Source organism: Tasmannia lanceolata, unplaced genomic scaffold (genome assembly GCF_043159265.1).
Source record: "Tasmannia lanceolata isolate RefF3 unplaced genomic scaffold, GAP_Taslan_0.1 ptg000026l, whole genome shotgun sequence".
NCBI classification, from domain to species: Eukaryota; Viridiplantae; Streptophyta; class Magnoliopsida; order Canellales; family Winteraceae; genus Tasmannia; species Tasmannia lanceolata.
Window position 1 is genome coordinate 8,941,297 of NW_027518703.1, and position 60,948 is coordinate 9,002,244.

At 38.9% G+C, this 60,948-nt stretch overlaps 4 protein-coding genes, 1 long non-coding RNA gene and 1 pseudogene across 8 annotated transcripts in view; 3 read left to right on the forward strand and 3 right to left on the reverse strand.

Annotated features, from left to right (window-relative positions):
- The window catches only part of LOC143858729 (uncharacterized), a 6,339-nt gene extending 1,686 nt beyond the window's left edge, over nt 1-4,653 (forward strand). Inside the window, exons 2-5 of one of the 3 annotated variants that reach the window (XR_013239020.1) lie at nt 1-50; nt 164-248; nt 438-499; nt 4,569-4,653. The exon at nt 1-50 is cut by the window's left edge and continues 1,141 nt beyond it. This is a non-coding gene — a long non-coding RNA (uncharacterized LOC143858729). Of the gene's footprint in view, nt 51-163; nt 249-437; nt 500-1,309; nt 1,409-1,513; nt 1,703-3,829; nt 4,116-4,568 lie in introns of those variants that run through there. The other 2 variants (XR_013239019.1, XR_013239021.1) reach the window with 2 other exon arrangements.
- An 8,849-nt stretch (nt 4,654-13,502) lies between these two features.
- LOC143858726 (putative sugar phosphate/phosphate translocator At5g11230 pseudogene) lies at nt 13,503-14,964 on the reverse strand (annotated as a pseudogene).
- Nucleotides 14,965-17,726: 2,762 nt separating this feature from the next.
- Nucleotides 17,727-34,429, forward strand: LOC143858716 (HIPL1 protein-like). 2 transcript variants are annotated; one of them, XM_077369437.1, is made up of 7 exons: nt 17,727-18,028; nt 18,146-18,303; nt 24,099-24,890; nt 25,047-25,263; nt 26,994-27,172; nt 33,202-33,443; nt 33,575-34,429. In XM_077369437.1, the coding sequence occupies exons 1-7, from the start codon at nt 17,947-17,949 to the stop codon at nt 33,972-33,974; spliced, it is 2,070 nt and encodes a 689-aa protein (XP_077225552.1). In that variant the 5' UTR covers nt 17,727-17,946; the 3' UTR covers nt 33,975-34,429. The 2 variants fall into 2 exon arrangements, with proteins under 2 accessions (XP_077225552.1, XP_077225553.1); XM_077369438.1 differs by having other exon boundaries at nt 17,728-17,903.
- Nucleotides 34,430-39,849: 5,420 nt separating this feature from the next.
- Nucleotides 39,850-47,587, forward strand: LOC143858617 (beta-glucuronosyltransferase GlcAT14B-like). Its single transcript, XM_077369308.1, has 4 exons — nt 39,850-40,786; nt 40,882-40,957; nt 41,077-41,192; nt 46,477-47,587. The coding sequence occupies exons 1-4, from the start codon at nt 40,210-40,212 to the stop codon at nt 46,989-46,991; spliced, it is 1,284 nt and encodes a 427-aa protein (XP_077225423.1). The 5' UTR covers nt 39,850-40,209; the 3' UTR covers nt 46,992-47,587.
- Nucleotides 47,588-50,450: 2,863 nt separating this feature from the next.
- LOC143858743 (thaumatin-like protein) lies at nt 50,451-52,724 on the reverse strand. The gene is made up of 3 exons (XM_077369456.1): nt 52,629-52,724; nt 51,080-51,349; nt 50,451-50,980 (listed from the first exon to the last, which is right to left on the reverse strand). The coding sequence occupies exons 1-3, from the start codon at nt 52,693-52,695 to the stop codon at nt 50,532-50,534; spliced, it is 786 nt and encodes a 261-aa protein (XP_077225571.1). The 5' UTR covers nt 52,696-52,724; the 3' UTR covers nt 50,451-50,531.
- A 2,523-nt stretch (nt 52,725-55,247) lies between these two features.
- LOC143858509 (hydroxyproline O-galactosyltransferase GALT6-like) lies at nt 55,248-60,615 on the reverse strand. The gene is made up of 7 exons (XM_077369148.1): nt 59,557-60,615; nt 58,905-59,137; nt 58,521-58,811; nt 58,305-58,433; nt 58,030-58,203; nt 55,974-56,081; nt 55,248-55,883 (listed from the first exon to the last, which is right to left on the reverse strand). The coding sequence occupies exons 1-7, from the start codon at nt 60,404-60,406 to the stop codon at nt 55,677-55,679; spliced, it is 1,992 nt and encodes a 663-aa protein (XP_077225263.1). The 5' UTR covers nt 60,407-60,615; the 3' UTR covers nt 55,248-55,676.
- Between the last annotated feature and the right edge of the window lie 333 nt (nt 60,616-60,948).

The following is a 60,948-nucleotide window of genomic DNA, read 5'->3' on the forward strand; positions in this document are numbered from 1 at the left end:
CGGCTGATTAACGAAACTGAAGTGGCAGTCAAAAAGCTGCTCAATAATCTGTAAGTTCTATGCCAACCTCGAATCACTTTACTTTCTAATTGATCATAAAAGGGATAATTTGAATGCTTCATACGATTTGAAAATATTTGGTTCTACTTTGATGTTTGGACAGTATTTTTGTATGCTTCTTGTGAGAATTGGATTTTATAGTGCCCAGGCTGAAAAGGAATTTAGAGCCAAAGTAGAAGCTTTCGCAAGTATGATTACTGCCTTTTTTAGTCCAATTGTTGTGCGTCCATGATAATGAATTTGATACTATAGGATGCTGGTTTATGATTTTGTGAACAACGGGAACTTTATGATGGTTTAAGAGTGCCACTTTTTTAATCAAAATTTGTTAGATTGATTGTAATCCTTGATTGATTGCTAATGCTATTCTTGCTCAGTGTTCTAAGAAGAGAAAGGCATGCCCATTAAGCAATGGCGGGAAGAGCAAACGTTCTTGCAGGTACTTTCGCTAAATCTTTTTAGCCCTCTCTAATTTTCTTACTCAAAAATTTCTCATGCATGCAAAAAAAAAAGGTAGTGGAAGGAGAAGCTTGAAACAATGCACTACTGCTTACCAACATCATTTTCTTGTAATCTTCTTGAGTATTGCTTATAATATAATGATTATAAATTTTTATAACATATTTTAATATTTATATTTATGTTTCATTTGTCAGCTTTTACAGTTTTATCATCTTTGTCAACAATCCAAAGTGGGCATTCCTGTTAACTCAATACAAACTTAGGTGCTTCGTGGTGCACTAAAGATTTGGAAAGCATATAATTGTTCCAAATGCTGCAAGTCTCAGATAAATAGATTTCTATAAATGTCCATGAATATGACTGTACATGGAAATTTCATATCCCGGAGTCATTTCCTCGAATATGATTTTACATGGAAATTTCTGGGGCCATTGTGAGAAAACTCTTAGATGTGTGTTCATTTTGATTATTTCCAGCCCATCTCATAAGTGTTCTTCTCATGTCAAGTAAAACCCAATTTCTAATTGCAAGGAAAATCTTTGCGGGAGAACATGCACAAGAGCTTCAACTTCCAATGCTCTTCTTCTTCTTTTTTAATTTATTTTTCTTAATCGTAATTTTTATTCTGAAGTTTGGATGGAAGATTTTAATATCTCTAGAAACATATACATTAAGGGCAGAGTCAGCCTTCAAAAGAGTAGTACTTTTTTGCATATCGACTAATTATGTGCTCCAAATGTTTCTCATTGGAACTTACGTTTTCTTTCTTCTTCTTTTCTTTTGCAAGAGAGAGTTGGTATTAGTGGAAAACAACCTGTTTTACTTCCTAAAATGGGTTTTGAGTACTCTTATGCTTGCCCATTATGCACCTCCTAATGGAAGGATGGTAAGTTGAGAAAATTTAATTGATTCATTATTATTTCCTAAAAAGAAAACGAATCAGCCTCAAATTGTTTAGTTTACTCATAAATGTTGTTTGGATATCATCTAGAGAGGAATGGAAGAGAGCCCTTTTTTAGATGGACATGGAAGACGGTGGAAAACCGTGAACAGAAATTGTATACCCGAGAAGAGAAGAACATGAAACCTCAAATGCGTTTAAAAATTCATGGCTTTGATTTAGTAAAATGATGGAAAACAATAAACAGAAATCTTCTAGCAATTTTATTTGGTTTTTTTATGTGGGGACTGCTGTTCTTATCCCTTTTTTGTTGTTAGTGCTCTTCCTGTTATTATATTACTGTTGTTTTTGTTGCTGTTTTACTGGGATAAAGGGTCTCTGTAACTTATGTAGTTTAATTGTTTTATTCATTTTACATTTACAACTTATCCAGTTTATTTGTTCTGTTCAACAATTAGTGTTCTAATTTATCCTAATCTCAAGTAATTACCTAATTTTATACAAACTAGGGTTTACGATGGTGATTTGATTTGAATTTCTCATGTAGTGTTGATGAGGAAATACTCCACATTCTGGATCTTTAATTCCCACTCACACTAGATGCATACAAACATGCAATAGAAGAAGGTACACAAGTCAAAGAGGAGGAGAACTGTGGAATAGTTCCTTCTGTGCTTTCTATTTTGATTTTGATCATTTTCTGCATTCAGGGCGAGCCTTGACGCAATGGTAAGGTTGCTCCGTGACCTGGTGGTCACGGGTTCGAGTCACGGAAACAGCCTCTCTGCAAAGCAGGGGTAAGGCTGCGTACATCTAGCTCCTAGACCCCGCAATGGCGGGAGCCTTGTGCACTGAGCCGCTCTTTCCTTTCTTTTATCCTATTTGGTAAAGACTTGACCCATTCCTGAACTATGGATTGCCAAAGTCCCACTCCCTTAATAAACGGGTAGAAACTCAAGGTGGCTACAACATGTCTTATTGTGTATGGGCTTTTAGAAGCACCCAAGGAAAGCCCGATTATTATGGAATGGCCCACGATTCCAATCTTTAGTAATTTTGATTTGATGAAAATCCAAAACCATACAACAAACTCCTTCCTTTGAAAAAAGAACAGAACTTAAAAAGGGAAGGAACTAAATTATAATTACCATATTCTTTTGTCAATATTTAGTAGTAAATGGATAAGAGAAGTTCTATCTTAATAAATTGAGCTCATCAATTAAACACATTATATAATTATTAAAATAGCATATTTTACTGTTGCAGATGTTAAAGTATAAAAGATAAATAACACCTTTCTCCAACAGCTTAAGCTTTTGGAGAAGTTGGTAAGTTAACATGGTATCAGAGCCAAAGGTTTCGAGTTCAAACCTCTCCGGTAGCAAAAATCCACATGCGATGGTCGGATCACATATGCCACGTGTTTGCCAAGTGGGCCACACGTGCAGGGGAGTGTTAAAGTAAAAAAGATAAATAACGCCTTTCTCCAACAGCTTAAGCTTTTGGAGAAGTCGGTACGTTAACAGCAGATAACATAATTGCATCGAAGTAATGTGATGTTCATTTCCAAGATTATTTTTTTTGCCACTTGCAAAGAAGCAAACTTAATTATTAAATTGTAACTTATAACTTACACCAGTTGCAACCATTAAGGCATGTTTTATATTAGAAAAAATAACAAATATTTTAAACTGTAAGAAGAAGGATTGGTCTGCAAATACATATAATGGTTAAACTGTGTTTATGTGTGCAGGAAAAGTGACTTGCATCTAAGTGATGTTGTGTTCATTTCCAAGCTTCCCTTTTCATGGTGGATATTCTATGCCTTCAATAACTATGCCATTGTGATCACATGCCTTTTTTCTTTCTTTTTTTGTCCATTTCAATATTTTTTATGTGTTGAAATACAAGCAATGCACTTGAAATTGGTAGCCAACTTTACAGTATTTTTGTAAATGAAATAAGTTGAAGGACCCTTAGTAATTAAGTCAAAATGTAGAAGGTCATGCAGGAACTTCTGAACAACACAACTTTTCAAAAAAAATCCGTTTTCTAAAATGTTTGGTTTCGAAGATCATTTTAAGATCTGGAACATGTATATATATGGATTTTGTAGCATTTTGCCTTTTTGGGACTCAAAATGTGAGTAAGAGTTTAGTGGTCGGATTACCGACAAAATTAGAACTTTAATTAGTATCAACAAGAATCATGTGACCAGATCCTTCATGCTTTATTAGAGTCACATGTCACCCAACAGAAAATATACTACCCTGAGCAGGTCAATGTCTGTCAATAAGGTTTGGTTTTCTACCAAAATCCAAACTCCATTTAAGAGTGGTACTAAACTGAATATTTATCGAATGGTCTTCATAGATTTTTTTTTTTCCTTGAATTTCTGGTGGGCAGGTCTTTGAGGATCAATCAAGAGGAATAATCTGTTTCGGAGATGATTGTGGGGAGGTCATCTGTGAAGGATATAATAAGGGCCTGTGTAAAATTACCAATTGAGAAGTAGAATACAATCAATCAAGAACATCATCTTACTTATGTCTTTACACTTTGCATTGGTACAGAGAACAACGTCAGATGCTTGATTTTCTTCAACAAGCCCCGCTTCAAATTATTGAAGGTTCCGATGTCCCTTGTTTCAATCAGGGTGTGGCTGCTCAAGAGGACTTGGACCATTAAGAACGCTCAGTTAATGAAGTCATCTTAGATTGCTCAAAGACAACCTCAGTTATTTATATCTCCAAATATTTCTTTAGCGGAAGTAAATTAAAGATATCATTAGAAAATGTTTTTTTTCAATCATCCATGTGTATAATGGAGTATAAACCTTGGTGCTTGGTATTTGAAGTTCCAAATGTTGGAATTGCTTTAGAGTGATTTCATGTAGTTCTTCATAAGATGAGGTTAATGTAGTGCTCCATCATGCTTAATTGTTTTTTTTGTTTCGTATACTAAGCAATTGTTTCTGTGTGCTTTTTAAATTTTGTAGAGCAATTGCTTTAACCCCTGTTTTTTGTATTAATTTCAGTTTAGCTCAATGGGTGGTCAGCACACAAAAAAAAATAATAATAATAATTAAATAATTTGAGAACCGATTGCTTCAGTTCTATTCATCTTTTTGGTTTTATGTTAGCAGGGCATTCTCTCAAATAGACCCAGTGTTTAAAAATGCGGATGTGATGCGGAATGCGGCCAAGAAAATCTTTGTCGACTCGGCGCGGATGCGACCAAGAACGCGGTTGACACGGTGGAGAGTCAAAAGAGTTTATTGACTCTGTAGGGCAAAATGCGGAATGCGGGTGTGGTGCAACGCAGAACGCGGCCAAGTCAACTCAGGCGAGTTCCTTGTCGAGTCAAGGAGTTTTTAAACACTGAATTGACCTGCTAAAACTTTTTGCATGGCCGGTGATATGCTGGTTCTGAGAGCACCAAAAAGGGTATCATTTGAATACTGCGGAACAAACTATCATTGAAGATGTGATATGTGGTAGAAGGCCAAGAAGATACTAAAACAAGGGCAGTTTTGAAGGTTTTTTTATTTCCTCCTCATTAGGGTCTTCTTGTTTTTGTTTCACTTTGATGTATCATTTGTATTGACCATCTCGGTCGTAGGTCCCCCTTATTATTTCTTCTATTAATTCATGTATTTAGTTCATGCATTTCCGATAGCTTAAGCAAGCTGACTGGTGTTATTGAACTCTCAGCTAAGTTGTCAGTATTCTGTTGAAGAATTGCATGCCTCAGTGGCAGGCGCACATGCAACACACGTGCACTTTTACTAGTAACATGATAAAGTTAGGCAGCGTACTGATCTTTCCAGCTAGTAAAAAACCCTTTGACATGTTTTTAGGAGTAAAACATATACCCAGCTGGCTCTTTTTCATATTGTTTTTCAGAAAAAAAAATTCTACTCAAATAAGGGATTAGAGTATTATGTGAATCAAAATCAGTAAGTAATTGGGGTCATTTAAGTTGTAGGCCACCTCCATACCAGTCAGAACAATCGGTGCCACCACAACCTGATTATTGTAAACCCTTGATTTGGGCCCTGTTGATTTTGGTCTTGATTGAGAAAACAGGATTTTCACAACCCTTTTGGAATGGGACCAGGGTCCATTAAGTACTGCTGGGACCCATCAAAGCAAGGGATCTGATCACAGTGTATGTGTCACAACTATGGCATGCATAGGTGATCTTTGTTAAGCGGGACCTGGGAGGTCTCTTATGAACCCCATAATCGGTTTGGCATTCACAATCGGTGGGCAGAGTCTTAAATGAACAGGGCCTTAGCAATGCTTGAAAGGAAGGAGAAACCAGTAGCAAAGGGATCCCCTTTTGATCCTTAAAAGCAGTCTTCTAGTTGTTAATATTTGACAATAAGATCTGCCTAATGACATAGATAATCAGAAATTATGCCAGGATGAACTCAGGTATAGGCATGATTGGGAATTATAGATTTCCACTCTCTCCAAAAAGACTCACCAAATCATGAGACATTTGACTGTGAATCCTGAGAAAAAAGATCACATCTATAAGATTCCATAGTCCGAAACCAACTGAGTCACTATGATCAAACGAAATATTTCGAGCTCCAATTAGTATTAAAATAAATCATTGTGCTTGATATCATCCATTATGTTTCTCGACTAGGTTTTACCTAGGCCGAATTCTCACCTGAGTCTAAGTTTGGCCCCACTGAGTCAAGAAACACCCCTTTGCTTCGCTTCAGTTAATGGAAAATTGACCGTGTCAATCATTGAGTTATTCTAGTGGACTCTGTTTCACCTTGTCCGAGTTCTTATCCATGTCAAAGTTTCAAACACTGGTGTTACTATCTACAGTGATATTACAAATATACTACTAGGCAAGCTCGGGTTTGTCGTCGTAAAAATTGTAATATAAGACAGCATTACTTAGCAACAAAACCAAGCAAGTCGTCTGTCTCAAAAAACACGCGTGCAGGAGAAATATTTTAGTACTACCAGAATGGGTTTTCATGTGGACTTGCTACTCTCAAATTTTCTGTGCTTGTGCTTCTTGGTCATAAATTCGGGAAAAAAATGTCATGTGTAGACCATAGCTGTTTTACTAAAACAGTTCACATATGCATACAGTTATGGAATACCCACAAGCAACCCTTGAAATCCTAACATCTTTAACGAACATGATTCCAAGCTATTGATATCTGCAAACAACCCAAAGGCATCAACTATTCACCACTAAATGCAAGATGATGCAGACCCATGTAGAGTAAATGCTACCGTGTTGAATCTTAACTTGAGCAATAATATAATTGATACACACATGAGCAGCAATATAATTGATACACGAGAGAGAGAGAGAGAGAGAGAGAGAGAGAGAGAGAGAGAGAGAGAGAGAGAGAGATGAGAACTGAAACTCTCACTAAAACAGTCCTAATTACATACAAAATATATTACTCTTAACTTGAGCAGCAATACAATTTCAATAACCATAGCTCCCATGTCAAACAATAAATAAGTCAAAAGAATGTGTTAACAAACCAACTTCTCCAAAAGCTTAAGCCGTTGGAGAAAGGCGTTATTTATCTTTTATACTTTAACACTCCCCCGCACGTGTGGCCCACTTGGCAAACACATGGCACATGTGGTCCCACTTTGGGTGACCATCGCATGTGGATTTTTGCTATCCGGGAGGTTTGAACTCGAGACCTTTGACTCTGATACCATGTTAACTTACCAACTTCTCCAAAAGCTTAAGCTTTTGGAGAGAAAGGCGTTATATATCTTTTATACTTTAACCAACTTGCCTAATCTCCCACAAGAAGATCTAAAGATGAGATCTACACCTAATCCAACGGTGGATCTCACATATTCTAACATGCCCCCTCAAACGTATATGGATATCGATATACGTTTGATTACAATAAAAATCCCCAATATGAAAAATAAAAACCTCCACTTGAAATTCCCATAGGAAAATAGAATCTTATGATTTGAGCTCGCTGGCGATTTTTGATGATGAATATCCCCTGATGTTATAATATCCTGATGTTGTTGATGAAACGCAGCTTGTTGATATGCCGCCAAGAGGGCTTATAAAAGCCAATGGATCATAGATCCTAGAGAAGACTCAAGCCTCGATGGGCAGTAATAATGAGTCACTACGGACCAATGCCGGAATGGGCAAGAAATGGTGGGTACTATGGACCAATGCCAGAATGGGCGCCGGAATGGGCAAGAAATGGGTCACTATGGACCAATGCCGGAATGGGCAAGAAATGGGTCATGATGGACTAATGTCGGACCATGGACAAATGCCGGAATGGGCAACAAAGAAGAAGAGATTGGTGGCGATTAATGGCTTGCGGCAAATACGAAACTTTGAAAAAGAAAATTTGGGACATTGGAAGGAATTTTTTGTTTCTTTTTTTTTTAATTTTATCAAGAGGATGTGTGCATATCAAATATGGGAGTATGCATTTTTCTCATATGATAAGGCAAGAGGGAAGTAGAGATCAAGCAGTAGTGGGGATTAGATGGTGACCGGGCGGACGGCTCGATCGGCCGCCCGCCGGAGGACGAGTGCACGGATTTGTGATCAGGCTAGAGGATCCAAGGATCCAAGAGATCTGATACTATATTAACTAACCAACTTCTCCAAAAGCAAAAAAAAAAAAAAAAAGTGTTAAAGTATAAAAGATAAATAACGCCTTTCTCCAACAGCTTAAGCTTTTGGAGAAGTTGGTTTGTTAACGTGGTATCAGAGCCAAAAGTCTTGAGTTCAAACCTCCCGGATAGTAGAAATCCACATGCGATGGTCGGCCCAAAGTGGGACCACATGTGCCACGTGTTTGCCAAGTGGGCTACACGTGCGGGGGGAGTGTTAAAGTATAAAAGATATATAACGCCTTTCTCCAATAGCTTAAGCTTTTGGAGAAGTTGGTAAGTTAACAGAATGAAAGCATGAAGTTCTAGTGCTCAGAATGAAAGCATGAAGTTCTAGTGCTCTTACAGTCTTACTGATAGATGGACTGAAATATGAATCCGTACCGAACACAAGAAGCAGCAGGTCCAGATATAGTTGTAGGCTTGTAGCAATCCTTTGAAAAACCTTAACTTTTTTGAAGACTTAATGATAAATGACCATCAAATGCCCTAAATTTTTTATCTTTGAGCTTCAAACTGCAAAACCAGCCCAGAAGGATTTTTGCCATAAAGTGGAAATTAGTTGTCATTGATCTTTTTGGCCTGTCAATCTTCTTGTATCATCAAGTCAAGCTCCCCTAAAAACATAAGTTGCGAATTCCAATCCTAGAAACCCAAGGAGTAACTATTTTCTTCAACTTTTTTTATGTATTTATATCCAAAAATTTTACTTCAAAAGGTTCCACAGGCACAACCCACAAATCTCCCTTATTGTTTTCTATCCTTGAAATGAGCTTTTACATGATAGGGTTGAGATCTGAAATTGCATGTTCCCAAACCCATGGGGTTACATCGACTCCAAGCTGGATTCGTCCAATAAAATAGAAACTCCCATTGGAAAAATTTTGTTGGTTATTTTCTAAGAAACAGTTTAGATAACCGCATTCACATATTTCCTTCTTTCAAAATCCCAAGCTTGGGACTAATTGTTCCAAGACAAAACCTAAAGAACTTAGGAAACGAATCAAGATACAAAGAATCTGTCAGTTACCATGAATGACAACACCACAAGATTCCAATGTATAGTAGGGTTGTTTTATCAGTTCAAAGGATGCACCAGAACTCTAGTTGAGATTCTCTACCAACAAGGTCCCATACCGACTTCGCATAATGAGACCATAAATTTCAATAATTCTAATTAGACCCATAGATCATATGCTTAATTATGCAAAACATGTCTTTCTAACTGTAGTTTTGACACCACTATCTGAAAAGTAAAGCAAAAGGGGAGGACCATAACCGACTGATTGTGGATATTTGAATTACTATGAAAAATACAATAGGGAATGTCAACACTAAAATATCATTGCCCTGATTTTATCAATGTATCTAGTCTCAATACTTCATCACTATAAACTATAAAGGATGTGGTCAGCATAAAGATTGTCAAACCACATATTGGCGAATCCTACTTGGATTATTTTTTCAATAAGCTTGGCAAATCAAGACCTGGGGGCTTGTTTCAGCCCACAAGCAGACTTCTCAACTAAAAAGACTACACAGAAAGGGGACTGCCATGTACACTTAATCATAATCTTCATTTCATCTTCCTGGATGAATAACTAAGCAACTAATCTAACCTATAAAAGTTTGACAAGTCCATCTACCAATAATTTTTACTACAGCTGTTTACAACTAACTACTTCTGTCTCAAAGATAAACTTAAATCAGAGTGGAATTATGATCCAATGCTTCGATCTCATTTTCATTGGCTTGAAGCCAGCGAAGTCTTTAGTTGCATCCCTGCAAATGATTGGGGTTTTTTCCCAGAAAGTGCAAGGAGAAACAAAACTAGAACAGATAGGCAAGGTGTCACAAGAAATAAAGCATAGTTACCAAGTACATACGGCTAATATTAGAAAACCGTGAATATTTTGCAAATTTTCAAGAGAAGTTTTTTTTTCATGAAATAAATCACAAATTTTTCGAATCAATCACAGAGTTTTTGAATAAAATGATGAATAGTTTAGTCATTCGCTCCTTGGTAAATGGCTATGGAGATTTGGGGAGGAGGAATCTCAATTATGGTCCAAGGTGATTGAGAGTAGATATTACGGAGCAGCTCCTGGCCATTGGGACCCTTCTGATAGATTCAGAAGGCCTGGGGTAACTGTTTGGCACAACATCATGTGTATGAGTCATAGATTCAAAGAATGAGTCAAATTTAGAGTATACTCTGGGGATCGCATTAGTTTCTGGAAAGAGTGCAGGTGCTCCTCGGCTCCTTTTAAAGGTTATTTTTCCTTATCTTTTTCCAGTTGAAACGCATAACGAGGCTATGGTGATTGAGTGTTTCAATAAGAGTGGGGATAGGGTGTTATGGAAGCCAGTCTTTAGAAGAAACTTCTTTGACAGAGAATTATTGTTAGTGGAAAGGTTTATTGAGATGTTAGAAAGGTGTAAGATCAAACCGTCTGGGTGGACAAAAGAATTTAGATATGGTAATCTACTGGAGTGTAAACTGTCAAATCCTTTTACCATCAGCTGGTACCATGCTCTGTGCCCTCTAGAGAAGCTAGAATGTGGAAGATCCCCGATCCTCTCAGCGTTTGTTCCTTCGGGTGGGCTGCTTCACTTGGTTGGATGCAGACTGTAGATTTCTTACGGAAGAGAGATGCTTATAGTAGACCACTACGCCTTGTGCATAATGGCAGGGGGTTCGGTTGATCATATTTTCATTCATTGCAAAACTGTACGGGAAGTGTGGAGCAGAATTCTTTGTAGGTTTGGAATGTATTGGGTTTTCCCTTCAAACCTTTTAGACCTCTTTGGATGAGTGGATGGCGGCCCCTTGGAAGAAAAAAAGTAAAATTCTTTGGAATATGTGTTTTTTAAGCTACCTTGTGGGTGCTGTGGAAAGAGAGAAATTTGACAGTTTTAATGGCCGTGTTAAATCCCCCTCCTTGTTCATAAAAGTGACTGCCCTAATTATATCTTGGGTGAGGGTCGTTCCCCCCCTTTAGGGCTGTTTCCACCTATGACCTATGGGAGGGTTGGAGGGAGATTTGCAATGGTGATGTTCATCACTCTGTGATTGTTCAAGATTGGGAGCCCCCAGCTCAAGTATATCTAAAATTGAACTTTGATGGGTCTAATAGAGAGAACCCACGTCCGGCGGGCATTGGAGGGGTGCTAAGGGATTCAAGGGGTGAGGTCATATGGGCCTATTCTGGGCCTATTGGGATTGCGGATTCTACCGAGGCGAAGATCCAAGCTGTTTACAAAGGTATAAAATATTTGGATAGTGTCTAGATCGGGTGGTGGTTGAGGGAGATTCTCTCAACATCATAAGATGGCTTAAGGGTTCTATCGTTCCTCCATGGAGATTCGTTCGCTTCTTCGATGAAATCCAAGATCGAATGGAAGGTTTGCGGATCATTTTCAAGTGCATCAGGAGATCCGCCCATAGTGTAGCTTATAGACTTACTAAGGAAGGTGTAGATAAGCCGGGGTTGGATATGTTTGATTTCCTTCCTCCATGATAGGTATTATCTCTTTTGCTCCTTTTCTTTTCTCTTATGTACTGTTCGGGTCGACTACCTCGGTCTTCCTTTTGTTTTTTAATGAAAGCTTGCTTTACTATTAAAAAAAAAAGTTTGGTCACCTAGCAAGAAATCCATCTTTCCTTAAAAATCAATCTAGTGGGAAATTGGAATTGAATCATCAAATCTCATAATGCAAGCAAATGCAGTTCACCGATAAGATGCAACCCACTTGTGTTGCATTACAGAAAATATATATAATGCCATTTTACTCAAGTTCTTCTGAACTTGCAAACATTTACTTCACTAAATTATTCCCAAATCTGAACCTTTTTTTAGTAGGTAAGCTCGGATTGAACCGCCGACCTCTAGGTTGAAGAGCATAGCCTTTACCATTGAGCTAGAGGCTCAATCCTCACGCACTTGCCTTAGCCATGCTTACCCTAGCAAATCAAGAAGCCCACCTCGCTAGAATCTCTTACTCTAATAAGTCCGAAGAAAGACCTAGCAGAACTTGGATTTCCAATACTCGAACCATCAAAGTCCAATTTTGAAATATTTGGAGGGGCCTTTCAAAACTATGTTTCTTCTTTCTTTGTCAAGATAGGGCGGCCCAGTGCACGAGGCTCCATTGTGGGGTCTAGGGAGGGCTAGATGTACGCAGTCTTACCCCTGCTTTGCAGAGAGGCTGTTTCCGTGACTCGAACCCGTGCAATGGAGCAACCTAACCATTGCGCCAAGGCTCGCCCTCTTTTCTTTGTCAAGATAGCTGAAGAAAAAAAATTTCCGAACATCTTCTTGACTCGTCAACGCACATCACGAAAAGCATATAATACAAACTAATGATCTATCAAAAAAAAATTCACTTTGATCATGTCCACGTAATTCCTTTTCCTCGGAAAAAAAGTGTTTTTTTTCTTCCAAATTAACCATAATGTAGCCACCAAACTTATCTTCCAAAAGGATCCTACCTCTATTATGAAGAAGGGAGAAAGACCAAGCACTCTTGAGAGATGAAATCGAGTCTGGCATCACCCATTGTATCTCTAGTAGAGAAACAACAAAGGACTAAAGTTTGGGCAGTGAATCAGCAGGTGATGCACCAATTATTCTGCAGAACGGCGCATGATGCAATGGTTTTGCAAGCACTATAGCTGATGAATGAGATCGTCCACAGTCAATATTGTGTCCAAACCTGCAATCCAACAAATAGCAATGATTCTAGATGAAGGTAGGAGTGTTGGACGGCAACCTCTTTATGGACACATTTGTTACTTGTCAACCCTATTAAAGCTATATAGAAAGACTCAGAACAATTCCAAATCCGCCTATCTCAGACCCCTCTTGAAGGTATGGCCCCCAACAAAGTAAAAAGCCTACCTACTAGTTCAATCTCAAAATATCTACAATATGATGGAACAACTTCAAATCAATCCTACCCCTTATCATACCACTAGCCAACCAACAAAATTTTTACCCTTACAAGTAACAATTGTAAGCGAACAATATTTTTTTAATGAGCAATGGAAGAAAATCCTCAAAGGAGGAAGAACCACTTTAGTAACATAGCTTGCTCTTGGCAGTGACTCTGGTCCAAGTTTCCCATACGGAAGGCCAATTTCCACATATGATATGTAAACCATGAAAAAAGGTATCCAAGAAATCAGCATTAAGGGATCACTCCAAACAATATGAAGACATGGAAAGGCGAGGCGAGCCACGAGAATATCTCAGGACACCCAAACAAGGTCAATAGCCAAGAACAACATAAAAATACTGATAGAATTACAATAGGGCATAATTGATTAAGACCCAACAAGATCGCATAGTCGAACAATCATGAGTTCACAAAAAATTTCAAGCAATTTAAGTACAATGTGTCAGCTGAGCACAAAATCCATATAAAAAGAAGCTAATATTTTCCATTAGAGAGCCCGCAAAAGATTGGGGTCAAATATATAACTAATTCAGAATAGGAAAATACTTCCATGTGCAGATCAGATGGTCCATCCATATAATTTACTCCCTGTAAATAAGACAACTTTAGCATCCTAAGCTAAATCTAACGAAACAAAACCATCACCTAATACAGCAAACGACAGCACTGATCGAGAATTTTTGCCCCTATCCACCAACAAAAACTTGGTTATGCACTCAAGCCTGTGAGTCATCATCCTTGGGAGAGTCAACAACCTCCCGTCCAGATCGGGGTTCCGAAATCAACCCAGCCTCCTCATCAGCCGCTTGGGAACTCTTCTTCTGAGCCTCTTTCAACTTCAATGCCTGCAATTTGCTATGATTATAGTAACAAACACCCAGAAAAGCAATCCCATACCCAAACAGATTGATCCCAGTAACCATATCCCGAATCACCGACCAAGAGAACGCAATCAAAAGCCAATCTTTAACAACTCCAGCAACATTCATAGTCAGCGCGGACGTCTTTCCAATCAGTAAAAACACGGCGAGATTAAGCGCGAACGCACAGAACGAATTCGACCCAAATATGACATAATCCAAATGGAAAGATGATGTATCTCTAATGAGAGGGAACTCAACATAGATCCAAGGAATTGCCAAGAAGACTAAACAGCAAGGCGCAACGTAGTACAGAGAAGTGATGGGATTTAGGGTTATACCTTTGGAGGTGAGTAAGATCTGAATCAATACCAATCGAGTCGCTTCGAATCCAACGGCGGATAATTGAAGAATCACACCCCAAGAATCGAACCTCGCCTCGCCATAAGCCGCCACTGCTACTCCGGCCGAGATCGCGAGCATGTTAGCCATGGCATCTGGTTTGAAAACCTCTTTTTTTAGGGAAACACCCAATGAATAAACTGCAACTGGCATTAGGGCTTTGAGCATTTGGATGAAGGAGACTGAGAGGTAAATATAGGCTGAGTTTGAGAACCAGAGGGAGAGAGAATAGAGGGCTCCGATTGGGACTACTGAAGTGAGGTATAACTCGCGAGTCATGGAGATGGGTTCGACGATTTTGAAGACTCGGACTAGGGCAAAGGCTAAGAGAGAACAGAAGGACATGTGGATCATGGTTAGGGAAATTGGGTATGGCCAGTTATACATTTTTGGATCGAGAATGTATTTGTTGTAGATTATAACTGTAAAGCTTAGGAAAATCCAGATGCCAACGTAGGCGTAGCTGAGAAGGATTTTTCTCAGTACGCTCTCGTTCAGAGATCCTCCCTTACCCATGTTGGTTTTGAGGGAAGAACAGATCTTAATTTAGTGGGAGAGTTGGGGGGATTTGAAGGAGGGGGTTGAGGAGAAAAGGAAAGGAGGTGAGATTTGCAAGGGAAGAGAAGATATCTTCTTATTGGAGTTTGTGTTTTCTTGCACTTGTTTCTTTTGCCATGAGTATATGACAAGTATTGAAGTATATGCTAAAGGATCTAGTGGGCCCATTGGCGCGTGTGAGTATCAATCTAGACCGTTGAATTGGTGGACCACAAGAATTTCTGCTTCCCTGCTGGACAGAGATGATCGTGTGCCGGCCTTGATCAAATGCAGGAGATCTTCTTTCGTCAACGTCTTGTGCTGGTGATGGGCCCACTATATCTATAGTCTCGGTCGCATGTTCCTTGTGTAATGGCCTGCAAATAAATGTTCTAGTTTGTAACGTTCATATTTTGCCTGCCTGAATTTTGCCCGAGTGAACAGCCACCTCCGATTAATTAAATGAATAAGACAAAATCTGGTGAAAAGCTGTTCTCTCGTGCAAAAGTCAGCTGCTAGCAAGTCCCATTTTGATAATGGCATTGCCCACTTTGTTTTGCACTTTTCTCAAGAGTTGTTCGTTGCATCTTGAGTAGGTATTTTATATTTTTCTATGTACCTAACTACAGTATGTACTTTGAACAATGTTTTCGGATATTTTACTGATGCATATAGTGCCAATTTTACCTCAATATAGTTTGTTTAGCTCGTGAAAGACATGAATGATACTCTTCTTACTTCCATAGAATAATTGAGTGTGAGAAGAAACATGAATACCAAAATATGAGAGAAAGGCAAAGAATCATATGCCCTGTTCGTTTTAGATTTTGAGAATCAATTGTGAGTTCAAAAATAATTATTGGACTCAAAATTAAACGTAAATGTGAGTCCAAAAATCAATCAGTTCTCAAAATAAATAAAAAACAAGCCTTTAATATTCTAATAGAATGGAGTGTGAGTAAAAACAAGAATGCCATAACTTAAGAATATGACACAGAGACAATCTCACTAAAATCTGAAGACATTGATGGATGACTTAGCAACCACATCTTCCTTCTTGCACCTATCCGAAATGAATGAATCTCCAAGAAACATACACCAACTTGCAGTAGTAGAGCAATGAGTATCAGGACACACTACCTAATCGAGTCATCATCAAGTAGATCAAACTCCCCACAAGATGTTTGTATACAGTCGTATAATGTAGAGGAAATGAACTGCTTTTGGATGTTGAGAATTGAGTGAGTGAAAATTTGATTATTGGATTAAGAATTAAACGCAATTTTTGAGTTCAGTAAGCAGTTCTAGACTCATAATTAAATGCAATCTTAAGTTCAATAAGCAGTTTTGGACTCAAATTCCAAAATAAACAGGGCCTAAGATGGAATTATGATTTCGAATTTTAGAACTAGTATTTCTATATGTTGGTTTTTTGTCACTTCTTTTTTTTTTAGAAAAAATAATCTTGTATTGGGTCGACAACGAATGAAAAGGGGTGGAAAGGACAAAAAAGAGGGTGAGAATAAAGCATTGAGTAGAAAGTTTTTAATGAAAAGACGAGCCTAAAGATGGAGGTGGGTTCACATGAATCACATCCAAAGTCCTCATCTTTGTTACCATGTTTGGAAGTTAGCAGTTAGCACTTTCCATGTTTGAAAGCTAGCTTCAGATGTTTGCCTTTTGTTTTTCATCATCCTAACTTTTACCAACCCAACATGACCAAATAGGAAAATGCTAAAACACTTATTGGGCCCTACTTCAGTTTCATTTCCATGATCAGATCTGTTGATCCAAACGGCAAGCATAAGGCGACCCAACTGCTATTAAAATCACCTGAATCAGATGATCCTGGCCCTTGATCCACAAGCCTTTGATCATGCATCATGTAGGCCCTGTTCATTTAAGATTATGGCAACCGATTGTGAGTGCCAAAACTGATTATTGGACTCCAATTCAAATATAATTTTGAGTCCAATAATTGATTTGGCACTCACAATCAGCTGTCATAATCTCAAACAAACAGGGCCTTAGTATTTAATCAAGAAAAAACTAAACCTCTGATTTGTGTAGTCTTTTCTCTTACAAATGAAATGTCCATTCGGGAATGAAACGATGTCATAGGGTCACCTTGACCATTAGACTGCAAAAATTGCCTTTTACCATTGCCTTTTACTATTGATTGTAAAAGTGACTTTCTGCCTTGTCTTCTCTGACCAAATAATGTGAACACGAGATGGGTTCAATTAAGTCATCTTTAAGAAGATGGGCGCTGATCTCCCCCCCCACCCGATGGCTGGCTAACGTTAAACGTTAGGATTTAACGTATATGTCACTTTCCCACCATTTGACCGGTCTCTCTCTCCATACACACAGGAACAGTTGGTGGGCCCATCTTTGAACAACGTAGACCCCGCCCATACCACACCATAGGATAATCCAAACCGTTCATTTGATGGGCCATAAATGTAAATAGGCTGCGTCCCAAAATATCATCTCCATAGGCTGATCCTAGCCCTCCGATCTAAATAGAAACTACATCTTATGCAACCTCTATAGAATGTAGGGTTGTGATCATCCTATGAAATGATTTTTGGGGCACAACCTATTTACATTGTGGCCCATCAAATAAATGAATGGTTTGGATTATCCTAAGGAGTTGGTCGTAAAGTAACATTAATAAGGACAACTCTTCAGTTATTGTCTCCCACCCAATTTGGATATATCTCATCAGTCATCACTACTATAAGAATCCCAGTCAAACTCCATGACTATTTTTAAATTAATGACAAAACACACCATCGGATGGCTACGGGATTTGGGGGGGTCACCCTCGAGCACTTGTGACCTGGTTTTCTCTACTTGCTTGTTGGTATCAAGTGGGTGTGAATTTAGAATTTAGAATTTAAAGAGAGCTGTATTTTTTAAATCCAGCACCGATTTTTCAACACCAAATGAGCACTTTTTTAATATAAAGGGTCAACGGGAAATAAATCCTTGAATTGTATAATGATATGGTTGTATTATGAATGTCTTGAATACCACCCAGACCAAGATGGCAATGAAAGGGTAGCACAAGGAACTTGTTCTTCTTCCATTATCCATCTCTGAGATGGGTCTTCTTGCTTTTTTGCTGTTGTATCTTTCATATCTACTTTCATTTGCTTTGGCTTACCCATTATGCACTAACTCATGTGGGTTTCTCTTTATTGTTATTTTTTTTTTGTCTCTTTCATTTCTTATGCTTTTATTGATTTTCTCTTACTTGGCTACTTGATGGGTTTTTTTTTTCTTTTTTCTTTTCTGAATAGGGGCACCTTTTACTTTAAATTCTTCTTTGGCCTTCTGTCCTTACAATGGGACAGTCTGTTGTGATGCCAAGCAAGATTTGAGTTTGCAGAAAAAGTTTGGGGATATGAACATCTCTGATCCGGACTGTGCATCCCTCGTCAAAGCCATCCTTTGTGCGGTAATCCCCTCTTTCTTTTTCTGTTTTTGGTCTCCTGAAGGATGCCTCTGTCTATTCTTGAAATTTTTACTTTTTTAATGAGGAAATTTGAAATTTGGACTTTTTAATGAAGATTTGAAATTGGGTCTTTAAGTCTTTTTAATGCAAATTTGAAATTTGGACTCTCCAACCCTTACCGACCAAGAATTCGATTTCAATCTGACATTGAACTATTGGGCTTCTTTGTTTGATCCATGAGTTCTGTGTAGGGCCTTCGTGAATCCTCCCCGCTCGCCCCGTTAATCAATGCCATTTTTTTGTATATTTTTAAGTGTTTTTTTTTTAGGAAAACTACTAGAAACTCTGTGGACCGGCTACAAGATTCCCCCAAACATAAACTTAGCTTGTCTTTTTCTTTTAATTAGCTTCTGAGAGCATTTTTGGAACTATAATAACCTTTTGACAGATGTTGAAATAATAAAGACAAGCTGAGTGTATGCCATTATTAAAAAATCGTAGTGCCAACATCGGTGGCGAAAATAAAATAATAAATTGCATTTTTATTTTGGTTAGGGACTTAGGGTTTCCTTAAATCCTTCCCACGAAAGAAACATTGCTCAGGTTAGGGACACAGTTCACTTTTTGCATTTTGGTGATTCCCAAGCCTCTGAACATTGCTCAGGCATCTATTTGGGTTTATAACGCCTGTTGGTGCGACTGCTGCGAGGGCACTCAAGAGTCAAGTCAGTACTTCAAGGGATTTTGCTATCTTCTGAAGAGTAAGAAATATATCTCCTTTGTCTATAAGTATGTTAGTTTATAACATTTTTATATATTGAAATTGCATCAAGTTGATTAGGGACACCCATCATCAGTGTATCAATGACTAAAGAGGGGGTGATGTTGGAGTGGGGCGGGGATTTTGTCCCCGAAGGATGCGGGGAGGGGAAGGGGAAGGGGATTAGATATTCCCCGCGGGGAGGGGGATTCCTCACCATCCCCGCAGAGGGGAGGGGAAGGGGAGGGGGGAAATTCCCCGCAAAGGGGAAGGGGTAGGGGACCCCAACATCCGGCCCCGCCCCGCCCCGTTGCCAGCCCTAGTTCTGTGTTGTCTATACTAGAAATTTGGATTTTTTTTAATGAAAATTTGAAATTTGGATTCGCCAACCATTGCCGATCAAGAATTCGATTACAATCTGACATTGAAGTATTCGCCTTCTTTGTTTGATCCATGAGTTCTTTGTTTAATCATGAACCTATCAAAATTAACAGAAACTTTCAAAGAAGGGTACACCGCCTACCACAATCCAGCAACTGCTTCTGATAGCACTTCTACTTACTGGAAATGGTGGTCTTCACTTCGGTTACTTGAAAAAAAAAGAAGCAATTAAATGCACTTGTATAGCCTAGGATTTCTAATTGTAGCCAACTAAAACCCCAAAGTTACATAACTGGATGCATGTAGATAACCTAAGCATTGGATGAAACAACTAAACCATTAAGAAGGAAACAAAGAAAGAGAAGAAAATGTTATAATTGATGGAAATTGATACTTATGAGGAAGAAGAAAGTAATTAAAGAGATAGAGAGAAAGAGAGAGAGGCAGTGTGGACAGCAATTTTTTTTTTCTTTTGTGTGTGAGCGCGCATGTAAAAAAAAAAGAATTCTTTTTTTTTTCTAAAGGATTCAATTAGCCGACTCCAACTAGTTTGGGACAAAGGCTTTGTTGAGTTGAGTTGAGTTGTGCGCGCGCATGTGTGTGGGGTGGGCGTGGGGTGTTCAAACCCTAGAATCACCCTTAATTCATTTTGTGGCTTAAGGGAAAAAAACCGTCCTTAATGTAAGTGGGCCCCACTCACACAAAGGTGCTCTGGTGTTTATCACTTAACCCTCCTAGTAAATATTAAAGCCAAAACTATTCATTTATAAGGCATGTTTGCATGGGCCTATGGTCCTCCCATATCAGATACATAACCTTTGCACACTTTCAACATCTCCCCTCAAGCTGGTGCATGGATACCGTGCATGTCTAGCTTGCAAATAATATGTTGCAAATGTCCTCGCATAATGATTTTGGTAAGATTGTCTGCTAGTTGATCTTCTCAAAAAACATAATGAATTGTAAAATTTTTGGCCCCACCTTTTTACTGACAAAGTGACAGCCAACTTCAGTATGTTTTGTTCACTCATGGAAACAAGATTTGAGATAATACATATTATCGCTTGGTTGTCACAATGAAGTTTCATAGGTCTATCAACTATAACTCCCACATCTCTCCGAAAAGAGTTTTGAGCCACAAAAGCTCCAAAGTAATATGAGCTACCTGTATTTAGCCTTATCACTAGACCTCGTAACCATAACCATAACCTATTTCTTGCTCCTCCATGTGGCAAGATTATCTCCAACGAAGGTGCAATAGCCACTAACAGATCAATGATCAGTGCCATAGTGTTTCAAAATGTGGATGCGGGTCAAATGCGACCAGAGCAAATCCTAGTCGCCTCTGCACAACACGGTCGAGTATGTAGTTGATGCAGCTAAGTACTCTGTTGGAGTGGTTATAACTCGAGAGAGTCAAGGGAGTTTTGACTGACTTTGTAGGGCAAAACGTGGACTCGGACAATAATGCAGCCAAGATAAAATGGTGTCAGCTCGGGGGAGTTCACGATGATGCGAGCAGGGGTGGAGCCAGGAATTTAAACTAAACTAGCTAAGCCACTAATTTTTTGGCCAAGGGATCAGTACTATAAAAGGGATTTTGCAAGTCATTGGGCGGCCATGGCCACCCCCATGCTATACGTGCCTCTGCCCCTGGATGCGAGGGAGTTTTTGAAACTATGGAGAACCAGATCAATCTGCATCCGCATATCTTTCCATTGTGCGGTGTCTCCCTTATGGCATATAAAACACCTTTTCTTGGTGTTCCCTTCAAATGCTCCAGGATCTTATGAATTACCTCCAAGCAGGTAGATCGAGTTGGGTGCATGAATCTGCTAACTACACTTACGGCGTATGCAATATCATGAAGAGTGATTGTGAGGTAAATAAGTTTTTCCTATCAATCTCTAATATGCTCCGAGATCTGTCTTCAACTCTCCTTGCTGATCATCTAGCTTATGACTTGGCTCCATAGGGCAATTCTGGTTTTGCCCCTAACTTTCTTGTTTCCTTCAACAAGTCAAGAACATACTTTTGTTGAGATAAGAAGATGCCTTGTCTCAAGCTTGCTACCTCAATACCCAGAAAGTATTTTAGAGGACCAATATCCTTGATCTCAAATACTTTTCCAAGATAGTTTTTTAATTTCTAGATATCTCTATTGTTGTCACCACTTTTGACTATACCGTCTGCATACACTACCAAAATCATGGTGGTCCCTCTATCATTGTTAACAAAGACAGAATGACTTCCACAGCTTTGCTTGAACCTAATCTTCTCCTCAATGCTGAGCTAAACCTTTGAAACCATGCACAAGGAGATTGTTTTGAGGCCATATATTGCCTTAGCCTACACAGTTTTCCTGTCTCCCTTTTAGGCTGAAATTCAGGTGTAAGGTTTATGCAGATTGCAGACTTCCTCATGTAGGCCATTGTCAAGAAATGCATTCTTCACATCATGTCGATGAATATGTTTCCAGCTAAAGAAAAAATAAGGAATTTCCTTATGAAATGTCATGTCCATTGAAACATAACATTTCTTGCTATCTGGGGATTGGCACTTATATTCTTTCTGAGAATGAGATTATCCCATGAAGGTACATTTGATAGCTTGAGCTCTCAACTTATCCTTGCTCTGACCAAGAATATGAACAAATCAAGTGCAACCAAAAACTTTAGGTATGATAGGAAATAGGGAGGTTTGAGGCTTAAGAATTTGAAGTGGAGATTTCCCATTGAGGATTCACGAAGGCATACAGTTGATGGGGTAGGTAGGAGGCAGTAATAATGGCTTCATCCAAATGAGATTTTAGCACATTCATGCCTAGAAGTAAACATCTAGTGACTTCAAGTAAATGGTGATTTTTCCTCTCTACAACTCCATTTTATTGAGGAGTATAGGGACAATAACTTTGGAACTCAATACCATTCTCCCCAAGGTAACTCTGGAGGTTGTGAGATGTATACTCACCTCCATTGCCCAAGGAAATAATTTAAGTATTGGTTTTACTTAATTTTTAATCATCTTATGAAAGATCTGAAAAATGGTAGAAACTTTATCTCTAGTCTTCATAAGATAAATCTAAGTGGTTCTTGAGCAATCATCAATGGAATATACAAAATAGCAATAGCCAAATATATAAACCGATAGGGACGACCCTCAAACATCAGAGTGCACGATATGAAATGGAATTAAACTTTTATCACTGTGAAAGGAGAATGAAGTTCAACAATGTTTAAATAACTGGCATGTCTCACATTGAAGAATGGTTACATTATTGGATTAAAAAAAAGAAGGAAACAGATCCGCATATTAGGTAAAGAAATGTGACCGAGGTGATGGTGGCATAGTATTACCTGATCTTTATTTGGAACTGATTCCAAATGAAGAGCAACAGAAATAGACGGTCCTTGGGATCCAGGACATAGTTGCCACCACTTTCATGACTCCTCATTTTTAGGTCATGAAAGACACAATATCTCGAATCATCTTAGAGTTGGAAACGAAAGCTGCTCGTTCAGGTTGGGCCACAATACCTCGAATCATCTTAGAGTTGTGTTCGATGCTAGCTTCATCTATGATGTAGTTGTAGGTAGGTTCAAGTTGTGGAAGTATATCCTTCCCAAGAATTTGACCCCCCGTAACTCAAAATCATGATTCAATCCTGTTAAAAACTCAAAAATCCGTCTCTGCTCAACTTGTTTCTTCATGTTTTTTGAGCTCAATACGATAGGTTGGTAATGATCCAACTCCTCCCACTTACTTTTGAGAGTGGTATAATATTCTTCAACTATCATCTCCCCCTGGGTGAGATTTGTTATGTCCTTATGAAGTTGATAGAATTTGGCAATGTCATACTTATGAGAGTATGTCTGTGCCACAGTACCCCACTTATCCTTTGATGTTCACAAGAAAAGAAGACTCCTGTTGATGTTAGGTTGCTTAGAATGTAGCATCCAAGACGTAACAGTGCGTTTTTCAAACTCTGAATTCTCATAGTTGGGGTCATTTTTCTTAGGCTCAATGATCTTCCCATTGAGGTATCCTAACTTGGACATTTTCCAATGAACATTCTAGTAGATTGTGACCATTCAAGATAGTTAGAGATTTCCAATCTAACGGTGGTGGTTTGGACTTCAGGGTGGTCCATGTGACTCCTTCCGTGGGTCTAATTCGAACTTGAATGTGTCACGGAACTTCCCGATGATGTAGTTTCAGAAATTTTCTGTCTCTAAGTACTTCAGAAAAAGTATGCCAAAAAATTTCAGATTAAAAAAGCCAACATTTTTCCCCGTCTCGAACTGCAAGCAATAAAATTTGTGAGCAGTGATCAATATCATCAAAAGCTGTATAAATTTATCCATAACCTTGTTAGTTTTATGCATAACTTGTCGATAATGCACTTGAGAAAAAACTTCCTGAATGTTTTATCTTTCTGATTGCAAGTTTGTTTCTTGTGTCTGTAAAAGTATCTGTGGATAGTCATCTGAAACCCTTCTGAGAGGTTGATTAGCCTTGATGTTAACATGAACATGAGGACAGTTATTGCCCTAATATGTTAGATACCCCAATCAAACCGTTAGTTTTATCATTGCATGCATTATGCTTATAGAAAACTATTCAACCCTATGATACTTTAGTCTACTGTGGCATGCAGGAATGTGATAAGTTTTCAGCAGAGCTATTTACAATTGAATCACAGCCCCGGCCTGCTCCTGTTCTGTGCAACTCAACTGTTCCAGTGAACTCATCCAATAGTACGTTGAATGGATTTTGTGCGAAGGTTTGGGATACTTGCCAAAACATATATATTTTGAATTCTCCATTTGCACCTTCATTACAAGGAAGTGCTGGACTGGTTTCTAATTCTACTTCTTCCAAGCTCACTGATCACTGGCAGTCAGAAACTGACTTTTGTAAAGCATTTGGTGGGTCTTCTAGTAATGACTCGATATGTTTTGACGGAGAACCAGTTTCCCTAAATAATACTCAAGTTCCGCCTCCTCCTAGCGGTATGTGCCTTGAGAAAATTGGGAATGGATCTTACCTTAACTTGGTTCCTCATCCCGATGGGTCTAATCGTATTTTCTTGTCTACCCAACCTGGTCAGATATTTTTGGCAACTGTTCCTGAAGAGGGATCGGGAGGAACTCTAGAGCTTGATGAGTCCAATCCCTTTCTGGATTTAACTGATGAAGTACATTTCGATACTCAGTTTGGACTAATGGGTCTAGCTTTCCATCCAGACTTTTTGCAAAATGGACGTTTTTTCGTTTCCTTCAATTGTGATAAGTCTGCCTCAGTGACCTGTTCTGGAAGATGTGCATGTAATTCAGATGTGGGCTGTGATCCGTCAAAGTTAGGTTCTGATAATGGTTCCCCGCCATGCCAATATCAAAGTGTTGTTGCAGAGTTCACTGTTAACGGTACCACATCAACGCCTTCCTCGGTATACATCCATATGCTTCCTCGTGAAACCGCTGACTAATCTTTCCAGCTATATTTCTTTAGCAGACTTTCTCATATAATATGTGATGACTCTCACCAGAGGATTTTTTATTTTTTTTAGCATTCTGCTAACATTTGGTCTTAATTTGTTTTCTAGGCAACAAGTTCCAATCCATCAGAAGTAAGAAGGATATTTACCATGGGCCTCCCATTTACAACTCATCATGCTGGGCAGATTCTTTTCGGACCTACTGATGGATACTTGTACTTTATGATGGGGGATGGTGGAAACAAAGGAGATCCTTATAATTTTGCCCAAAATAAAAAATCCTTGCTTGGAAAGATTATGCGGTTTGACATAGATAACATACCAAGTGAGTATCAAGACTGATAAGAATCTGTTAAGCGGAGTATCATTGTTTTATTATTATTATCAATATCTATTTCACTTTTGATCTCATGAATATTCAAATCATTATGCATTATTAGTTGAAGCTTATTTGAAATAATGAAATAGGGAGAGTTTACATAAATATTCAACCCTCGCTACCATTAGAAATTAATCAGGTCTAGTGAAAATTAATGAGGAGGGTGAGAGTTAACTTTTTCCTACATAAGGGGTTGTGGAAAAACTGTTGGGGAAACACGGATAGACCGTAGCGGATAAATTTTTCCCCTTCTACCGGTGAATCAAAAAACTAGTCAAGAACAACAAACCACAGAGCACAAAATAGCAATCTACCAAGCACAAATCAAGAACGCAAGATTTAACGTGGAAAACCCTCTGGTGTGAAGGGGAAAAAACCACGGGACAAAATCCGAGAGAAATCCACTAAGGAAAGAGGAATACAAAGTCTTTCTTCTCAAGTTTTCCCAAAACTTGAGACATACAACAAAAATAGAAGAATTATAATGAAATCTTGGAGGAAATACGGGTTACCTCACAAAACCCTTGAAAGAGAACGCTTTCCCACCTCAAAGAACCAAGCGTCAGAGATCTTCTTCTTCTCCAAGAACCACTTCAAAATCCTAGGTTTTGGCTTCTTTTTCCCTCTTCTTTCTTGCCCTTCAAAGACTTAAATCTCCAATAGATGACGAAACCCCTTTAGGATTTGCCCCCCCAAAGCAAAACTCTAGATGAACCAAGAGAAACTCTTTTCTTTTTCTCTTCTCTCTTCTCCTCTCTCATGTTTTTTTTTTTTCCTGTTTGTTGCACACGTTGAAACCCACAACGCCCCACTCACGACTCTTTTATTTAAGAGACTTGCATGAGTGGGTGGGGCCTACTACATGGGGATGGACCCACAACAACAACCAGTACGGACCCACAACAACAACCAGTACTCCATAAGCTTAAGCTGTTGGAGATGGTGTTATTTAATCTGTTATACTTTAACACTCCCCCCTCACGTGTGGCCCCTCTTTTCAGGGTTGGCCTACACGTGACACATGTGGCTCCTCTTTTGGAGTATTCATTACATGTGGATTTCTTTATATCAGGGAGGTTACTTTGAACCCAATACCTTTTGCTCTGATACCATGTGAAACGACCAGTTACTCCAAAAGCTTAAGCTGTCGGAGATGGCGTTATTTAATCTGTTATACTATAACAGGGGGATGCAATTTCAGAAACATTTGTGGTTAGGATCATCTTAACCCTTCCATTTGTGGAGGGAAAATGGGCATATTTGTGGAGAAACAGTGTCTGTCCATTTCCCCTCCACTTTTGGATGGGTTAGGATGATCCTGTGGACTTGATTTTTGGTACACACCCTATCTATGTAAGGGCCTTTCAAATGAATGCTTTGGATCACGCCAAAAATGTGGGCCCACATGAGTTTTTGACGCTCGAGCTCAGAAATAGTTTTCCTATATATATATATATATATATATATATATATATATATATATATATATATATATATATATTTGTGTGTATCTTATTACTGATTCTGCATGCATTGACTGTACTCATTGACATCGATGAATATTTCTTTCACTTTTATTTTATCAAGCAAGTACTAATGGATGCCTATTTAGTGTCCTAGCTTATCACTTTTATTTTCTAAACCATGTCTTTCCCTCCCTTGCCATGTATTTCCAGGTGCAGTGCAAATAAATAATCTTGGTATGTGGGGAAATTATTCAATTCCAAGAGATAATCCAGTTAATGAAGATAAAGAACTTCAGCCTGAAATCTGGGCCTTAGGACTCAGGAATCCATGGCGTTGCAGTTTTGATTCAGAAAGGCCATCCTACTTTTTCTGTGCAGATGTTGGCGAGGTTTTAATACTATTTCCCTTCTAATGCCCTTTCACATGTCTTAAGATATTGCTATGCTTATTTTTCTAGTGACTGGGCTTAGATTCTCAAAGCACAATCATAAATGGGATCCTTCTTGACAATTTGCATGCGTATGTTACTCCACCTTTTGCAATATAATCCAGTTTACAGTTCGAGGCTGTTTTTATGCCATTTCTTTGTGACACTTCGTTCAGTTTTATGTGGATTTTAGCATGAGAAGTAGAAATGTGAAGTATAATTTCCCGTTAAGCAAAACAAAAGGTCAACTCAATATAACAATTACCAGAGAAATAATTGGAGAAGTTGTAATTAGAGCACTATATAAATCTTTAACTCAATATTAATATTTACCTAAAGAATAAGGTGATCACTACATAATAACTTCAACTACTCTTGAAGTGTTAGTTGAGATTGGACCTTTTCTACTTCAAGCGGAATCCATCCCTCAGAGGTCCTTTGAGTCTTGACAAAGCCCATGCATGAGGTCTCAATCATAGTTAGGCTACCATATGACGAACATGATCAAGGAACACATAGTCTAGGTCCTCTTGGATATCTTACTCATTAGAATGATCAAACATAATCCATTTGGAACCCATGAATCTTCTTGCAGCCAACTAATCCAGCATGTTTTGTGTCAAAACCACGCTTTTTTTTCTTGGAAAATGGAAATAATAAACCTAGAACGCTATCATCATCTAAATTCTGTCTCAGTAGCTTAGTTATTTCCGCTTTAGTTGTTTTGATTTCTTCAAAATGAAACATTCTCGTGTTCTTCCCGTTATAGTGTTCCAATCCCGTTATAGTGTTCCATTCTAGAAAAGATGCTACAAACTCGGAAAAAAGAGGAAACCTGTCACGCCCCAAGCCACTCACAAACATATTAATTTACAATCACAAGGCCTAGAGGTGTGACAACGCCACATACCTGTAAAGTTGCCTTCACAAGCATGCAATGCTAACGATAAAACAGAACCATGCTCAATCCATAATAAATTAAGATCCATAATTCTTAATCAATTATAACTATCCAACCAACATATGTCTAGTCTATTACATCAAATTCAGTCTCCTCTCATCCCAAATACTGAAATAAAATAAATCTATGTCTATCCAATGCCTACTAAAAGCAAATACTCACTAAATATGTAAATAAAGCAAATAACTGGAGCTTCCAGAAGTCTCCCGTTCCGCTCCAACTTCAAGCTGGAATCACTCCGCAGGATCTGAAACTGTTAAATAAGGGTGAGCTAAATGCGCTCATGTGAGATAATAAGAAACTACACTAACAGATATGGCTTCAAAGACAACAATAGTCAAATGGCAATAGGGCATTCAATGATAACAGTAATTGGTAGTTTAATGGGCATCAATTTCAGAAATAAGGCATCATTCAATTTCAATATTCGATATAGGTGTCAAATTCGATAAGTCAGAGTATCTTGAGACATCGATAGTGCTATGTTTATTGATTCGATATCTGTCCACTATATGACAGTAATTACACTGGCCAATGGTATCTAAGTGCCAAAGGTATTATGCATTCCCCTAGTGGTTAAGGGTCCAGAAATAAACTAGCATCCCAAGAAAAACTAATTCGGTAATTCAAAAGGGTTAGGTATTCAATAGCATGTAGTTCAAAAAGGTTCATAATGGGTGTACAGTCTCAATCTATAAGGTATCATGGTTTTCAACATTCAATAGGATGCAATAATCAATAATCTGAATTTGGTTTTCAAACAGTAAGGCATGTGAACAATAAGAGTATTGTCAAAAGGGTTTGGGGTAACCCATCAGTATAGTCCCTTATTACTCACCTCGATTGAAGTTTGAAATCCTTTTCACAGGACACCTTGGTTACCTACAATCAATATTATGAACATTCTCCATGAGTTCCATTATTAATATCAGTCCTATTAGGCATATATCCCTTTCCACTGACACAAGACACCCTTTGGTGTCCAATCGGAAAAAGACACGGTAACCCATCCTAGGGTTCTTTTTAGTATTTTAGAATTATCACTATTATAAAGTTTCCAAAGCTTCTTAAAACTATTTTTAATAGAAATAACACGTTTCCGGCATATCCGTAGAGTACAAGAGCGTCAAAACGGACAAGAAACGAATAAGTTATGAATTTTCAAAGTGTTCACAAATTCCTGCGTTTGGACTAGGGCTGCAACTCGAGCCGGGTTTTACCCGACCCGCATCGACCCGACCCGAAAATAGCCTGGGTTGGGTTCAGGTTTCATGGGTTTCGGGTCGAGCGGGTTGAGCATTCAAAAGCCCGCATGAATCTCGGGTCAAGCCGGGTTTGAAGGGGCCCGACCTGACCCGACCCGAGTCACATAAGTTATAGTATGTACATTTTTTTCTATTATTAGTTAAAAGTTAAAAGTGAAAACCCACGCACCCACTGTTATTGTATGTGAGTGTAATTTCTGCTTCTATGAGTTGAGTTGATTCAAGTGTTTGATTTAGCATTGTTTGATTGTAATTACAACATTGTTTGATTACAGCATTGTTTGATTCAAGTGTAATGTGAGTGTAATTACATCATTGTTTGATTCAAGTGTACTGTGAGTGTAATTTCTACTTCTATGAGTTGAGTTGCCTTGCCAAACAAGAATTTTCCTTAAAAAATTGCGTCAACGTGAAAAAACCCGACCCGAAATTTATCATGGGTAGGGCCGGGTTTGGGAATCGTGGGTTTTCCGAAAAAAAACCCGACCCGAGATATTTCTCGGGTAGGGTTGGGTTCTCCAAAACCCGACCCGCCCGACCCGAGTTGCAGCCCTAGTTTGGATGCCTCCTTCGGACGCCTCTGAGATTTTCCAGAAAAAACCCCTCTTGGGTTCCTGTGTTCAGACGCCCGCTCAAAATCTTCAGACGTCCGACGGTCGGAAGTCTGGACAATTCTTCGGACTTCCTCATACACAGACTGGGTTTTTTCGAAAATTCAAGATTCGTCCCCGATTTTACCAAAACTTCTATAGGTCATAACTTTCTCATTTTAGCTCCGATTCGCTTGAGGTCGGATCCGTTGGATTCGTATTGATGAGAGGAATCCATCTAATCCAATTTCAAGCTATAAAATCCTCAGATCTAGTTACCAAAATTAATCTAAGCTTTTAGGGCTTAAGTCCAAAACTAAATTCTTAGGGTTCTATACACGTTCTTAATCTCTTAGGGACCTATAGATTCATCCTTTAGATTACCGTATATCATCCCGACATCTTAATCTTATTTTCAATCCTTCAATTTCTTGTTTTAGTTTTCTTTAATTATACCTACGAATTATAAACGTGGGTTTAATTTCTTACCTCGATTCGCGTCTCCGATTTCTTGGCCTCGATCTTCGCCTCCTTCGATTTGCTTCTCTCTCTCTCTCTTCTACGGCTGCAGAAACGATTATGGTTGGAGTTATGTTCTTCAGAACCCTAAAGGATGTATTTATAGTTTTCTACTAAAAGTCCTAACCCTAATGGGTTTTCAAAAGACAAAAACACCCTCCCCTTTCAAAGGGGCACGAAATTTGGAGTACGGGTATTTTGGGCCTCAAAATTTTGGGTGTTCACAAAACCATCACATCAACCAAATTTAACAAATAGACACATTTAAATGTTTAAAACATCTATCAAATGTGTCTAGCCATGAAATGAGCCTAATTAATATCGCAAGTCAATTGAGTTTCACTCACAATAAAAAATTATGAAATAGTTATAGAACCTGAACTTACATAACCAAATTCCAGATTTAATTATTGTAGAACATTAATTAGTTCCAAGTATGAAATAGTTCATAAATGTTATCAAATTTGAAGTCTCTTAGAAGCCTCATTCTCCCAGTCCTCCTACTTTGGCCACTCCCACTCATCCTCATCAACATCTCCACAACCAACACCACCACCACCACCACCTTGAGCCTCATCATCGATGTCCTCGTACTCTCCCCCGTTGGTAGCAACAACACTAGGTTGTTCCACAAATTGCCAACCTAACTCGTTTTTGTTGAGAACAACATCTTTCTCATCTACCCAATCCTACATAACATCGATGCACTCTAGGATGTTGAGGTCTGTACTTTGATCTCCTCTTTATATCTCTATTACTATATAATACAAATTCTAATTATAATATTATATCTCTATTACCCGAGTTTTGGTTTAGGTCCAATACTTCTTGATGGAGATAGTACAGTCTTCACCTCGTTGAAAATGAAGGAATAGGTATTCATTTTCCCTTTGTGGGTCACTTCACAATCATACAGCCATGACCTACCTAATAACAAGTGAGAGTCATTCATATACACCACATCATACCATGCTTGATCTTTGTATCTTCTGCCTATAGAAATATGAACCAAACATTGTTGTGTCACGGCGACCTCACTACCCCTCTTCAAACATGCCAACTTATAGTTGCCACGGTGCCAGGATGTTTCTTAGTTTGGTGACTGCCTCCTCAAAAACCACATTCTTGCATGAGCCACTGTCAATTACCTTTGACATACTTTTTCCCCAATCGTGCAAGTAGTATGGAATATATTATTGCAAAGCTAGTCAACGCCAAATTCGTCTCTCGGCATCAGAAACACTTTCCTGGCCCAAGTGCTTCCCCTACATCACTATAGAATATCTCCTCATCAACATCATCATCATAGGCATCAAACACTGCTGGTGCCTAGTATTCCACTAAGGCACCCACATCTTTGTTAAACAACCAAATACTCCAAAAGCTTAAGCCGTTGAAGATGGCGTTATTTAAACTTTTATACTTTAACACTCCCCCTCACATGTGGCCCCTCTTTTTAGGGTTGGCCTACACATTGCACATGTGGCCCCTCTTTTGGGTTGGCCATTACACGTGGATTTTTAATATCAAGGAGTTTTGAACTTAAGACCTTTGCTCTGATAACATGTTAAACAACCAATTACTCCAAAAGCTTAAGTCATTGGAGATGGTGTTATTTAATCTTGTGTACTTTAACAACAATAAGCATTTCGCCCCCTCTCGGCCACTTTTCCTGCATTCATTAGCCCGATGCCACATCTCCCCACACTTAATGCATCTTTAGGCCGAAAGCACTTTCATGAAAAAAAATATATTTATCCATACATTGAGCAATGAAGGCCACAGGAAGGTTAATTAAAGACAGTAATTGCTGCATCACACTTAAGCATAAACCTTCTAAACAGGGCTGATAGATGCACATAACTTGCTTTCTAGGCTACATCCTTCACACTATTTGTTCTGTGGCCTCTCAACATCATCACACTGACAAAGAATCATGCACAATTATTTTGAATTTAGATATTTCTACTTAGGTATTTGCTAGGCAATTTCACAAAAAGCCATTTCATGATTCACTTTTGCAGGAGAGAACGGCCGTCTATTCTCTCCTACAAAAGTGAGCCGTGAAATGGCTTTCCGGGAAATTGCCTCACAAATCCCTTCTAATTATATAAGGTATAATAAGTTAATGGGAACTGGTATTGATACTCCTATTATATGTACGCATTTAGCACCATGGAAGTGTCTTATTTGATTTGCTTTTAATTTTTTTTTACATATAGGATGGCATGGATGTGGTGGCTAATTTTTGGGTGTCTATACCAGCACCGTAAGAATAATACAGTTTAATACAGTACAACATCTAGATTCAGTTGAGCCATACATTCATGTACTCCAACAATGGGACCAAAAGCATCTTTCTTGTCTTATTATTATTCCTTATGTTATACATTTACTCATGAACAATATCAGATATTCATTTCTTCTGTTATAGTGTTCCAACTGCATCCATAATGTTTTATCAAATTCAAACATATACAGTATTACACTTGCTTCTGTGTTGATGGTGACTATACCAATTGATTTGAACACTTTGTTTGTCATGCTGTTATGAATTTTTCCCATTCTCATTTAGAGTTGAAATTTACGGTTGACGAACTATTGTTATTTGAAATGCCAAGTACTTCTGAAGTTTATGGTCATTAGAGTTTGTAGGACACATATGAAGAGGTGGATATAATCTCAAAGGGTGGAAACTATGGATGGCGTGTTTACGAGGGCTATAATCTCTTCACTCCTTTGGAATCTCCTGGAGGAAATACGGCTCCTGGATCCATAAATGCCATTTTCCCGATAATGGGATACTATCACTCGACCGTGAATCCAAAAGAAGGATCTTCCTCAATCACTGGTGGTTATGTTTATCGCTCTACGACTGATCCATGCATGACCGGAAGGTGAGCGGAGTTCCATTAAATCAGAACACCAGTTTGAGTCGTATGAAAACTTAAGAATTCTCATGCCTGTATATGATTGATTGGTTTTGAACTGGCCTGACTTATAATCTGTTTTGCGTATGGAACTCCAGGTACTTGTATGGAGACTTGTATGGAAGTTATATATGGTCTGGTATAGAAAACCCCCCAGACAGTGGAAATTTCAGCAGCGCTATGATTCCTTTCAGTTGCACTCAAAACTCTCCGATACCATGTAGTTCCATAGCTGGAAGTCCTCTCCCCGCTTTGGGCTACGTGTTCTCTTTTGGGGAGGACAACAGAAAGGATGTTTATCTTTTAACAAGCAGTGGTGTATATAGAATTGTCCCTCCAAGTCGCTGCAATTACACTTGCTCTTTGGAAAACATCTCGGCTAGTGGGACTCCATCTCCCATACCTTCCCCATCATCTGCATGGCCAATGAAAGACTTGCAAAACGAATGGTTGCTCTTTTTCTATCCCATCCTAATTCTATTGTGTTTTGGCTTGTAATCTCTTTGAGAGATCGGGCTTTCTACATGTTGTGTCGGTTCGATAGATGTTCGGAAAAGTTTCAACTGTGAAAGAAATGGGCAGCAAAGAAACACATGCAATCGTCACTCTCGATGCCAGAGTATGCTTTTTTTGTATCTTGGACTTGGTGGCTAGCAAGCATTTAGCAGAGTTTATGGAGTGCTTGAGTGGAATTCTGAGGATTTATGGAGTGTGTATAATTCTGAGGATACTCTGTACAAGTGAAGAATCAACAAGGCCATTGGATTATCTACATTCCTAGACAGGGAAGTATTGTTTTAGTACCAAGTTTTTTTTGGGGGACTCTCACATAGTATTTTTGTTTGTTATCTATGTGCAATTTGTCTTTCTTACCTCCCTAGACATGGTAGTTATTATAGGACTAGTGTCTGAATTCTTAGACTATGAGCCTATGGTTAACCATTTATTTTACATTTCCAATATCCCAATTCCTAAGTTGATTTATTTTAAAGGACTGCTTAGTTTCCCTAGGACAGTGTCAAATAAGTTACTCCAAGAGGAGACAATGGGACCCACTTGTGTTCAGCTGGGTATCCATGGTACATGGTTGAGTCCCATAATTTCACAGGTGGGAAGCTTGTGGAGTGCTGATTTGGTTCTTGGAGTAGCTAATTGGAGCCGTCTCTACGCCTTAATGATATAGCAATGGAGTCCAATGATAACATGTGAGACTTTAAAATTTGTGAGACCTGATTTTACGCTGTAAAATATGTCACCTGATTTGGGTGTAAAAAATGTGTTGTATTTTTTTTTATTTATAAACTTTTGAAAATTTTACGAGATAAAGTGACGTAAAATTCATTTGTACATACGAGATAAAGGGATATAAAATTCATTCTCAAATTGAAAGAAACACTATCAATTTGAGGTGGAACTTAAAATTTGTTCAATATTAGGCTGACAACAATTCGGCTGTAAAAGAGAGGTAAAATGGTAGAGGGGGAAGAGGCGTATGTCGAACAATTCGGCTGGTTTGAATTGAAACAAGACAAAGTGGAGGTGCGGATATCAATATTAGGGGTGAAAATGAATAAAATAGGAAAGGGGTGCCATAATAACGTTTAAGGAAAGAGGTGCAAAAATCAATTTCTAGACGGGAGGATCTCGATTTTATGATATCAAGGGCTATCGCTTTCATAGGGTCACTCTTTTTTAGCCGACACATTTCCTCTTAGTTTCCGTAGAACTAAATTGTTGACTTTCGTAACCCTTCATTCTCATTTTAAGTCGCCTCATACATTTCTTTGAGTGGGACTCACCTGAAGGTTGATTGTTGAGAGTGACCTGTTGGTCCATGTTACAAGCTTAATAGGCCGTAACGCAAATAAACAAAATCGAAAGAGAGAAAAGGAAGAAAGAGGTTGATTCAAGGCAACCAGACCTCCTAACAGCTCGATTCGAGAAGAGCCAGTCCAACTCTTGCATTGCCATGTTTTGATCTTAAGACAAACTCCAATGATAAATCTGATATGAAGTTGTGTTAGGATCCTTAATGGTACCCTAAGGTGTTCCACCAATTACAAGGGCGCCCCCATGGGTCCATCTAAAGAAAGTATATTTATTAGGGTACAGAAAATTGTGAAAATGGCATTGACAAATGTAAAAATAAAGTGCCAATGAATGTACACCCACAAGGTGTACCAATAGGGCCGCCCTTGTAATTGGTTTTTTGCAAGGGCGCCCTTCAGTCTATCATTCCTCCGTATTTAGAGATGTAAAATGATTTCAAGTTTCTACATTAATGGTTTCTGCGACTACACATGTGATGTGCAGATTCTCTAGATTGCAGGCCATCTTTAATTCTTTATCATCAGTACGAATGAAAGTGGGTGGAAATATCATTTCCTTTACCAATATATCACCAGATGTGTTGGTTATATTTCATGGGCGCTTGGTTTTCCTCAATCCTCACCAAAGGAGAACCCGTTGCTGCTAGATTTCTTAATTTCCCTATTGGTAAGAACTTTGAATTGGTACGTCCTTTAACCTTGCTAGGCAAAAGGTATTGAAAAAAAATATGGAAAATGGCATTTTTACACTTCACATTCTGCCTATTTCTTGACCTGTCTTTTCGGAATAAAGCGAAGTCTTGCCGCACAATTCCGCTTAGCAGTCTTTATAGAATGGAAATTGAAAAGAGTTGAAGAATGCCGTTTAATTTTGAGTCTAATAATTGGTTTTGGACTACAGGGCCTCAGAGATGCGTAGAAGATGCGCAGCCACGACAGGCTTAGGATCATGGTTTTAAATTTCGGTTTTGGTTCAGTGAAATCCGAAATTTCAGACTTACCAAATTTCGGCCGAAATAAATTTCGCTAAATTCAAATTTTGTTTAAATAATATTGTATTTCCGAAATTTGGTAATGAATAAAATATTCCTTTTTTTGGTGTACCGGATTTCAGCTGAAATTTCATAATTTCGGTTGAAATTTTGGTTTCGGTGAATTCCGAAATACATACCGAAACCGAAATTTAAAACCATGCTTAGGAATTAGGATATACGGAACCATGTAGGGAACTAATAAATTCAGTCACCTTGTTTATTAATGGCACTCCCTCTTTGCTTCTATACTAGAATATTTTATAGGTTTAGTTTTGCCATTTTAAGGAAACAAAAAGCCAAAAAAAGGAGAGGAAAATATCAGTTCTACCCTCGGATACCATATCATTATTCTTACTTCACTATCAGCTGCAATTCTAATGAGCTGTTGAACCAATGTGTGCGCTTAAAATTTAGGTATGCAACTTAGCCCATGTTGGGTAGGGTTAAGGCCAATCCTAGCCCAACCCGAGATAGCATTACCTCAACCTTAACCTACAATCCGAACCTCGGGTCGAGGATGGTCAGCCCTAAACCAACAAGTGTTTAAATCTCGCAATCCTAAACCTGACCAATTTTTACCAAATCAGGTATGTTGAGACGGGTTCGGTTCAGGTTAGTCTAGGGCAGAAATAGAAATAAAACAAGAAAAAAACAATAAATTAAAATTAGAGGACCGAGGTTAGGCTCGGATCCCCAAGGCCTCAACCCTAACCCAATCTGAAATTATATCTGTTGACTTTTTCCAACCCAACCCAAGAAAATGCCAACCAAAACACGAGCTGAAATTGAGACCTGCCCAAGTTACACCCCTATTAAAAATATGAGGCTTGCTAGGAAAACGGATCCTGTGCTGTAAAAAAAACACAGGATCCTCTATGGTGACACCTGTGTATAAAATAAAAGAAGCGGGTACGTATCTCAAGAAAAGCAAAAAAGAAGTATTTCCCTAAAAATAAAGAAAGGGAAATGATATTTGCCCTTCTGACGAATAAAATCCCCCTTAACGTAAGTTTTAAAGGCAAAGAAAATCATTAAAGAGGGTGAATTTATCCTCAAGCGGTGAACCATTCTCACAGAAACCGTTAGGGGGGGTGGGGGTATCATTTCCCTAAGAAATTGAGTGGAAGTGACCTAAATAAGGGTTGACAATAGCAATAGCAGTAGATAAGAGGGTGTTTGGTCAACCGTCTTTCAGCCCTTCGGTTTATTAAGGTGAGCCAATTTAATAGGTGACCTAAATAAGGGTTGACGATAGCCAATTTAAAATGACCTAAACAACTAATTTTATCTAGGGAATTGGTTGAAACTTAAAAATTTAGGCGTTTCTTATCATGTCAGTCTTGCTTTGCTGTTACTTTCTTTACTAAGTAACATTGTATATGGCAAACTGACATGGGTGTCATGGCTTATTTAAAGGGTGTCTATACCAGCCCCAATCTAACATGATGCAAAAGTAAAAAATAAAAGTATCTACATCATACAAATAGGGTTTTTCTACAAGATGCGCCTTATTATTATGTACCTAAACTACTACTTAGTCCCTATTTAAAATAAATTTTCACACAACTAAATACTTTTTTTTTTTTTTTTAAATTGACAAATATATTCATACCAGCAAAATTTACAATGGGACCAGTAGTCACACCAGATTTACATATACAAGTCACTACTTTATATGCAACATTTCACTCTAAGCATCCATGTCTTACCAATAGTTAGTATCTTTTGTTCCCTATCCTTATTGTAAGAATAAGATTGCATGAAAAGAACCGCCTAAAGTTGTTCTTCCTCTCCTATTCTCTTCTTTTGTCTTCAACAACATCTATCGTAGTAAGTTGTGGTGATGAGAAGCTTCTCGTAAGGCCACAGGGACGAGGCCGGATGTTTACAGCAAACCTGGTGATCCAACGGTTGTCATCCGCAATCCCCACGATCCGTCTGTAGTTTCCCAAGCTCTCACATCTCCACAATCAGTGGTGCGGCCGATGTTAACCATAGGATCATTGGGTTTGTATTAGGATTACTTAAAAAGAAATATGTTTGTCCTTAGAGCGGATTAGATAGAGATTTTGGGAGGGAGTTTGATAGGGAGAGATCTTTTGGTTTGTGTAGGGATAAGAAGTTAGGAGAAATCTATAAATATTGGACGTATGTAAGTGTACAATTTATCTTTTATTGAATAAAATTCTTTTTTATCTTCCCTTGTGGGTTAAATATTTTTCTCCTTATCCTTGTGGATTCAAGCTCATTTCTACCTAGGGCGAGATGGTGTTTTGCCCTTACAAGCTTCCACCCCGTTGGCTCTACGAAAACGATGCGAAGATGTATAAGCACGAGGTGACCAGGTGGGAGGACTTGGCTTTCAACAAGCTTACAAGTCCCAGTACAACAATGTGGGCCTACCCCATTTGTTTGTACTTTCTTAGAAAGAGTTATTTGCAGGAAAAAGACAAACTAAGGGAGTGGAAATGCTGGGAAAGGCCGTGGAAATACCATTTCCGTCATAGAGTTTCACCTAGTCACGAGTCACGACTAAGTGACCCACCCATAAATCAGTCTTCCAGTCTTTAGCCAAGGGTTGAGATTAATCACATCCCTTCACAAAAAGAATGGAAGTCTGATTTGTAGTGAAACAACCCCTTTACCTGATGCTATTTGTATTTATAGTTTGTTTGGGACCATGGTGAGAACAACTAAGCAGTGGAGGGTCCCCATTGAGACATATGTTACATATAGGGCGTTGATATTGTAGAACATTACGAGGCGATCCACATGTCGGATGCCGAATGGACATCCCATTCATAAGATAAAAGGACTACAAAAATCAATGGTTTCTTCTTGGCAGAACCTTAAACAATACTTGATGGATCATGGGCTTATGATCATCTAATCAAGGTGTTCTCAATTGCATTTGGCCCAGCATATGGTCATGGCACAACGGGTCAAGAAAGAGTGTAGGAGCCACGATCTTTCACACTAAAATGTGAAAATCTACATTAATCAAGGGTTAAGATTTTCCATTTTTTCAATGATGATCTATCAACAGAGTGGACCCAATGAATGAATGGTTAGGATTATTGAAAAATTGCCTCCAGCTATAGTATTGGTCACCCTTATTTTTCTTGGGAAAAAAAAATGACTTGGATCAAAAGTCATCTGCTGTTATTGGTGGGTCTCTTCTTAGATGAAGGGCCCAGATCATGGTTTCATAAATTGGGTAGGTCCAAATCAAGCTTATCCATTCTTCTCCTTCCCATCCTCCCCTTCCCCTATTTTTCTCAATTCTGTCAACGTGCTTCACATCAGTAAGACTCTAACCCACGTCAACCTGTATTCGAGCGTGTCTTTGACGACGATCATTCCAACTTCCAAGATACCGATCTCACCAATAAAATAACACCAAAGAAACGTATAAAGATTATGGGGGGTGCCAAAAAGTAAAAAGAGGGGGTTGAATAAAATAGAGAAAGAGAGAAAAAATAAAGTCCTCCACAGCTAACAATAGCCTCTTCGACCGAACTGCACCACCACGTCTCTCTACACGCCATACAAAAACCAGCAAAAAAAGAAAAAGGTCAGACAAGAACTTCATATTTTTTCTCCTCTCTCTTACACTCCTCAAAACCTCCAAATCACTCCAATCAAACCCTAATTCTCTCAATTTCCCTCTCTCTTCTCCTTCCAGATCAGATTTCTATACACCTAATTTTTCCCCGTTACACTGCTCAAATCCCCCCAAAAATCCAAAAACCCTAACAAAAACACCCAATTCTCTCTCTTCTTCCAGATCACATTCCTATCCATCTATGTCGAGACCCTAGGCAAAACCAAACCAATTCTCTAAAATTGAAGTTATAGAGGAGGGAGGAGATGAAGAGCATGAGCCTTCTCCCATTCAGAGCTTTAAACATGGAAAGAAAATGGATCTTACCTTTAGCCATAGGCTCACTAGTCTCCCTCCTTCTCCTCTTCTTCACAACCCTAGTCACACCAGACGGCCTAGGGTTCTTCCCCTTCCGTCTCGCCTACCACACCGCCTCTGGAAGCCCCATCTTCGTTGAATCCAAGCTCCATGTTACCCCAATTTCCACCCTCCCACCACCCCCTCGCCTCGCCTACCTAATCTCAGGATCTAATGGCGATGGCGAGATGCTAAAACGGACCCTCCTCGCTCTTTACCATCCGATTAATCGATATGTTGTTCATCTTGATCTTGAATCTCCTCCAAAGGAGAGAAGTGATCTGTATGAATTTGTTACCCATCATCCTGTCTTTACGAAAGTTGGGAATGTGAGGATGATCACTAGGGCAAATCTGGTTACGTATAGGGGTCCTACCATGGTTGCTAATACGCTTCACGCTGCGGCTATTTTGTTGAAGGAAGGAGGGGATTGGGATTGGTTTATCAATCTTAGTGCCTCTGATTACCCCCTTGTAACTCAAGATGGTGAGTGTTTTGGATGTTGGAGACAATTTCCTTTTTAATTTGATTTTTTGTGAATTTGACAGTTGATTGATATATGTAATTTTGTTTGAATTTAGATCTTTTGCACGCTTTTTCGTATCTGCCTCGAGATCTCAATTTCATTGATCACACCAGTGACATTGGCTGGAAGGAGTATGTGAATCTGTCATTCTTACTTGGGGTTCTCTTCCTTTTTGTCTTTTTGATTTTTAGGTTTTATTCTTTTGTTAAATTTCAAGGGAATTGAGATTAGTTTGGTTTGGTTCTTATAGATTTCAACGTGCGAAGCCAATTATTATTGATCCGGGGTTGTATATGACAACAAAATCTGATGTTTTCTGGATTACACAGAGAAGAAGTGTTCCTACCGCATTCAAACTCTTTACAGGTGAAATTTTGGTTTTAACTTATTATTGATCCGGATGCTATTTTTCCTTCTTGTTTTTTTTTTTGGTGGCAATTCTGTGCTTTTCCTTCTTCTTCCTAGAATTATTTTCCTATTATATTTGATAAGTACGAAACTTGCTATTAAAGAGGCAAATATAGAAGGGAATTTACATTGTGGAAGGTAAAGTGACTCCCTGATACATTATATCAACCTCAGGATCCCTTCAATTTTCAACAGAATCAGCAACTTTTTTGCCTTTCTTAAAACATGAGGCAATGTCATCTAGGACGGACACCAAGTCTTGAATTTCATTTATATGAATGATATAATTTCAAACCCTTGATTTCTTTTAGTGCACCCATTTTATAACATTTAACATCTCTCCCTCTGCCACAAGTGAACCCAACATGGGCAAAAGGGGAAGATCATTAAACTTTCCTGATGAGTTTTTAACACTCTTTTCTTCACTCATTGATACCTTGGTGTACTTTGCCTTGCTCTCCATCCGTAAGCCTCTTTAATTTTTGTGTGTACAAGTTTGTGGGTGTGTGGTTTAGTTAATCATAGGTCTTTTTCTTTTAATAGTAATTTAACCAGGCTTATTTCAGTGTTATCTTAATGTCTGACATTTTAGAGTCATTCTTTTAATTTCACTTACTTGTCTTAGGAGTTATTCCATACTTTTTTATGCCTGCATTTCCACTTTATTCTGCTTTCTTGATGTACCCATTTGATTCCCCCTATTTCTTTAGCAGATCGCACGCTTTCTGCTAAATAAAAAGTACTCAATTTAATTTCACAGGCTTAATTTTTTTCTTCTTTTTTTTTTCTTTTCATTTCTATTTTACCATTATCCATGTCTATTTTTTTATCATTACCCTTTCTCTGGACTGTTGGCCTTTAGATTGTGAATGGATGGTCCAGACTTCCAGTTATTTTAATGTCCAGACTCCAGAGAGCTAAACCTGGTCCATCATTTACATTAATGGCCATGCCTCAAAACCGTGATTGTTGAGAAGGACAAAACTGCCGCTGCAAATGCATTTAGATAACACAAGAATTTTATGACCACTCCTTTGCACATGAAGCGTTTAAAATATTCTTCTTTCATTGTTCATGGGGTTCATAATTGAATTTGATTACCTAAGAGCATATGCAAACCGTAACTGTACGGATTCTTGTGTAAGACGCATATATTTTACTATTTGCTTGTCCAAGTTAATTAACATGTATTTTAACCTTGAGCAAAACAATATAGAAATCAACTTTCTAAGACTTCTTGTGAAAGGATGTAGAAGCTATTGTATGTTTGCAGATGGATGCTACATGTTTAAGTTGTCTTCTTTGTCAGCTAAGCAGCCCTTCGTGTGATATGTTTTCTCTTTTCCCTGTAACTCTGTAAGTGATATCATTGGGTGTCTTTATTCTCGAGTGGGTCTTACAATAAGTTGCACCATACTGGAAAAAATGCTTTCGTATGCTCAACTATGTTTACATACTGTCTTATTCTAGTGGCCGCGATTTTATTAATAAAAAAACACCAAGGTGGTTAGAAATGGGTCAATATTATTGAACAAGAAGGGACAAAACAAATAAAGTCAAGGAGGAAGAAAATCAAACAACTCCATCGCAGTTTTGTCCACTCCAGCTCTAGCAAGCTTGTCCGCCTGACTATTAGCTGACCTCCATCAGACCAAATTTTTCTACCATCATTTGTAACACTCCTATCAAACAACTCCATCACATTTTTCTACCATCATATGTAAAGCACTCCTATCAAATTTCCAAGGTCTCTTAAGAAAAATAGGGCATGCATTCACGTTGACTCTTACCTCATTGGAGTTGTTTGACCACGCTTTCTTGTATGGTTGATGATGTGCTTCCATCTTAAAGTTGAGCCTTTTCAATGCCTCTTGAGAAATCACATTCTTTCAACTTCTTGAATCTATGATAATATTGGCGCTATGTCCTCCAATGGAACACATGTTAGAGAATATGTATGTATCACCCAATGTCGTTTCTCCTTAGGAGTATAGAAAAGTCTCCTACTAATCAAGCAAGAGTCATGAGATTCTTCATAAAGAGAATTACCTTCCTCTTCTGAAACACCTCCATTGTCTTCAACAAATTCTCTCTCTGACTTGCTGTCCCATTTCTTCTTGTGCTAGGAGTTGTTGTCAAGCTTGAGGAAATTAAGATGAAATCTATTTCATCTTTCCACACGGAAAACACTTCACATTGAGACTATTAGGAACTATTTTGGACAAAATTGCTTGTGGATCCTTGATTCCATGGAATTATTATTGTAAGGTTAGAGGCCTCAGAATTACATTGATTATGACCTTGTTGATGCACATTAGAGGCTGGAGAGAAAGATGATCTATTGCTGCCTAGAAATGGAGGTCGAAATGACACTCTTTTGAATTTCTTCAATGGCTTTAGCTTTTACTTGGGCTTCAGAAACTGGTGCAAATTTAGGGTTCACGAGTCATTTATTGGGAACTTTTGGAGCATAAATGGGTTATAACATCAGTAAACATTATCACACATTCAAATAACATAATTAACAGCCAATAATAGTCAAAAGACAATCAGGTTTTCACAAAGACTCCTAGCCTTTGAAATATTTCATTAATAGAAGCAAATTCATTCAAGTAGGTTGCAAACAATATAATCAAACCAAGGAAAACATCTTCATAATTAATAGGAAATAAGGGTTGAACAATCTATCCACAAACTGATACATCATAAAGTATCCAACTATGGCCCAAAGTAACTAGGTGTGATGGGATAAAGGTGGGGGAGTCAAAGGGTATGGTGATATGGTAATGTGGAGAGTCTGTCCAAGAAAAACTGGGCTATAAATTCAATGATGAAGCTCATAAAAAGGCAGTAAAACAAACTATGATGAAGCAGGGTGTATGGGAAACCATTACTTTGTTTGTGTAGGCTTCAGGTTCGAACCTCATATTGTAGGAGCCTCCGAAAGTTGCTGGAGCAATAGTTGTAGCCACGATTAGTGAAGGCACTGTTCCAGCTTCTAGGATATGGGGAAAGTTGAGGAGTAAGATGGAACAGCAGTGGGCAGCAGCTAGATAGGGATACAGAAGAAGAAACTGTTGTAACTGCACTTATAACAACAAGGGCAAGACAAAGAAGAAAGGCTGTTAAAAATAACAGATTTAATGGTGACAAAAGGGAGGAAAATGGGAGGTGTCGGTTTCGATTTCGGTCACCACAGAAACATAAACATTTTGATTTCGGTTGGGAATTTCAATGGAAATCCTGTAAAATCATGGAAACATATGGAAATAATGGAATTTTAAGATGGAACTTTAGGAAATACAAGAATAATCACTTACACACAGATCATCACATAAGTAAGACAGCCATCCATATTGGTTTAAGTCATAATACAAGAATATCAATGCTTAGCGACATGTGGTCATGCATGTCTGATAATTCATTACATACCACATTTCACATGAAATTCGTATTTATATTTATACATAATACATACATCACATTTCACATGCAAATCATATAAATATAATTATGTAAAACATACGGATACAGTAGATGACTAATGCAATTTTGGTTTTGGTATGTATTTCGATCTTGATATCGTTTCGGTGGAGATAGAAACGTAAACATGTCGGTCGTTTCGTGTCGGTTTTGGTGGAAATTTAAAACCATTGGTGTAATAGCAGTGACGCAACAGAGGGAAAAGAAGGACAGCTGCTACAACTGTCAAGAGAAGAGGGAAAGGTTAAGGGCGAGGAAAGAAGGAAAGAGAGGGAAAACGAGGGGAAGGAAGGGGGTGCAAGGCTGCCAGCTGCAGCTTTGTTTGTGTGCTGGCTGACAGCAGGGAGTAGAATGGGAGAGAAAGAAAAGAAGGGAAAGGAGAAAGAAGAAAGGAGGAAGGGACATGGTTTTAAATTTACCTGAAATGATCAAAATGCTTCCATTTTCATCCCCACTGAAACGAAATCTACATGATTTCCTTTTACGTCATTATTTCCCCGAATTTTCATTGAAAATCCCGAAATTCGATCGAAATTCCCGAAATTCGATTGAAATGGTTGAAACAACAGAGAAAACGGAAATATGTTATTATTTGCATTTCATTTCATTAATGTAGAGAATGATATTTGGTAGGCAACATCATTGAACTGCACAATAAAGTAACTGTGTCTTATGCATGGGATGTCATATCGGCATGGGACCAATAATACCAAGTAACTCTATGTGGTATTGACATAGAGTCCGGTCCTTAGAGAGAGATTGGTCATTGTACTTTCTTATACTTCTTTACATTGTGCTTCTTTCTTGATTTTATTTCGGCCCTGGCCGAAATCCGAAATTTCGGTATTTCGGCCGAAATTTAAAACCGTGATTGTAACAATTGTGTCCTTTGAATTTTCATCGATTGACACCGCGCTGCCACACAACCTCGGCCTCAAAGCAACTAACGACACCCTTCTATGCATTAGTATCTCCTTGTAATCAATAACTTCTTCCACAGTGGTTACCTGGTCAAAATACTCCTCGGCTTCCAATCCTCCACAAAATACTCTTCAGCTGTCCCATTAGAACTTTTTGTTCACACACACACACACACACACACACACACACACACACACATATTATACAACCTCCCTAGCTGCTATCCTAATAGAGTTCTAATAGAATTAGACCTTTTGTTATTGTTCACTTTACTGTTTACGAATTTTATAGCTAATACACTCCACCAAAGCAAGTCATAAACATATATTGCTTACTTAAACCAATGATGGTCCATACTAATCTATGGTAAACTTAGCAGTAGAAATAAACAAAATAAAACACTATTGGTAATAAATCAACTGCAGCACATCAGAGTAGGCCCCAGTTGCATCAAAACAGCTTCCACACGAACAGCAGCCTTGAAATGGGCCCCATCACCATCAAAACTCCCCTCACTAACAATACTTTTCCTACATTTCTTTGTCTCATGTTGTGGCTCCAACCGTGGGTCACAAACATCAATTATGTAAGATTGTACCACATCGCTTACCCATGGGGAAAAAAGGAGGGAAAAACTTCTTTTGGGTTGGTGGCATGAGAGAATTTTGCCTCTGGTTTAGCCTTTTATGGGCCATCAATCGTTATTAGCACTTCCACTCAAGTCCCCTTCAATTGCAGTGATTTGTGCTTTTGCATGGGGTGTTTTTTCATATATCATGTGATTTGTTTGTATATATCATATGAAATTTAGGCGCTTGGTTCTATACTTCTATGACAGGTTCTGCTTGGATGGCACTGTCCCGGCCTTTCATCGATTACTGCATATGGGGATGGGACAACCTTCCACGAACAGTTCTCATGTACTATGCAAACTTCATATCCTCACCAGAAGGCTACTTCCATACCGTCATCTGCAATGCACAAGAGTTCCGCAACACCACCGTCAACCATGATTTACACTTTATATCCTGGGACAATCCGCCCAAGCAACATCCCCACTACCTCACTATAAGTGACATGTCCGGCATGATTGATAGCAATGCACCATTTGCAAGGAAGTTCCATAGAGACGACCCAGTACTTGACAAAATTGATGCAGAACTCTTATTTCGTGGCCAAGGCATGCTTGTACCGGGTGGCTGGTGCATTGGACCACGGGAAAATAAAACTGACCCGTGTTCGGTCGTGGGTGATGCAACCGTCCTAAAGCCAGGTCCTGGGGCTGCAAGGCTAGAGCGCCTAACCGTCTCGCTCCTTTCGAAGGAGAGCTTCCGTCCAAGACAGTGTCAGTAGTAAGCTAGATGTGAGACATCAAAGTTGCAGTTCATATCAGCAGTATGGAAGGTCATCACAGTTTGGTAGTTATATATATTCATATGAAGCAGCAGCAGGGCAACCTGTTTTTGATCTTTTTTACCACGGATAAAGATCCCTTCTTGGGCACAATAAAAGAAAGGACGACAGAGGGGGGAGCTAAGAGTGTGGGTTTCGGAGGATATTCGGATTCTACTGGTGTAATATAATATATGGTAACATTTTGGGGACTGAATTGAAGGAACTCATCTCCCTTGCATCGGCCTTACAGGAAGGGAGTGACATTAGCTCTAGTCTCCTTTTGTTTTCTGTGGTCCAAACTCCTACGCAAACTCTTCGTTCTATGGTTTCATGGCTCCCAGCTCTCTGTCACAAACTGGTGCTGATGCTTGTATGTTCAGTTTCCTGCATGGAGGAAAACTAAAACACGAAAAAGGTAAATTGTTGCTTTGTGGCCAATTTATCTCTTGTATCATTGTTTATGCCCAATTCCTATCCTATATCTCATTGTTTAGGCTAAAATTATCTGTTATGTCTCATTGTTTTTTCATCTCTCTATTGGGGTTATTCTGGAATTTTTCATGGTATGATTTGCACGCTGCTTTTGCATTCAGATGTTTAGACAAAGCTCTTTGAAGGCAATTTTTCAGAAAAAAATAAAGTTCGTATTGGGGTTGCTCTCAACAGGGGTTGAAATACTTGGATAAACTATTCTTGAGATTGGCTACTACATCGGCACATCCTGCCCATTGGGGTTGTTTTTAGCGTGAATGTAGGGTAGCAAGAATCCTAGCTTGTAATCTCCTGGGGCTGTTCTCGATGTGAACAGAAGTTAGCAAGCCTGTCGAAGGATAAAATAAACCTCAGTTTGCTATCCCCACGGAGAACAACCTCGTAGGCTTGCTATCCTCCTCCATTCACGTCTAGAACAGCCCCAATGGGCAAGATAGCTCAGTTCAAACTAACCAAGTAGGGTAGCCCAGTCCCAAGAACAGCTTGTCCAAGGATTTCTATCCCCGTGGAGAACAGCCACATTATATAACAGTTCTTTTGTGCCCATTCCTATTATTTTGCCAAATATGTAATGCCAATGGGACCTGAAAAATAGTGCACAATGATGTAATCTTTTTTGGCTTCTCTAATACCCTCTTATTTTTGGAAAGATTTTTAAGAGGAGATTTTATATGATGCCCGACCTTGATTTTTGATCCGGTCAAAACACACCTTTTTTGAGTGTTTTGACAAGATAAAAAATCAAGGGCTAGGTGGTTTCAAACCACCTTGAAACCACCTAGCCCTTATAAATCTCACGGTCAGGCATTATATAAAAACTCTTTTAGAGACTTTATATGATGCCCGACCGTCAAAGTAACAATGGCTAGGTGGTGGCAAACCACCTAGCCCTTGATTTTTATCTGGTCAAACAGAGTGTTTTGGATAAAAAATCAAGGGCTGCGTGGTTTGCCACCTAGCCCTTGTAAATCTCACGGTCGGGCATTATATAAAAACTCTTTTAAGAGAGCATCTTTCAACATTGAGCTTATGAGCCTTAAAAAGGAGGAGATTTCCAATGGAGACAAGCTTCAAGTGTCGGAATTTTACCCATCGTGATAAAACTCTAATTTCTGAGAATATCATCAATAGAATAAGAGAAAGGCTTAACTATGCTCGAGTGTGGGAAACACCTGTGGGGCCACATTGTTGGGGTAATCCTAAGCATTCATTTGAAAGGACCCATCATGGATGGGGTGTGTACCAAATGGACACCGTGTGATGATCCAATGGAGCTGATTTTTTGTGGACACTCTATCCATGAAAGGGCCTTCCAAATGAATGCTTTGAATCTCCCCAACAATGTGGGCCCACTCCTATTTTTGCACTCGAGCGCAGATAAGCTTATCAGCTCTCGAGCGCAGAAACCCTTTACTGATAGAATAATCAGCTCTCGAGCGCAGAAACCCTTTACTCATAGAATAATCCCAAAACTCTTAATTCGCACAGTATTGAGACGGATGTTCCAAGAAAGCCTAGACAAAATTGCTTATCTTGTGGTCGAGGCCCATTAGCCTATTGCTAGCTTTTTCCACCTAAGAGATAAAACAATCTTCCAATCCTATAGTATAGAGGCTCGAAAAATAGGGGGACAAAAAGACCCTAACCAAGCAAGGCATCACTCCCAAGTCTACACTTCTAGTCCTCTACTTCACCAATTTTCCTCTACTGCACAACACTCTTTTTTTTTCCCAAAATGCTTTAATTTTATTAAGAGAGCCTTGTTCTTTTTGTTCAAGTTGCCAATGCCAAGACCTCCATCTTGCTTCGATAAGCAGTCAGTCTCCCATTTTGCCAAATGTTTCTGTTTCTTCCTCTCATCTTTATCTTTCTATAAGAAATTTCGTTGGAGCTATTTAACTTTTCTAGAAACCACAACTAAAATCTTGAACAAGGGCCATGCCCTACCTTGAATGGGCCATAATGAAAAAGATCCACCAACAAAATGATCCTCTCCCTCCAATTGTTGCCCCACAGATGAATGGGTTCTTAACAAAAAGATGTAACACTCGACATCCAATGTGAAGAGTAGACCTGGCAAACGGGTGGGTCGGGCGGATCAACCCGCGGGTGGTGCGGGTGCGGGTCACACGGGTCAGAAATTTGGTGACCCGCGCGGCCCGCGGGTGGGCCGGGTCAACCCGCGGGTCACCCGCAAATACAATATGATATAATATGGGATTGTAATTCTCCTGATTTGACGTGATATGACCGCACCGTAGAAGTTTTTCCCGTAATTGTAATAACTCTATACATGTTGTGGTATTTTTCTCGTAATTTTATAACTTCATAACCATATCCGTAATTTTTCATTTAAAACTTTATAACTCAGTTATTTTACTTTTATGTAATAATTAGTTTTTTTTACTTTTTACTTTTGCCAGGAACCTTCGCCCCCATGTGCGATCTTTGCACAAAGTATTACCACCTATTAAAAAAAAAAAAAAACGAAATGTTATCAACACTACTTAGGGCACTCTCACTTTATTAAAAGTATGGTATGGCCCACACCATCGGATGATCCAAACCGTCGATTAGATGGGCCATAGCCAAAATAGGTTATACTCCAAAAATCATTTCCATAGGATGATTTCTCAAGTGCTGATAGCATTCTCCAATAAATTCTTAAAAATTACTCTAAAAATGCGGGTGCCCGCGGGTTGACCCGACCCGGCCCGTGTTTTTGCGGGTTGGGTCAACCCGCGGGTTAAATTTGACGGGTCACTAAAAGTCAGACCCGTGCCCGCAAATTTGCGGGTGGGTCGGGTTGACCCACGGGCACGGGTTGCTTTTGCCAGGTCTAGTGAAGAGTAAGATTAATTGCAAAAATTAACGCTCATCAGCCCCACCCTGCTTTGTATTCTCACCCCTCTTAGAAAATCCATGAATGCCAAATCAAGCAATGAAACTACAATAATCAAAGCAATAACTTTTATTTCCTTTCTTTACACATTAAAAGCCTTAATCTTACATGGCAAATTGAGCACCCCATTTAGAAGGGCAGAAGGTAATCACATACTCCTTAGAAAAACAACTCATCATAGGTGCTGGAGTGTCATAGGCGTAACTGAAATATGAGGGGCAGGCATCCTTGAACATCTTGGAATACATATTTGGCTTGCATTTTTCCGGCACCCCATAAGAATTCCGGCAACAAAACATGTCCAGATCAAACGCCAAGCATGCGCTCTTGCACGCAACCACCGAACTACCATCTAGGCCTGCCACCTTAAGTTCTTGTGGGCACATTGTGTTAAGATTCTTCATGCATCCCCCAATAGAGCAATTGGGTGCAAGTGGCTTAGTCGAAACGGAGACTGGGAGGTTATATCCATCCACCAAGCTTACATCGAAGAAAGTTGGTTTGCTCTTATCCGCCTGCAATGAGACTTGAACTAATGTCGCCGGTGGGAGGCCTATTGATAGGAAAAACAAACAAGAGAACTTGAGGAAGAATGGCCAATTAAACAATGAGAGCAATGCTCAACCACAAAAGAGTTTCTTTGCTACATCACCTATGCTTCCGTTACATGCGAGCCGGCCCTCGCAGTCACCGGTTTGGCAGGAGGGCTGTTTGGAAGTAGAATTGAAGTTGCACCCAGTTCTAGCCCAGAGTCGACCACTCCATGTGTGCGGAGCGTGGAATTTTTGTGTCTGTCCCGATGGGAGGAAGAAGCCACCATCTGCTATCACCGGATATTCGGCGTTTGATGCCATCGCCGGCCATATTGGGAATGGACACTTGTTACTCACGAAGAATGCAACCGACTCTCCGATGGTACAACCTGAAAACACAAATTTTACAATTGTAAGTTCAAGGGAAGGTGATTTTGTCATATGCCCCTTGTGATTATAATGGGCCCAAAGGGCCCTAACATAATGTAGGCACACAACCGCGGAACATATAATAAGAGTAGGAACATATAATAGGAGTATCTAGTCAGGAGGAAATCGTGGTTTTTGTGTTTGGGTGAAACTGTATTCTTGAGATTAGGGTTGGGTTCTTTATATAAGGTCTTGTTCACGGACCTTATATTTCTTTTAACCAAATGCGTTTCCCAGATTATATGGAATTAATATCTGCACCCTTGTTTTAATAATGGAACTCTTTTTCTTATAGTACACATTCTAATTAGCTGTTAAAAAGACTGCTATAATCCTCCCCAAAGTACCAATAACTAGGACTGTCAATCGGGATGGGCAAGCTCGAAGCCCGCCCGTTCGGCCCGCTAAAAGCCCGCCCATAATTAAAATGAGAACAAGCCAAAACAAGCTTGGTCAAAAGTTGAAGCCCGAGCTCTAATTTGGGTTGAGCTTGATCAAGGGTCGTCCAGCCCGTTATAGGCCCGGGCCCTATAATATATTTACTATATAATTTTTCAAGATTTGTTATGCCCTTAAAAATCAGTAGATATTAATTAAATAGGTTACTTAAACATTAATATCCTATAGGCTATAGTTCGACATTAAATAGGTTTTTTGTTTTCCTTTATTTTGCCCCTCTTCAGCCCACTTAATATGATGATCCAAACTATTGAAGTATACAAATTGGCCCCCCCTTTAGCCCACTCCATATGAACGGTTTGGATCATCGTATCCTATAGGCTATAGTTCGACCTCAGATATATTAAATGAATAAGACAAAATCTGGCAAAAAATCAATCGGTGTGGCTTTTCTCACATGCAAAAGCCAGCAAGTTTAATGGCTTTATATGAAATTGGCTTTTCTGTGCTTGCCTTATAGTCTTTTCTCGTGCAGAAAATAAGACGTGATGGGCAAGACCGAACTCGGCCCGAAGCACGTTGTGGAGTTTGGGCAAGTAAATTTTCTAATTTAGTCAGGCCCGAACTCTGCCCGAATCCCGTTGTATAGTAATGGGCTGAGCTTGAGCACCTCAGGCCCGCCCAAGCTCGGACCGATTGACAGTCCTACCAATAACTAGTCAAAACTCAAAACAGTGTTCAGTGAAGGAGTGCCATTAAAAAAAAACAAGTGCGGGGATCATTTCCATATTATAATATGTATTAATTAATGTTACCTGACAAAAGGAAATGGAATGTTACCTGACAAAAGGAAATGGCATAAGAAGAGAAGCAGAAAGGATACGGAGAATCGCTTTGGCTGCTTCATTTGGGATTTGGGTTTGGAGTGGAAGAAGTTAAGGTAGTGTTAATGGGTTTTGTAGTAGGGAATGTTAAATAGTGGTGTGATTCTTGCATTGTACTTCAAGTTCTAAAAAGATTGACTCTCTTTGGAGACACGCAGAGTCATGTGAACTGTGAAGTTTCTTAGAATTATATATTATTTTGTTCTTCACTGGCAAACTAAGCCAATGGGCTAATACTATTATGGACACTTTCAAGCAATACTTTAGAGTACAAGTCAAGTATCAATGGCATTTGAAGCTTCTGAAAATTTTAGTAAAGTTGCTTGGACTTGTTAATACTTTGGGATTTGCTAGGGACCATCGCAGAAGGCATTTTGTAGATGGTCTGTCGCATGTCTAACCGGCCACCTCGTGAATGATGACAAACTCTGCTGAAAAGTGAGCCTCTGTGGCTGGTCTCACATGCGGCAGACCATCTGCGAAACGCCTTCTGCAATTTGGTCCCTAGCAAATCCCTAATACTTTTATAGGGATGCTAACAAAATGAAAACCCGTTTTGTAAAAATAGACGATATCTACTATCGTGACATGTGCACAGGAAAACAAAGTAGAGGGCACGAATCCCCATAAGCTAGGGGTGCAACTTGAGTCGGGCTCGGCCCGGACCTGACGGGTTCAACCTGATTTTGGCTCGGTTTGGGTTGGCATTTCCTCGGGTTGGGTTAGGATTGGGAAAAGCCAACCTGATTTAATTTCAGGTTTGGGTTGAGGCCTTGGCAACTTGACCCGTTCCGAACCCGGCCTCCGTCCTCTAATTTTATCTTGATTTTCTTTGGGTTATTGTATTTTTATATTTGGTCCAAGTTGAACCTCAACCAACCCGACTCAACCTGATAATATTTCAGGTTAGATGGGTTGGGTTAGGGTTGACTATCCTCAACCCAAGGCTCGGGTTGGGTTGGGTTAGGGTTGAGGGAATGCTATCTCGGGTTAGCTTAGGTTTGGCCTCAACCTGATCCAACCCGACCCGAGTTGCACCCCTACCATAAGCTCAAATAACACTAAAAATGACCAAATCAAGGTTTATTTCCATTTTCTTCTTTACCTTCAGAAAGAAGTTCCTTTTTGAAAAGTGTATTCCATACTTTTATGGTAAAAATACAGTTAGACCCCACACATTCAACTTAACCCCTAATGTCTAAAAAGTTACAAGTAGACCCCCTATGGTTTCAATTTGTATTAGGTAGCCCCCCTCTTTTGAAACACTATCAATGCTAATGAAGACCTCATACACCCCTCTAAACCCCATATCCGAATCCAAACACTACCAAAAACACAGTGGGCCCACATTGTTTGGATGATCCAAAGTGTTCATTTGATGGGCTCTGACATAGATAGGGTGTGCCAAAAAAATCAGCTCCATCGGATCATCCTAACCCTTCAATCTGTGGACGAACCGTCAACTGAGGGGGTCTACCTTACACAAATTGAAACCACTGGTGTCTACTTGTAACTTTTATATTTACATTATTTAATGGCTTTTTCCATTTTCTTCTTTATCTTCAGAAAGAAGTTCCGTTTTAAAAAGTGTATTCCATACTTTTATTTGATGGCATAGGGTATCCCCACCCCATTTTAGGGCAGGACTAATCCATATGGATGCACACAATCACCCTTAAACCACGTGCATCGGGTAACGACTTTTATTAAATAATGGCTTTTTCCATTTTCTTCTTTATCTTCAGACAGAAGTTCCGTTTTGAAAAGTGTATTCCATACTTTTATATCTACCTTATTTAATGGCTTCTAAACGTGGCCGTAATGCCACATTGGCAAATAAGACTATAAATTTAATTTATCTACCTATAAGGACATCTTAAGTGGTGCTAGATCTTTCACTTCTTTAGGTGGTAGAGGCTGTAAAGATTATAAAAGGAACTATCTTTCCAGGCGGGAGAGCTAAGCATATAACATTATAACTTTCTTCTCTCTCATTTTATTGAGTTTTAAGATCGCTAGCAGGACAAGGCATATGCTAGAACATACTGTCAGTACACATTTTTACGGGTGCAACGATCCCCTACATATTTTAATAGTAATAGATTTCTTATGGAAATGGGAATATATGCTTCACAATCCAGCATGATGAGGAACCCATTTCCCACAGAAAATGATATTACCACCTTAGCATTTCCACCCTCTTGTGTTTGTCTTTTCCTAAGAATGAACTTGATCAGGACTGTTTGCACGGTGGATCCCACCATAGCCCCTCTCAACTGACAATCCTAACCATCTAAATGGAAGACTTTTTGCCCATAGAAGCTAGCTCGTTGCTTTGTGTTTCCTTAAAGTCTTAAACCATCCACAAGGACCACTAGGCAGGCAGTGTCTTTTATTACCTCTTTATTCCAAATCTCTCAAACTGAGTGCCAAAATTTCCAACTAAGCTGTCAACAGCCCAATTAAATAAGTTCAAAATAAAGAAGAGTGTATATCAAAACAAGGAACAAGTATTTGCAAAGCTTTTAACACATTAATGCATCACCATCTCATTGGAACCCTAGAACCCTGTATATGGGGATAATGCAACTAGTTTCTCAAGCTAATGATATCCATTCATTGCCTCTATAGTGTAAGTAACAGATTACAAAAGCATAAGAAGTTGGAAGTTCTTTACCCGTACAAGCCAGTGAACAACCACCTCCTCCTCCCCTCCCTATTCTACACAAAAAGGTGAAAAAAAAACAGAAATAAATAATGAATGAATTGCAGGGGGGTCATACATAGGGGCGCAAATTGGGTCGATTTTTGGGAATTAGGGTTGAGCTTTAACCATAAAATCAGGTCGGGTTCGGGTTGATTCCAATTCATTTTTTAGCAAAAGCTCAACCCGACCCGACCAAGTTGCACCTCTAGTCATACAACCCACCATCTTATCAGAAATTTACACCGCTGCTACGATTCTGGCTATGACTGCAAAATTCACGTCCTGTGTTACAACTAATCATCTCATGTTGCAACATTGAGGCTTTCCCATCTGCAACTTCTCCCACATGCAGAGCATCTGTCTAGGTGACTGGTAATGTGCCGTGAAGTAATCATCAATGCAACCAAACTGACAGAAATTGAAGTTATGTACATACTCTACGGGTTCTGAGCTGTTAAACTGCTCCACCCACATGCCCATGCTCACATCTTCCATCTTGAACAGCTGCATTTAGAGCGATTTGTCAACACCAACAACCATTTTCATCTGGTTAGAAAGAGCAAAGCAAGATCAGAAGAAGTTAGTGTGTCATACCCGTAACGTGTGTTTCTCAAACTCTGATACAACAAAGTGTGCAATGTCTGATGATACGACGTAGCCTGGACCATTTGCATAAGGTGGATAATCTTCTTCCGGCCATTCCTGAAATACACCAAAAGGAATCCTTTGGTACACAAGAAGATATGAAACACTTTTCAATGCCAAATCTTGAGGAACCAAATACAAATGCAATCAAACTGATGTGCAGTTGGTGATCAAATTATTCGAACACTGGCATATGAAACTGACAGCCACTTAATATCCCGAGAGAAACAGCATTCAAATTTATCAGGACACCTGAATTTGATCTCAGTGTTAAGTGAGCCTTAAGCTCCTGCACCTGAGTTTAACCTCAGTGAACTATTTAGACTTTGGATAGTGTACCATAACATCACAAGATAGTAAGGAATGATATGCTTCCTAGCATAAACTGTTGGAATAAAAAGTCTAATGCTTACATAGTTCGTTGTTTTTTAGCAAATTGAATAGGGAATAGGAACTCATTTAATAGAAATTAAAACAATGAATCCCATGTGACTAGGTTTAAAATAGACAATATCAGTATCGGCATATCACAATATTTTAAGGGAAATGACTTCAGCGCTCCCATGTTTGATAAAGATAAGCGAGGCATCTTGTCATGTAGTATTTAAAGGGTTTTCAGTGAAATATTATGTCATGTAGTATTTAAAGGGTTTTCAGTGAAATATTACGGTTCTCAAAAAGCTCTTTTAAGCCCTTTAAATACTACATGACAAGATGCCTTGCGCATCTTCATCAAAACATTGGAGCACTGAAATCATTTCCCTATTTTAAACCTCCAATATATCATGATATTTTGAAATAGCGATATTTTAAAACTATGCATGTGACATGTGACTAATACAAGAATTAGGCTGCATTGCTTGAGACAATCTCCAACATAATAACATTCATCATTTTAATTAATGTCAGAAAGAATGAAGTGAAGAGAGCATTGATCAAAACAGAATTTTGATATCATGAGGAAGACGGCATACATGGTACGAACAATTTCTACAGTTTCTGTATCACAGAAAGTGCTTATTTAAGTAGAACTTTGGTGTAATGCTTACAGGAAAAAAGTTTGGTACCGAAACCGCACTGCTATTAGTTTTCCCTCAGGCCAGTGTCAATACATGGGGTATTACTTATTATTTCACAGGAGCCCTCCGGCTGACAATAATAATGCATTTTTTTTAATGGTAATAGCAATGCATTTATTTCTACTGCATTCACTACTGAAAGGGGCCTCAACGCTAATATCATTTGATATGTTTTGCAAAATAACTTGGATCACAAACACAAATGCTCTAACAATCAAGAAAGAGTGCCCCATACAATTAGCATAAAAAACTAGGCTACAGTGGTTGCACAATCTTCTATAATAATAACCATCAGTTTCTTATATTATATGCCAAACAGGAAAAAGAAAGAAAAGATTCAAGCATAGCTTCAAGCAAAGTTCTAACATCATGCTCAGTATTTTGTACATGATATGTTCTGTTTTCACTAAATTTCTACACTGCACAGTTTTCTTAAAGAAGTAGGTTGATTGTACAAGAAAAACTAGTAAATGGTCACTTTGTTGTATCTGAATTTAGAAGGGCTACCTTCCGCTTCTGCATTAAACCTACACATATTCCTATTTTGCTTCCTATCAGAGTATTGACATTCTAGTTTGACCCAAATCACCTTTCACGAACACAATTGAAATGTTATAATACCAAAAGTCCAAAACTCATGCATCATAGCATAGACTTGAACTTGAAGAATCTGATCAGTGACACTGTGAATGGAAAATGAAAAACTCTTTCCATGGTATACAGGGTGAAGATAAGTACAAAACCAGTTGAAAGAAATCAACAATCAAGAAATGCAAGACCCTATATCAGATACGTATATCTGTTATAAAGTTATATGCATTATACATACTATATGAGATTCCAATAAAGAAACATAAGAAATGAACCAACTACAATAAAAATCCATTTAATTGTAAGGGTTACATAACCTAAATGCAATCGCATACCTCATATGTCACAGCCCATTTACCATAACGCAAGGGCTTATGGTAGTAGTTCATGTTTCCAACATATAAGCTTTTACCACTGGGGACTTTCTTGACTTCCTTAATCACTGAGTCAACTCTGACAAATGTGTCATCATCACCCTTCATAATATACTTTGCAGATACCGTTCGAACCTGTGAAAATGAACAAACTATATCACATCCTAATAATCCTTATAGGCTACATAGGTGAAGCATATGCACATCAGACTTCCAAATAGTGTAGTTACACTCACCCCATACTCGCAGATGGCAACAGTCTTAAGGACCACAAGATCATAGCTATCCATGTAAGGCACTATAACAATGTCACCAAAGAACTCTGCTTCTTTTTTCAGCTCAGCATTCACTTCCTTTCTTCCATGCTTTACATAACAATGAAAAAAAGAAAAGCTTAGTTTTTTCTAAATTAGAGATTGAACAAGTAACACATGGATGACAGTGATCCTTACCAGGGCAACAAAAAACCGAGCCACCACACTTGAAGATTTAATTAGTCTAGACTGCATCCAAGACTTCCTCACGGCCATTCGCTCCACAAAATGGTTGCCCGCAGAAAGGATGCCAATGAAGAGCTCCACAGGGCCACCAGGAAGAGGTGGGGCCTGCCATTTACTTGACATCTCGAGATACCTTTGCGGGGAAAAACTTGGATGTGATGTGGGTAAGGAGGCAGCAAATATGGATTGGACATCAATGTCACCATTCAATGATAGCCCAGTTGCATCCTCGAGCACGAATCCCTGCAAATATTATGAGACATGAGAAACAATTCAAACTTGTAGATTGCCAATATTACCAATCCAGAGGTTTTGATGGTTGTACTCAGTACTCACAGTGCGATAAGGGAAAGAGGTGACATGTCTCCCATCGACATTGACATGATAACCTTCCAAGCCAGCACTAATAGTAAGGACAAACAATTTATCCTCTACGAAAGGGTAAGGCCAGTCAATTGAGACCTTCTTTGTTCGACCTATTAGCCTGTTCAGCCACCATGTTGTCTTCGATTCCTCCGAGCGATTGTCATCATCACGGATCCATTTTTCACACTTTACTAGTCCATCAACTGCACATTCAATCTTAAGAATTACTTTGAAGCACCATTTCACACAAGCAGAAGGTTTCCATTTGATTCAGTACCAACACACTGTTTACTTTGAGAAGATGAAGTGGCAAAGTTTCTAAAGAAAATTATGCTACAATTCTGGTTACAAAATATAAAATATAAAATTCATACAATCATTGGGTAAAACTAAGATGAATTGCTATGAAAACAATTAGAATTTCCAACAGTTTGGTGCAATTGGCAAGTTTATTACTTTGTTAGAGAATTGGGTTTTCAAAAACCTCAATAAACGATACAGCCAACATGTGGAATTGACTTGAATTGTCTAGAAAACAATTAAAATACAAAATTCAGCACTAAACCAAATACTCAAATCAAGCTTATAAATCTAACCATACAAAACAAAGAAATACACTTACCAGTTTCTTCATCAGCCTTAGATTTCCACCCCTCGCACCGGAGAGCAGATCCCCACTGCATCCTATAACAAGTGTTCTGCTCAATAACAGGCTTCCCGCTCCAGTCACCCTTCAACCTCGGATTAAAATGCAAAATCCTCGGCGGGTCTTCTCCATCAACAGTCTTCAACCCTTGCAATTCCATCATGAACTGTGACACCATAACCGACTGCGATCCTTCTTTCAAAAACGAAATCTTTGGGTCATTCTCAGCATGAGCAGGGAAAGGCTTTCCCACTAGCGCAATGTGTGATCCCAACGTCAGCCCACATGGCAACACTATGATCCTCCCACGATCTCGAAATTCAACTCCTGATAGAGAGATTGATGGAGGGCAAGATTCCGTACGATTCTCAGTCTTCTTCTCTTTATTCAATTCAACCCCTGATTCCAATTCTTTCCACAATTTTAGCCCTAATTCCCATGCCTCTTTCGCAGATTTCTGCAGCTCTGAAAATCCCGAAAATCGACCGGAGCTCGGCATGAAAATCAGACCAGAAACCATGGAGTAATTACCCTTTTGCTGATTCGAATAAGACTTCAATGGAGCCCCGCGAAGAACCTTGCGAGGCCTAACAGGGGCTTCGAATTCTTGCCTTTCCTCTTTGCTTTGGAGATGAAAAGGGTGTGTAAAGGAATCAGTGAGGAACTCAACTGAAGGATCATTAGAACTGATCTTTTCGCTATTGTGGAATACAAAGGGGATTTCGAAGCTCATAAGAACTAGGTAGAGCAAACACAAGGGAATTAAAATCTGGAAAATTTTCTGCCGACCAATATACAGAACCATATCTAGCTTCTCCTTCTTCATCTTCAAAACCCTAACCCTAATAAATTTCTCTTTTTTTATTATACTAGGGGGTTTTTCTTCGGTTTCTTCAGAAGCCCTAACCCTAGAGGCCTAGATTGAAGAAACCCTAACCCTAGATTGGTAGATATGGGAAGGAAGAAGAGAGAGCCGTTTGGGGTTTGATCGTTGCGGAAATTTCAAAGTATTAAAAAGGAAAGGGACAGGTGAAACCAGAGAGAAGGAGATCTTTTCCATTGGGCAATTAGTTTTTAAAACTCCCTCCTACGATTATGCGCCCCCCTTGTTACGTGATTTGACGTCCAAAATCGTTAAAGTCTGCCACAATTCACGTGACAAGGGGAGCGCGTAATCCTACAGTGGGGCGAAAAAATCATCTCCCTTTACTTGAAGGGAAATTTGTAGCAAAATTGGAGCCATTCTCTTCATTGAATTCGTTCAACTAGGAAGGAAATCTGGAAAGTGAAGTTGCCAGGTGGTGATTTCCTGTTTTTTTTTATATATTTTTTATTATTAATATTATTTAATTATGGTAATTGAATATT

Bases quoted from the DNA above. Each gene is read 5' to 3' on its own strand.
- LOC143858716 (XM_077369437.1), top strand. From the start codon at position 17,947: ATGGGTCTTCTTGCTTTTTTGCTGTTGTATCTTTCATATCTACTTTCA. The intron at 24,891-25,046 runs GTATACATCCAT...TTTGTTTTCTAG, and splicing joins CCACATCAACGCCTTCCTCG to GCAACAAGTTCCAATCCATC. The intron at 25,264-26,993 runs GTGAGTATCAAG...ATGTATTTCCAG, and splicing joins TGACATAGATAACATACCAA to GTGCAGTGCAAATAAATAAT.
- LOC143858617 (XM_077369308.1), top strand. From the start codon at position 40,210: ATGAAGAGCATGAGCCTTCTCCCATTCAGAGCTTTAAACATGGAAAGA. The intron at 40,787-40,881 runs GTGAGTGTTTTG...GTTTGAATTTAG, and splicing joins CCCCCTTGTAACTCAAGATG to ATCTTTTGCACGCTTTTTCG. The intron at 41,193-46,476 runs GTGAAATTTTGG...CTTCTATGACAG, and splicing joins CGCATTCAAACTCTTTACAG to GTTCTGCTTGGATGGCACTG.
- LOC143858743 (XM_077369456.1), bottom strand. From the start codon at position 52,695: ATGAAGCAGCCAAAGCGATTCTCCGTATCCTTTCTGCTTCTCTTCTTA. The intron at 51,350-52,628 runs GTAACATTCCAT...TTGTGTTTTCAG, and splicing joins ATGCCATTTCCTTTTGTCAG to GTTGTACCATCGGAGAGTCG. The intron at 50,981-51,079 runs GTGATGTAGCAA...TCCTATCAATAG, and splicing joins CGCATGTAACGGAAGCATAG to GCCTCCCACCGGCGACATTA.
- LOC143858509 (XM_077369148.1), bottom strand. From the start codon at position 60,406: ATGAAGAAGGAGAAGCTAGATATGGTTCTGTATATTGGTCGGCAGAAA. The intron at 58,812-58,904 runs GTGAGTACTGAG...TAATATTTGCAG, and splicing joins CCTCTTTCCCTTATCGCACT to GGATTCGTGCTCGAGGATGC. The intron at 58,434-58,520 runs GTAAGGATCACT...TGTTATGTAAAG, and splicing joins CTCGGTTTTTTGTTGCCCTG to CATGGAAGAAAGGAAGTGAA.